This window comes from Nomascus leucogenys, chromosome 5 (genome assembly GCF_006542625.1).
Source record: "Nomascus leucogenys isolate Asia chromosome 5, Asia_NLE_v1, whole genome shotgun sequence".
Taxonomy (NCBI): Eukaryota; Metazoa; Chordata; class Mammalia; order Primates; family Hylobatidae; genus Nomascus; species Nomascus leucogenys.
The window spans coordinates 63,670,095-63,741,749 of record NC_044385.1 but is presented as its reverse complement, the minus strand read 5'-3'; the positions used below and the strand labels follow the sequence as shown (position 1 = coordinate 63,741,749).

Genomic DNA, 71,655 nt, shown 5'->3' with positions numbered 1-71,655 from the left:
AGGCATAGAATTAGGCCTTTGTTTTGAGGCTTTAGGGGAGCAGAGCTCCATTGTGGCATCTGGAGTTTCACGTGAGGCCTACAGGGGTTTCAAATGGTTGCGTTTAAGATCAGAATCTTTGTGTTGGGAAATGCTGGCGACTGAGCCTTGACAGCTGAGCACAGGTTGCCTCAACCCTCTCATGCTATTTCTTAATCTAACAACTGGGCAATGCGTTAAACTGGCTTTTTTGACTTCCCAGAACAATATCTAATTAGCAAGTAACACAATTCAGTGACATTCAGCAGGATGCAAATTCCAGACACTGCAATCATGAACACTGTGAAGACAGTCTTCTCCGTGGGCCGGGACACAAAGCAGTCCACAGTGTTGGGACAAGGCCAGGCATTGCACTTCACCAGCCGCTGCATGGAGAAGCCGTCGTACATGACGTAGAAGACGTACATGAAGGCGGCTTCGAAGATGACGCGGAAGAAGATGCTGCTCGTGTAGGTCCACCACAGGGAGCCTTCGATGCGGACCTTCTGGGTTTTGATCTCCTCGATGTCCTTAAATTCACTCTTTATCTCTCCCTTGATGAACTTCCTCTTCTTCTCATGTCTCCGGTAGGCCACGTGCATGGCCACTAGGAGCGCTGGCGTGGACACGAAGATCAGCTGCAGGGCCCACAGCCGGATGTGGGAGATGGGGAAGTAGTGATCGTAGCACACATTCTTGCAGCCTGGCTGCAGGGTGTTGCAGACAAAGTCGGCCTGCTCATCTCCCCACACCTCCTTTGCAGCCACAACGAGGATCATAATGCGAAAAATGAAGAGGACGGTGAGCCAGATCTTTCCAATGCTGGTGGAGTGTTTGTTCACACCCCCCAGGATGGTCTGCAGCGTGCCCCAATCCATCTTCTACTCTGGGCGGTTTGCTCTGGAAAAGACGAATGCACACAACACAGGAATCACTAGTTAGGACAGAACAGGGAGACTTCTCTGAGTCTGGGTAAGCAAGCATGCTTAAATCTCTTCCTGAGCAAACACCAACTCTTACACAACCGCACCAAAACAGGTGAAGACAGAACCAACTTAGTTTGTCGTAGGACTAAATGTATAGTTCCCAAACCCTCTTGAGCATGTTTTTAGGTGTTCTCTGATAAAGAGTAGCTTGTTCACCTGAGTAATTCACCCAATCTTTAAACACATCATAAAAATTTGCTGTGTTGGGGAGTGTCATAAAGTACTTGTTAGCTGAAAGGCACTCATGGGTTCTGACCGTACCCCTGCATCCTCTGCAGAGCTTCCTTGGGTCTTCCTGACTCTGCAGAAGTTACTCGGCGTTCAACGGCTGCATCCATTTGCAGTCTCAAGTTTTGGCTGTAACACTGGGGCCGATACTAGCTTGGGCCAACCTTGCTCAAAGGCTGACAGGCCAAGTACAGGAGAACCGTGAGGATAAGATGTAACTTATAGCTCCCCTATCTAGTCTCTCTGCTGAGCCACTTTCCTTAACGTCTTGAATGAATTTTCACAGATGTGGCATGTAGCAGTGAAACTGTTGTTACCAGTGGTGAAGTTTACACTTGAGGCAACCCGAGTTAAAATTTTACAAAGGACTTTGCTTCCTTCTACATGAAAGGAAGAGGTTAGGAATGCCCTCTTCATGGAGAAAAGCCACTGTGAGCACAGAATTTCGTGTAGGCTTTGTGGATGGCTTGGTGGCCTCACTGTCAGGCTAGCATTGACAGCTCAGTTAGCATATCTGTTTTGGTAAGTGCTGCAACAGTGCATTATAATTGTGGGCTGTGGTTTTAATTTCAAAGTGTTTCTTAAAAGACACAGTATTTTAAAATGACAGAAAATTCAACTCCCTCGGTTACTGGCCCAACTAAGCGACATCACTGCATTGCAGTTCAGCGCTGAAGCTTGGGGGGAGTCCCACACTCCTTACTGCAAGTGGATGTGGAGAGGCCAGTGGATAATCTCCTGTGAGCCCGTGGCCTTCTTTTCATCCCAGGATGTGAACTGTCTTCACTGATTCATAGTTACACCCTGCCTACCACAACCAACGCTCTCCTAAACAAGATTCCACCCTCTCCACAATCCGGATGAATCATCTCTTTTGCACCCTTCAGAGCTGGTAGTGAATCCTCCTCCTTCTTTTACTTAAAAGCATCCTCCTCTCCTGATTTTAGGCAAGTTGTATCCTGTTTTCTGATGGACTCTGGAAGCAGGCTCGTAGTGAATGTCTTTCATGACCCACAGTCGCTGCCATGGGGCAACAAGGTCAGGCAGAAACCATCCAGTGCCACCTTGGTCAGAGGCTAACAGGAGAGAGGTGGCCACGAAAGTTACATCAGATTGACATAGGCCCGTGAAACATTTGGCCTCACTGAGCTTGGGAAAGACAAACATCATTGGAAAAAACAATATTTTAGCCCAGGTTCAGCACTGACCCATAATCCAGACTGGGAGGCCCTTAGGTGAGCTGGTTGTCCTGCTAAAGCACCCACAGCTCGGGCCAGTCCCGTCCCAACAGCAGAACCACCGAGGGCAGCAACATTCCGATTTTAACAAAAGCATCTTATGGAATTAGACATTCTTCACTGGCCCTCACTGAGTGGAAAACAGGATACTCCCCGAAGTAAACTCTCTCCTGGTTTACAATAATACACCTGGCCAAGAATATGGGGCTGCAGGAGGAGGGGTTTATCCTTTGCCCTCTTCCACCTGCCCAACCCAGGTCATACACCCGTCTACAGACCTGTCCAGTTACCATCAGCTGAGAAAAATACAGTTCCAAGAAACCCTATATTGTTATTTTATAAAGCTTGAGCTGAAGCTAGCTGTTTTAAAGATCGTTTTTCAGGAAGAGGAGTAAATTAAGATTTACTCCCCAGTGGGCTAGGGGGTCATGGGTTAAGAGGGGCTCACAAGCAGGATGAAGTTGTTTTCAATATTCAAGTCAGAGGAGGAGCTGCTCTCCTGGCCTCCCGACCCTGGGCGGTTACATGCAGCTTCCTACCGGGCCCACGCCACCCTGCGCCGCCTGGAGAGCTGCCAGAGGCCAGCGGAGGAGATGGTTCAGTTCCTTAGGAAAGACACTAGGTGGATCACCAGGTTCCAGAAAAGGCAAAAGGGACTCTTCACCCCTTAACTTCTCCACCCTTAGGTGATGGGTGGTCGACCTTGCCTGGCTGCCCCCAGAGGGTTCCTCCACTCTTCTCACCAGTGTCTGAAATTGTGACCGACTGTGCACAGCAGTTTGGAAAGGGACTCTAAGGTCACATGGGGACACGGCCGTACCACGCTTCTCAAGGCAGTCCCAGCTGCATGGCCACGGAACCCAGCTCTCAGCAGCTGTTAGTTAGGTGAGCGCTGTTCCGGCCGCCTTCCTCCTCCAGTGGGGCAGGATGGAGGCACTGATGCAACCGTCCTGAGGACGCGGGTCTCAGCCGCACACCACCTCTTCGCGAACAAGGGTCCTAAAAATTTTCCTTCTAGCCGGGGAGCACAGCCCGGAAACAAACCCTCGTGAAGTGTTTAGGAAAAAGGGAAGCCACTGAAATCTTGGCCCCGGGGTAGGCCGGGGTCAGCTGGCTCCGCGTTAGTTCTAGGCAAACTCCGCCCAAACCTCTGCCCGGGCGCTTTTTCTGCAGAAGCCGCTCCAGGAGGTAAAGGTCAGTTCCTGCAGCGGAGGCTTCCTGCTTCACCAGCGAAACGGAGCTTTGCTTCGAAGCTAAGCTTTCGGTCAATTTAAAACGTTTGGTGGCAGCGGGTCAAGTAGCCAGGCGGCTGCGCTAGAGTACCCCGAAGGGACATCGGCGACACCACAAACCTCGCGCTGGCGGCTCGCCCCGGCTTTCTTCCCCTCTCGCGCGCGCCCGGCCCCACTCGCACCCCGGGCGGTGCCATCGCGTCCACTTCCCCGGCGCGCCGCGGCCCGTCCGGCCCGGCCGCCCCATTCCAGCTCCGGAGCTCGGCCGCAGAAACGCCCGCTCCAGAGGGCGGCCCCCGCCCCCCGGCCCGAGGACGTGTGTTGGTCCAGCCCCCCGATTCCCCGAGACCCACGCGGCCGGGCAACCCCTCTGGGTCTCGCGGTCCCTCCCCGCGCCGGGTTCCTGGCCGGGCAGTCCGAGGCCGGCGGGCTCACCTGCGTCCGGAGGCAGCGCGCGGCGGGGCCGAGGCGGGGGTCTCGGCGTTGGGGTCTCTGCGCTGGGGCTCCTGCGCTCCTAGGCGGGTCCTGGGCCGGGCGCCGCCGAGGGGCTCCGAGTCGGGGAAAGGAGCGCGCGGGCGCTGCGGGTCCGCAACACCTGTCTCCCGCCGCGGCGCCTTTTAACCGCACCCCACACCCCGCCTCTTCCCCCGGAGACTGGGAAAGTTACGGAGGGGGCGGCGCCGCGGGCGGAGCGCGCCCGGCCTCCGGGCCCTCAGAGCTTCCCGGGTCCGCGAACCCCCGACCGCCCCCGAGAGCTCCGAACCCCCCGAGTCTCCTTCGAGGCCCCGAGTCTCCGAGTTCCTTTGAGCCCCCATGAGTTCCCCAAGTGCCCCGAGCGCCCTGAGTCTCCCCCCGGTTACCCCGAGCGCCGCCTCTCCCAGCCCCTTGGCGGCCCGGGTGGAGCGGGGGCGGCTGAGCGTCGGGACCCCCCAAGAAGCGGCGCCCCAGGCCCGGGCTCCGGCGCTGTGCGGTGGGCGGGGTTCAGGGATGGCTGTGGTCGTTGTCCTCTCTACTCCGCCTAGTGCGAGAGGACTTGGCATTTATGAGCGCTTCTTTAATTTTTTATTGTTAGAGAAACAGGCATTCCTCCAAGGACTGAAGATCTGTTCGAGTCGCGGAGGCTGCGCGGGCCCGCGAGGCTCCCGCAGGGGAACCTAGGTTGGGCCGCAGGGCGGTGCCCTCTGGAATGGGGGTTAACGGTGGCCGAGGAGGGGGCGCCGCCGGTGTTGGCGAAGTCCCCGCTTCTTTCTCCCCTCAAAATCTCACCAAGCCGAACTAACACCTTCTCGAATTTCCGATTTTATTCAGTTACTTTCAACGATGTGCCAAGGACTAAGGTTGGGGGCGGTGGGGGAGACAAGCCTCGCTTTTGCCATGGCCGGCAGGGTGGGTCCCGCCATCTGCGGAGGGTGCCCCCCGCGGCCCCCGGCCCAGCCAGCTTCCTCCTCTTTTCGCAACTGGGGAACTACAAGGAGGTGACTCGTTTTGGGGTGAGGAGGCCCAGATTTTTCAGAAAGGAAAGAGGGCAGGTAAAATCTGCCAAGCCCCTTCCCGCTCGATGCACACAGCACGAAAGGGGGAAACTGATAGGATTCTGCGGAAGACAGCTGGGCGGCTGGCTCTGCACTGCACACCCGCTGGGGGCTTTCTGGATATCGCGAAGCTTTATCTCAGATTATGAGGTCTCAGTATTTGCATTTGGTTGGGGATTTTGATGTCTTGAGGTACAAATGACAGAAGACAGATCTGCACAGCGCAAGCCAAGCGGATGAGGGACTAAGATGTGCAGAGCAGGCCGGGTGGGGACCCCTGGGAGGTCTCCCCCAACCCCCGCCCCACCTCGGGCACCCACTTCGCGATTTTTGCAGAGGGGAGCCAGGTCAGAGGTGCAGCCTGGTCCCCTCGCGCTCAAGTTTTTACCCAGGTCAGTTCGAAGTTCAGTGGAAGTGGTGATTAATCCTGACAAGTCAGATCTGGCCTCAGAATGGATTTCCCGTGATTGCCACCATTATTAGCATTGACTTTTCCTTGAAAAACTGGCGCCCCGTGGCCATGGGCCGACCTAGGCAGTTTCTGCAGGGACGAGCGTGAGTTTTGTACCGCGGTTACCACCTACTTTCCAGCTCCAGGTCTTAGTCTAAGAGGGAGTGTCTGCTCATGAAGAGGCAAAGCCCCAAGAGCCGCAAAAAGCCTTGCATGGCCCATCTGAGAGATGTGCTGAGTCGGCTTGTTAAAAATGACAGGCAAAGCCTGCGGGGTGGGGCAGCTTTCTTGGCCTGAGCACATCTTGGTTGAGCCAGAGGTGACTTGGGGTGGGGAGTGGGGCGCCGGTTGGTGGGTTCTCCCTTTAATTTCTCAAGGGCTGTGCTGTTAATGAGTCTGTTGGAGTCCTGGTTGGGTTGGAATGAAGGAAGGCTCTAGAACCATTGTGGGACGATCTTCTGGTTTGGAGATCGGAAGTTGACTGACTTTCCCCCATTGAAAAATGTCACCTGAGATTTTAGTGCCTGTATCACGATTATAGGCTCAACTTTCTTTTCCTTGTTTTCTTAGATTTAGTTCTCCTTATGTGCAAAATTACTGTGTGATGTTGGCTAGTCGTATTATCACAGCCACTCCGTGTTTTCAGGATTTGTAGCTGGAAGCCCTATAGCACTTAAGTCTTCACTTACAGATCAGCGCTTGCTTTTATTCCGTTTTGTGTGATTTCTGCTCTTTTCTTGTGAGTTGGTGTTTCCTTCCCAAGTAGGCTCAGGACTCCTCTAGGGCAGGACATTATATGCGTGTACGTAGTGTCTTCCAGTGTAGGGGAGGAGAAGGAGGAGAGGTGAAGTGGGAAGAGGGTGAGGGAAGGCTTGGATATTTGAAGTTATTTACAAATGAGCTTAGACAGAAATCCAATTAACAGATCACACCACAAATTAATGATTAAAGAAATCCTGAAATTATTTTGTAAATTACACACTTACATTGCTGCATTTTTTTTTCTGTTGAAAGCATTACTTTTAACAGAAATGGAAACATTGGAAATAAACCATGATTTTCTCACCTTTTGTGTCTTCATCTCTTAATGTACCAGTTCCTAGAGAAGCTGAAGCCCAATGCTGTGTTCCTCCACCCCAGCCACCCAGCCCCATGGTGAGAACACAGGGAGCTTAGGATAGTCCTGCTGCGTGCAGCACACACCTTTGTCTCATTGACCTGCAGAGACTGACCAGATAGAGAAGGTTTTTTGATGGAAAACTCACTGTGGTGTCTGCCTGGTTGATCTTGAATGATGGCAAGTGGGCACTTTCCAGGTAATTATTGATGATTAACTGACAAGGATCTGTGAAGGCTACACTTTGTCACTTCAGAGTGCCAGAGATACCTATCAGTAATATTTTTACATACATGCTTAGTACCATGCAGGTAAATCCCAGGTGATTGTCGTGGAGCTGAACTTTCATGCAGATGTTTAAAGTGATGCACTTGTAAGGTTATAAGGTGAAAATGCTAATGTTTAAAGCTATTTGGCATTTTAATTTGACAGTTGTTTTATAAATGAACCAAAAAGAAAGAAGTTGCGATTGTGCAATAAATCAGTGTGAGACAAATCATATTTCTTAATATTTCAAGTGACTGCTTGCCAACTGCCTGATGGAACGGCACCGTGAATTCCCGCTGGGAAGGATGCTCTAAATATACATTAAACATGTCTTGGTTGAATTTCCGACTCACGAATCACACGTAGGTGATGGCAGAAAATGATGCAAGACGTGAAGAGACTGCCCTACCACTTGGCAGTTTTAGGGCAAGTTGGATTCATTGAGTGTCTCTTCAAGAGCCATTAGTTAATGGCTTAGTTGAATGGACCACATTCCCTTTTCTTGCCTTGCTGTTGAAATATTAATGATAATAGTAACTGACAAAAAAAAAGAGAAACTTTAGCTCTCCTCAAAATAGCAGTTGGAAACTGACAAGCTCCTGGCATCTCTGGTTAATTCATAATAACTTACATATGATACTGTAATTTTAATGCAGGAGTGGCTCCACTGTGATCCTTTGTGGGTAATTATTACAGGGAACACTATTCCACTACAATTTCTCTCTGTGTAATTGAACCACACCCTGACTTATGTTTTCTGAAAATTGTTAAAGTCAAATCTTTTGGGGAAAATCAGTTGTTCCATTCAAAGAGTTAAAAAAAATTCCAGCCTTCAATAATTTAATTGTTCTTTGCTTCCAAATTAAAGACATCTCATAAAATTCTAATTGCCAAGTTGTGACTGAAATTATTATAGGCTTTTAAATTTTCCTCATTCTATTCTTATTTTCACACATACAATCTTTTGGGGGAAATTCAAACTGCTAGATTTGTCTCCGTTTCAAGGCAATGGTAGAATTAGTTGATCTCCTTGGTTTTGCTGAATGGACACGTGCTCTTACAAATATATCCATGCAGTTCTTTTACGATTATCTAGGCAGACTGTGGAGAAATTACAAAGACATTTCCAATTGTATTTGTGTCAAAAAGCACATTTTGGTCAGAAATGAATCGAGCTATAATTCCCTAAATAGGTATTTTTTTTTTTACTTCTATGAATATAAAAAGCAAATTCTGTAAATTATGGTGGCTTGCCAACATGGAAATTCTGGATCATTCACAAGGAAGCAAAAAAGAGCTCTACATTCTAGTTCTGGCTACAAAAATATTGTGCTATCTATCATCTTGAAGGGCTTCTGGAACAAGTTAGAATAGAGTCAACACTCATGAGCTGCTGTAGCAAAAAAAACTATAGACGTAGGATGACAAGGGCAATAGAGCGATGACTCCCTGGCTGTGTTGTATTTGATGGACGACAGTAGCTTTTCACAAAATGCTCATTTGGATGTTTCAAATTAAAACGTTTCACTTTCTAGAACCAATTATGTGGTCAGTTTAGCTCCTGAGGTCCCAGTCAGAGGGGTATTCTGTAGCTTGCAAAGCCTCTCTTTGGGGACTGGACATGGAGTCTGTGGTCTTAGAATTCAGAACTGGGATAATGTGTTAGCCACTCATCTAAGCTATTCCTTAAACGCTTTCAGAGCCATCTCCACTGTGCAGAAAGAAGTTCTTTGTGTTCTCTGACTTACTCTCATTCTAAAAAAAAAAAAAAAGAAAAGTAATTGCAATACCCAGAGCGCACAGCAGATGGCACTGAGACTTGTCGGAAAACTGGGCGCACTCAGGAGGTGGCAGAAAAATCGGTAGGTAAGCTTTTCTTCTAGTCTAGTGTTGCTGCTCCTGACCTTATTAATGGGCTGAGAAATAGATTTCTTTCCTTTCCTTTTCTTTTTTATATGAAATTAAATGAAGTATAAAAGAATATGAGAATGTGTTGCTATTAGCAAGGATAAATAATGCTTTAGGAAACATTTGGTTCTTGTGTGTGCTTTCAGACTGATGTGTGTCCTGGATCCAGTGTAAAATGTACTTCTGTCTGTAGGTCTCTGCCACAGAAAAGTTGGAAAGCCACTGTTGTATTCCACTTCCAGAGCAACAAAAGATACCACTGTCACCTCATGTGAAATGGTGTTGTTACTAAGAGGAGAGACAGCAGGGCCTTAAGAGCAGCCCTAGCTCTGCTGTGCTTGAAGTTCACAGTCCATTGATCCCAGGAACCCCAGGTTGGTGAGATTTATTTGTGGATGGGCTGCTTAGGACCATCATTTCAGTTTGGAAAAGGACGTTCCCAGGGCTCCTCTTTGTGATCTGAGAAGCAATAGCAACATTTAGTTAGGTCTTTTACTAACTTAATATAATTATTTATCTAAAAAAGGATAGGAATAATACTTGGATATGTAGTATGCTCAGAAATCATGAATCAGTCATTTTAATGGGTTACATATTTAAAGAACCAGATAGAGACTTTTAATGCCAAACGTATGCATTGAACAATTATGCTTTGGAAAAGAGGAGGCAGTAAACATAATGGTTTATATTGTCTCTTTATTGGCTTTGAAATCAATCAATGATGGCGGGGAATTTAGCGTATTAGACTATTGCTGTTAGTGATATGGGGCTCTAGTACACATAGCTTTCATGGGTGAAGATGGTATTGGTCATCTCAGTCACCATCTGATGGGAAACATTCACTCATTCTTACAGGCTACGTGATACTGCACGTAGGTAATTAGGTGGCTGGGCTTTAGAAACACACAGCCTTTGTTACAATTTACAGTAGTTCCCCATTATCCATGAGGGGTACATTCCGAGGCCCCAGTGATGCCTGAAACCTCAGATGGTACTGAACCCTCTATACAATCTGTTTTTTCCTATACATACAAACCTACCGTAAAGCTTAATAGTAAGAGATTAACAATAAATAATAATAGAACACCTATAACAATGTATTGTATAACAATATATTGTAATACAATTTTTTGGATGCAGTCTCTCTCTCAAAACGCTATCATATTTTCCAACTGTGGTTGACTACAGGTAACTGGAACCACAAAAAGTAAAACAGTGGATAAGAGGGCGACTCCTGTACCAAAGAAAAAAATGGAGTGTTGCAGCTGTAACATAATTGAATGATTGAGTTAGACTGCATAACTGACACACAAAACCACATAAATATAAATGAAGGAATCTCTGGGTGTAATCTGGTGCAAAGGTGACTGTGTTAATCATTAATCCACAAGTTGCTACCCTGAAGTGTGCCAAATGCTTTATGTTTATTTTATCACATAGCTTTATAAAGAAAGGATTTTTAATCCCATTCTACAGAAGTGGAAACTGAGTCTTAAGACTCAAAAAACTTTAAAAACTACAATGAAGTAACAACTTTTATTAATTTACTTTGTGTCTTTCCAGAATTTCTATATATATAGGAATGTGATATGAATCTATATGTGAATTGAATCTACATGAATATCGATGACTTTTATTCCCCCTTTTGCACATAAGATAGAATATTTTACCTACTATTCTACACTTTGCTTTTCTTAAGATATCATGGGATCTTTTTATATAAGTGAACAAAGAGTTTCTTCATTCTTTCGCACAGTTTCATAGTATTCCTTTATATGATTATGTAATCATTTAATTAGAAACCCTTTCTTGATGGGTGTTTGGATTATTTCTAATATTTCGCTATTACAAACAACAATACGGCTTCTGCTTCCAATTAAAATATAGAATGCAAAATACCATTATTCGTATGACAACAATAACAAAAAACCCTGATAAAATGAAAATCATACTTTTTTTGTGGCAATTACCAAAGAACAGTGGAGAGGGTAAGCTTTGATGAGCTGAATTACTGGGTGTGATGGTGAGCAGAGAGCCCACAGCTTCTTTCATACTTGAGGGAAAGTACCTGATTTCTGTGTGGGAAGGTGGAGAAGCAGGCCTCTATCAATGAAGAGACTTTGTACCTTTAAGAAAAATCTGCCAAAAGATTTGGAGATGGTTTGGAATTTAGAAGTCCACCAAATGCAAAAAGAGTTTGGCTCAACAGTCACCCCCTGTCCCTGATTTTACTGCAAAAGTGGCAGTGGAGGCAAGACTGGAAAACAGTTAAACAATTTCATAGTGCTTGGATTTTGGAGCCATGTTAGATGCAAGGTAAGCCAAAATGATATGAAATCTATGTCTCAACCTGCTTCCAGCTCAAACAGTAGTAAAACCAAAGAAACTAGCCATTATACAGTGGCAGCATAGAAAATTCAGGTTAGGCTGAGGAGCAAAGTAAAATGTCCTTGTTTCCATTAGATATCAGTGGTGCACTCAATTTAGTGAACACTACAGCTCAGTCTCAGCTCAACCTGACTCTTGATGAAATCTGATCAGATTCTCATTCCAGCCACCTGGCAGAGAGAAAAGGATTTGCACTCACTAGAAAAAACAAAAACAAAACACTCCTGGATAGTCTTTTATATGCAATGTCTAACCTTCAGTAAAAACATCACAAGACGTGAGGAAATAGGAAAATGAGATCCATAATCAGGAGGAAAAAAAAACAGTCAATAGAAGTAGATACTCTACATATTGAAAATAAAAGTACGGGAAAATGTACATATACAATGCAAACTTAAATTATAGGGAAGCTGGGGTGGCTTTACTGTACAAAATATACTTCAAAACAAGGAAACTACCAGAGTTAAAAAGACATTTCAAATAATAAAAGGGTCTTTTCATCAGGAAGACATCAATCTTGGCCAGGCGCAGTGGCTCACACCAGTAATCCCAGCACTTTGGGAGGCCCAGGCAGGCGCATCGCCTGAGGTCAGGAGTTTGAGACCAGCCTGGCTAACATAGCAAAACCCCGTCTATACTAAAAATACAAAAAATTAGCTGGGCGTGGTGGTGGGCGCCAGTAATCCCAGCTAGACAGGGAGATTCATTTGAACCCAGGAGGTGGAGGTTGCAGTGAGCTGAGATCACACCATTGCACTCCAGTCTGGGCAACTGGGCGAGACTCCATCTCAAAAAAAGAAAAAAAAAAAAAGAAGATATCAATCTTAAATGTGTATTCCCTAAGTAACAGAGATCCAAAATACACAAAGCAATATTAAGAACACCAAAGGGAAAAATGATAAATCCATATTCATAGTTACAATAACTGAGTAATTGACAGAGCATGTATATAATAAAAATCAGTAAGGATATAGAAGATCTAAGGAATATTATCAGCTAATTTGATCTCACTTACATTTATAGAACACCAAGTTTAGCAACTGCATAATACACATTGTTTTCAAGTGCATGTGAAATATTTGTTGAGAAAAGAAGTGCTGAACTATGAAATGTCTCAATAAATTCCAAGGAATAGAAATCTCACAGAGTATATTCTCTGACTATTGCAGAATTAAACTAGATATATGAATATCTAGAAAATACCAAACATTTGGAAATTAAATAACAAATAACGCATGAGTAAAAGAAGGAATTTTGAGACATTTGAAATTTTTTTTTTTTTTTTTTTATTATTATGCTTTAGGGTTTTAGGGTACATGTGCACAATGTGCAGGTTTGTTACATATGTATCCATGTGCCATGTTGATTTCCTGCACCCATTAACTCGTCATTTAGCATTAGGTGTATCTCCTAATGCTGTCCCTCCCCCCTCCCCCCACCCCACAACAGTCCCCGGAGTGTGATGTTCCCCTTCCTGTGTCCATGAGTTCTCATTGTTCAATTCCCACCTATGAGTGAGAACATGCGGTGTTTGGTTTTTTGTCCTTGCGATAGTTTACTGAGAATGATGTTTTCCAGTTTCATCCATGTCCCTACAAAGGACACGAACTCATCATTTTTTATGGCTGCATAGTATTCCATGGTGTATATGTGCCACATTTTCTTAATCCAGTCTATCGTTGTTGGACATTTGGGTTGGTTCCAACTCTTTGCTATTGTGAATAGTGCCGCAATAAACATACGTGTGCATGTGTCTTTATAGCAGCATGATTTATAGTCCTTTGGGTATATACCCAGTAATGGGATGGCTGGGTCAAATGGTATTTCTAGTTCGAGATCCCTGAGGAATCGCCACACTGACTTCCACAATGGTTAAACTAGTTTACAGTCCCACCAACAGTGTAAAAGTGTTCCTATTTCTCCACATCCTCTCCAGCACCTGTTGTTTCCTGATTTTTTAATGATGGCCATTCTAACTGGTGTGAGATGGTATCTCACTGTGGTTTTGATTTGCATTTCTCTGATGGCCAGTGATGATGAGCATTTCTTCATGTGTTTTCTGGCTGCATAAATGTCTTCTTTTGAGAAGTGTCTGTTCATGTCCTCTGCCCACTTTTTGATGGGGTTGTTTGTTTTTTTCTTGTAAATTTGTTTGAGTTCATTATAGATTCTGGATATTAGCCCTTTGTCAGATGAGTAGGTTGCAAAAATTTTCTCCCATTCTGTAGGTTGCCTGTTCATTCTGATGATAGTTTCTTTTGCTGTGCAGAAGCTCTTTAGTTTAATGAGATCCCATTTGTCAATTTTGGCTTTTGTTGCCATTGCTTTTGGTGTTTTAGACATGAAGTCCTTGCCCACGCCTATGTCTGAATGGTATTGCCTAGGTTTTCTTGTAGGATTTTAATGGTTTTAGGTCTAACATATAAGTCTTTAATCCATCTTGAATTAATTTTTGTATAAGGTGTAAGGAAGGGATCCAGTTTCAGCTTTCTACATATGGCTAGCCAGTTTTCCCAGCACCATTTATTAAATAGGGAATCCTTTCCCCATTTCTTGTTTTTGTCAGGTTTGTCAAAGATCAGATAGTTGTAGCTATGCGGCATCATTTCTGAGGGCTCTGTTCTGTTCCATTGATCTATGTCTCTGTTGTGGTACCAGTACCATGCTGTTTTGGTTACTGTAGCCTTGTAGTATAGTTTAAAGTCAGGTAGCGTGATGCCTCCAGCTTTGTTCTTTTGGCTTAGGATTGACTTGGCGATGCGGGCTCTTTTTTGGTTCCATATGAACTTTAAAGTAGTTTTTTCCAATTCTGTGAAGAAAGTCATTGGTAGCTTGATGGGGATGGCATTGAATCTATAAATTACCTTGGGCAGTATGGCCATTTTCATGATATTGATTCTTCCAACCCATGAGCATGGAATGTTCTTCCATTTGTTTGTATCCTCTTTTATTTCATTGAGCAGTGGTTTGTAGTTCTCCTTGAGGAGGTCCTTCACATCCCTTGTAAGTTGGATTCCTAGGTATTTTATTCTCTTTGAAGCAATTGTGAATGGGAGTTCACTCATGATTTGGCTCTCTGTTTGTCTGTTATTGGTGTACAAGAATGCTTGTGATTTTTGTACATTAATTTTGTATCCTGAGACTTCGCTGAAGTTGCTAATCAGCTTAAGGAGATTTTGGGCTGAGACAATGGGGTTTTCTAGATATACAATCATGTCATCTGCAAACAGGGACAATTTGACTTCCTCTTTTCCTAATTGAATACCTTTTATTTCCTTCTCTTGCCTGATTGCTCTGGCCAGAACTTCCAGCACTATGTTGAACAGGAGCGGTGAGAGAGGGCATCCCTGTCTTGTGCCAGTTTTCAGAGGGAATGCTTCCAGTTTTTGCCCATTCAGTATGATATTGGCTGTGGGTTTGTCATAGATAGCTCTTATTATTTTGAGATACGTCCCATCAATACCTAATTTATTGAGAGTTTTTAGCATGAAGGGTTGTTGAATTTTGTCAAAGGCCTTTTCTGCATCTATTGAGATAATCATGTGGTTTTTGTCTTTGGTTCTGTTTATATGTTGGATTACATTTATTGATTTGCGTATGTTGAACCAGCCTTGCATCCCAGGGATGAAGCCCACTTGATCATGGTGGATAAGCTTTTTGATGTGCTGCTGGATTCGGTTTGCCAGTATTTTATTGAGGATTTTTGCATCAATGTTCATCAAGGATATTGGTCTGAAATTCTCTTTTTTGGTTATGTCTCTGCCAGGTTTTGGTATCAGGACGATGCTGGCTTCATAAAATGTGTTAGGGAGGATTCCCTCTTTTTCTATCGATTGGAATAGTTTCAGAAGGAATGGTACCAGTTCCTCCTTGTACCTCTGGTAGAATTCGGCTGTGAATCCATCAGGTCCTGGACTCTTTTTGGTTGGTAAGCTATTGATTATTGCCACAATTTCAGAACCTGTTATTGGTCTATTCAGAGATTCAACTTCTTCCTGGTTTAGTCTTGGGAGGGTGTATTTGTCGAGGAATTTATCCATTTCTTCTAGATTTTCTAGTTTATTTGCATAGAGGTGTTTGTAGTATTCTCTGATGGTAGATTGTATTTCTGTGGGATCGGTGGTGATATCCCCTTTTTCGTTTTTTATTGCATCTATTTGATTCTTCTCTCTTTTCTTCTTTATTATTCTTGCTAGCGGTCCATCAATTTTGTTGATCTTTTCAAAAAACCAGCTCCTGGATTCATTAATTTTTTGAAGGGTTTTTTGTGTCTCTATTTCCTTCAGTTCTGCTCCGATTTTAGTTATTTCTAGCCTTCTGCTAGCTTTTGAATTTGTTTGCTCTTGCTTTTCTAGTTCTTTTAATTGTGATGTTAGGGAGTCAATTTTGGATCTTTCCTGCTTTCTCTTGTGGGCATTTAGTGCTATAAATTTCCCTCTACACACTGCTTTGAATGTGTCCCAGAGATTCTGGTATGTTGTGTCTTTGTTCTCGTTGGTTTCAAAGAACATCTTTATTTCTGCCTTCATTTCATTATGTACCCAATAGTCATTCAGGAGCAGGTTGTTCAGTTTCCATGTAGTTGAGCGGTTTTGAGTGAGTTTCTTAATCCTGAGTTCTAGTTTGATTGCACTGTGGTCTGAGAGACAGTTTGTTATAATTTCTGTTCTTTTACATTTGCTGAGGAGAGCTTTACTTCCAACTATGTGGTCAATTTTGGAATAGGTGTGGTGTGGTGCTGAAAAAAATGTATATTCTGTTGACTTGGGGTGGAGAGTTCTGTAGATGTCTATTAGGTCCACTTTATGTAGAGCTGAGTTCAATTCCTGGATATCCTTGTTAACTTTCTGTCTCGTTGATCTGTCTAATGCTGACAGTGGGGTGTTAAAATCTCCCATTATTATTGTGTGGGAGTTTAAGTCCCTTTGTAGGTCACTGAGGACTTGCTTTATGAATCTGGGTGCTCCTGTGTTGGGTGCATATATATTTAGGATAGTTAGCTGTTCTTGATGAGTTGATCCCTTTACCATTATGTAATGGCCTTCTTTGTCTCTTTTGATCTTTGTTGGTTTAAAGTCTATTTTATCAGAGACTAGGATTGCAACCCCTGCCTTTTTTTGTTTTCCAGTTGCTTGATAGATCTTCCTCCATCCCTTTATTTTGAGTCTATGTGTGGCTCTGCACGTGAGATGGGTTTCCTGAATACAGCACACTGATGGGTCCTGACTCCTTATCCAGTTTGCCAGTCTGTGTCTTTTGATTGGAGCATTTAGCCCATTTACATTTAACGTTAATATTGTTATGTGTGAATCTGATCCTGTCATTATGATGTTAGTTGGTTATTTTGCTCGTTAGTTGCTATAGTTTCTTCCTAGTCTCGATGGTCTTTACAATTTGGCATGTTTTTGCAGTGGCTGGTACCGGTTGTTCCTTTCCATGTTTAGTGCTTCCTTCAGGAGCTCTTTTAGGGCAGGCCTGGTGGTGACAAATCACTCAGCATTTGCTTGTCTGTAAAGTGTTTTATTTCTCCTTCACTTATGAAGCTTAGTTTGGCGGGATAGGAGATTCTGGGTTGAAAATTCTTTTCTTTAAGAATGTTGAATATCGGCCCCCACTCTCTTCTGGCTTGTAGAGTTTCTGCTGAGAGATCAGCTGTTAGTCTGATGGGCTTCCCTTTGTGGGTAACCCGACCTTTCTCTCTGGCTGCCCTTAACATTTTTTCCTTCATTTCAACTTTGGTGAATCTGACAATAATGTGTCTTGGAGTTGCCCTTCTCGAGGAGTATCTTTGTGGCGTTCTCTGTATTTCCTGAATCTGAATGCTGGCCTGCCTTGCTAGATTGGGGAAGTTCTCCTGGATAATATCTTGCAGAGTGTTTTCCAACTTGGTTCCATTCTCCCCATCATTTTCAGGTACACCAATCAGACGTAGGTTTGGTCTTTTCACATAGTCCCAAATTTCTTGGAGGCTTTGTTCATTTCTTTTTATCCTTTTTTCTCTAAACTTCCCTTCTCTTTTCATTTCATTCATTTCATCTTCCATCAGCGATACCCTTTCTTCCAGTTGATCGCATCTGCTACTGAGGCTTCTGCAATCTTCGCGTAGTTCTCGAAACTTGGCTTTCAGCTCCATTGGCTCCTTGAAGCCCTTCTCTCCATTGGTTATTCTAGTTATCCATTCTTCTAATTTTTTTTCAAAGTTTTTAACTTCTTTGCTGTTGTTTTGAATTTCCTCTCGTAGCTCAGAGTAGTTTGATCGTCTGAAGCCTTCTTCTCTCAACTCATCAAAGTCATCCTCCATCCAGCTTTGTTCCGTTGCTGGTGAGGAACTGCGTTCCTTTGGAGGAGGAGAGGTGCTCTGTTTTTTAGAGTTTCCAGTTTTTTTGGTCTGTTTTTTCCCCATCTTTGTGGTTTTATCTACTTTTTGTCTTTGATGATGGTGATGTACAGATGGGTTTTTGGTGTGGATGTCCTTTCTGTTTGTTAGTTTTCCTTCTACCAGACAGGACCCTCAGCTGCAGGTCTGTTGGAGTTTACTAGAGGTGCACTCCAGACCCTGTTTGGCTGGGTGTCAGCAGCGGTGGCTGCAGAACAGCGGATTTTCGTGAGACCACAAATTCAGCTGTCTGATAGTTCCTCTGAAAGTTTTGTCTCAGAGAAGTACCGGGTTGAATGAGGTGTCAGTCTGTCCCTACTGGGGTGGTGCCTCCCAGTTAGGCTGCTCAGGGGTGAGGGACCCACTTTAGGAGGCAGTCTGACCTTCTCAGATCTCCAGCTGCGTGCTGGGAGAACCACTACTCTCTTCAAAGCTGTCAGTCAGACAGGGACATTTAAGTCTGTGGAAGTTCTTGCAGAGTTTTTGTTTGTCTGTGCCCTGCCCCCAGAGGTGGAGCCTACAGAGGCAGGCAGGCCTCCTTGAGCTGTGGTGGGCTCCACCCAGTTCGAGCTTCCTGGCTGCTTTGTTTACCTAAGCAAGCCTGGGCAATGGCGGGCGCCCCTCCCCCAGCCTCGCTGCCGCCTCGCAGCTTGATCTCAGACTGCTGTGCTAGCAATTAGCGAGACTCCGTGGGCATAGGACCCTCCGAGCCAGGTGCGGGACACAATCTCCTAGTGTGCCGTTTTCCAGGCCCGTTGGAAAAGCGCAGTTAGGGTGGGACTGACCCGATATTCCAGGTGCCGTCTGCTTCCCCTTTCTTTGACTAGGAAAGGGAACTCCCTGACCCCTTGCGCTTCCCGAGTGAGTCAATGCCTCGCCCTGCTTCGGCTCGCGCACAGTGCGCTTCACCGACTGTCTTGCACCCACTGTTAGGCACTCCCTAGTGAGATGAAACCAGTACCTCAAGCAGAAATGCAGAAATCACCCGTCTTCTGTGTCGCTGGGGCTGGGAGCTGGAGACCGGAGCTGTTCCTATTCGGCCATCTTGGCTCCACCCAAGTATCTGGAACGCATAGATTTATGCTAGCATAGATTTAAGCATAGTGAAACAATAGTACACTCCACAGAGCAGCCCAAGAGCCGACATTTGAAATGTTTAAAATCAATGAAAATGAAAACACAAATATTAAAATTTGGGGTATGTATCTGAAGCAGTGCTAACAGAGAAATTTTTGCCTTAAATATTAAAAATAAATATTAGAAAAAGAAGAAAAATTTAGAATTGACTATCTACGTTTCCACCTTAAGAAGTTTGAAAAAAGAACAAATGAAACGCAATGTATGTACAGAAAGGAAATAACAAATATAAAAAATCAATGAAGTAGAAGGCAACTAACAGAGAAAATCAAACAAAGCCAAAGTTTAATACTTTGAAAATATTAATAAAATTGATAAACTCTTTGTCTTAGCTTGGGCTACCATAACAAAATACCATAGACTGGGTAGCTTAAACAACAGAAACTTATTTTGTCATGGTTCTGGAGGCTGGAAGTCCAAGATCAGGATGCCAGTACGCTTGGGTTCTGGTGAGGGCTTTCTTCCTGGCTTGCAGATGGTAGCCTTCTTTCTGTGTGCTCACATGGCAGAGAGAGATTGAGGTGCAAGCTCTCTGGTGTCTCTTTTTATAAGGGCGCTCATCCCATCATGAGGGCCACACCCTCATAACCTCATCTCAACCTAGCTATCTCCCAAAGGCTCAGTCTCCAAACGCCATTACACTGCACAGTAGTGCTTTGATGTATGATTGTTGGAGGGACACAATTCTGTCCATAACATTCCAAGCAACAGTAATTAAGGAAAAAAGAGAAAAAACATAAACCATTGTCATCAGGAATGAAAAAGGGGAAATCACAACAGATCCTACAGACACTAAAAAGGTTAATAATAAAGTATAGGAACAATTTTCTTCCAACAAATTCAATAACTTGATTAAAGTGGACAAATTTAAATTCCTTGAAAAATACAACTTATTAAAATGGGCACAAACAGAAATGAAAAAATGTATCTATTAAGAATATTGAATTTGTAACAAAAACCTTTCCCACAAATAAAACTCCAGGCCCAGATATATTCACTGGTGAATTCTACTAACATTTAAGTAATAAATAATACAAATTGTACTCTAATTATTTGTCACGTACATATATCATTATATATTTACGCAAGTACTTCTGGAGGATAATGTCCTCAACCTAGATTTGATGGGTCAAAATGTATGTGCATTTGTTATTTTGATAGATATAGCCAAATTGCCTTCCATGGGGATTGAACCAATTTTCATTTCATCAGCAAAGGGAAGACCTGTTTTTCTACACCTTTGCCAACAGGTTTATACCAATTTAAAAAATTTAAACCAGTTTAAAATTTTCACTGATAGTTTTTAAACACGTTGATGTGAAATGAGTGATAGAGGATTCTTCTCATTGACCAATTACTAGAGCTTTTATTTTCAGAAAATTTGTGTCTTCTTGTTATTCCTTCATATATTTTGTTTTTTTCCTTGTTAATTACTGGTGCAAAAATTTAAATTAAGGTGGCATAACAGGGTGGGTGTGTGAGGTCCTTGGAAAGAAGTATGTGGGGGAAGTTTCTTGAGCCCTGCATTAGAGATCAGTACCAATCTTTTCCTCCAGATGTTTTATGAAACCTTCTAACAAGTAGAAAAGCTGTAGTTTTGAGTTTTATTTCACCTGTAGGAATATTAAGAAATAGTAATAGAGAAGAAGGAAAGAAGAGAGAAAAAGATGTACTTGATAACCATCTTTTCAATACTCACGAAAAACTTTTTTTTTTTTTTTTTTTCTGAGACAGAGTCTCACTCTGTCGCCCAAGCTGGAGTGCAGTGGTGCTATCTCGGCTCACTGCAACCTCCGCCTCCCGGGTTCAAGCGATTCTTGTGCCTCAGCCTCCTGAGTAGCTGGAATTACAGGTGTGTGCCACCACACCCGGCTAATTTTTTTGTATTTTTAGTAGACATGGGGTTTCACCATGTTGGCCAGGTTGGTCTCAAACTCCTGACCACAGGTGATCCGCCTGCCTCGGCCTCCCAAACGGCGTGAGCCACCGCACCTGGCCAGGAAAAACTGTTAAAGACTATATGTATGTCTTTAATTTAAAGAGATTTGGAAACCAAGTTAGAAGATTCATTTAGGTGACTTCGACTTCCTGCAACATGTCAGTAGGACCTGTCCAAGAAGTTTCTCTTCCCACATTAAATATAATAATTCTCAATAAAATATCACATAAAAACCTTGACAAATAACTAAGTGAAAGAAATAATAGGTCTCGAAGTGCCAGAAATAAAGATAGAACTCAAGGTTGGCATTGTTGAGTAGAGAGTGGCTCTGTGGTGGCCAACAGGAGAATGAGTCTGAATGCAGCACATAGAGGCCCAGGCTGATGCTAACTTCTTCCCAGCAGGATTTATTTTTGCTTCTGGAAGGCAGTTGGGGTAGGGAAAGTACTATTAATCCATCCAAAGATTAAGCGAATTCAAAGCTTGGCTTTAGTCTTGGTGAGCGTCGGCCGATTTCCAGGTGAGTCCTTCTCCCAGCTATCCCTTTCAAGGTCTGAACTGAAAGCCTGGGGTATCTATTTAGGGTTTTTTTTTCTTGTTTATTCCTTGTTTCGCAAATCGGCAACTGTCTCATCCCTCTGCTTTTTCTTTCTCTCTGGGATCTTCAAGCCCTTGCTACTTTGGCAGCCTTCTGATGCTTTCAAACAGATGCTTTGTCTATATTGCTCAACTTCTCTTTTTCTCAGCAGTAGCATTTGTTTTGGATAAACTAACTCACCATTATTTAAAGCAGAAACAACCTGCTCGATTACTTAAAATTATATAGTAGATAATGTTAAAAATTCTTATTTTACTTACTAAATGTTTTTAAATTTCCCTTATAAATTATATTTTTATTATTTCAGATGACCTATTATGTGAAACTTATTTAGGATACACTTTTAAGTTTTTATTCACTCATGGGTATAAGTTTTCATTTATTGAGTTGTGAGCTTTAATAGAATTACTATTTTGATAAAATGTATGTATGTTCAGCTTTTAATAATAGGACTTTTGAGCATCGTTTTTATCCAGTGGTTATGTTACTAGCAACAATAAGCCACTACTTCTGTTGAAACAATAAAACTGCTTTTTATTTCTGAAATACAAATTATTACTGATTCTTACACAATGTCAAAAATGTTGTAGGCTATTCTGCTTTCGTTTAGACTATCAAGAGATACTCTAGGCTATAATTCACTGTTTATTTTTTCTCCTACAGATTCTGAAGATTGCTGTTTTTGATGTTCAAAAGGAACATTAAAAATTATCCAAAGTCTGTTTCCTATTTCTGAGGTTTTATTTTTAATATTTTATTCTAGATTTCTGAATTTATAACTATAAAATACTGCTCCCTTACTACTCACACAAGAATGACAACTTATTAATCATTAGTCAAAAGTAGCAATTACATAATTTGAGGATAACGTTAGCCTGGTGATTCTCCAAAGTGTGCAGGGTTGCCCAACATTGCATGTAGCAGCCACGCTGTCCTGTGAGATGGGGGCTGAGCTGGCAGGGACACCTGCGAGGGCATCTCAGGTGTCTCGGGCTCTCCCTGGAGGCCCATTTGTCAATGGGCTCTATGATATCTTAGGACAATTAGCTGGATCTATGAGTTTATGATAGCATTCACCACACATTATTAATTCAGTTTACTTCTTTCTTATTGTAGTCTCTATCATACTATTTCCAACTAGGATGGAAGCAATTTGATAATTCCACAAGTAGCATGGCTATACCTGCAGCTAAAAAAACCTATTTACTGATGAAATACTTCAATACAAAGAAAGTTTCTTTTAAGGGTAAATTAATTCTCATTTATAATTTTTGAAATAAGTAATATATAATCAGCAAAAATTAAGAAACTACAGAATTAGGGCCAGGTGTGATGGCTCACGCCTGTAATCCCAGCACTTTGGGAGGCCGAGTCAGGCAGATCACCTGAGGTCAGGAGTTCAGGCCCAGCCTGGCCAACATGGCAAAACCCCATGTTTCTACTAAAAATACAAAAAACTAGCTGGGCGTGGTGGCACACGCCTGTATTACCAGCTACTCAGGAGGCTGAGGCATGAGAGTTGTCTGAACCTAGGAGGTGAGGGTTGTGGTGAGCAGATATGGCGCTGCAGCCTGGGCAACAGAGCAAGAGTCCGTCTCAAAAAAGAAGAAGGAAAAAAGAAACTTCAGAATTAGGTAGAATAAAAACTAAAAGAATAAAAAGTAAAAGTCGTCCCTGTTCCCTCCCCATGAACAGTTTGGTGTATGATTGTTCATTCTTTCTTCTGTATACACACATACACACACGGAGGTTTGTGGCCACAACCCATGTTGTTCAGCTCTGTCAGTGCACAGAGATCTACCTTGTTCTGTTCCACAGCTCCACTATAATTTATTTAACCTTTTCCCTACTAACTGTGAGAAAATTCTGATGATGGAAACAGGGCAGACAAGACTTCACTGAGGGGCATGAATGGAAGGACATTAGTGATGTTGCCTGGAGACAGCCTGACTAGTGCACCCCACAGTGAAACTCTCAAAGTTTTTGAACAATACAAAAACCAAAACTCACTGTTCTCACAATGTTCATGTTTTCCCCTCTGCTTTCCCTTCCCTTCCTTTCATAAATTCTGTCTTTGCCCCCCTTCCCCATTTACAACAGTTTAACATCTATTCTTTACATAAATGAGTAAATGGTTTCCAGATACTAACTAATGCTTCTGGGTTATTCTTTAATAATGGATATATATGTCATTTCCATTTTTATACTATTATACATAATATTGCAAAATCATCCTTATATATTTTTTTGCACTTGAGTATTTCTGCAGGATAAATTCCTAAAAGTGGGATTACTGCATCAAAAAGGATCTCTGTTTACAATTTTGGTAAGGCCTGTGGGAACGAATTTCTGGTGCTAGATGAGGAGACAGATGGCAGCCAGGTGGGGCAAACGCACCTGCACCAGGCAGGAGGCCTTTGGGGTCCTCCCTGTCATACCCAGGTCACAGGTGGCTTCCCGCCTTGCCCTGTGCGCTCTCCTGAGTCTGTGTGTTTGAGGGAGAACCTAAGAGAGCACTTGGGAAGAGCCCCTGAGGGCAGCTGGGGCTTGCCACCCCACCCTTTCCGTTTCACATCCCAGAATCAGTAAGGCAGGAATTTGAGGCTGCTGCTTTCCTTAGCAACTCAGCAACCTTAGGCAGAACAGTTCAGCCTTCTGAGCGTCCTTCCTCTTCTGTAAGAAGAGTGTAAACTGTCCTCCATGCAGAAGGTGTACTGTGCCTGGCACAGCACTGGTGCATTAGGCTCTCCAAATTAAAGGCTCAGTCTGCGGTATGGAGGCAGCCACAGCTGGAAGAAGGAACATTTGGGGCCAGAAGTCCCCCTACCTCCGTGCTCAGAGAGAAGATGGGAATAATGACCCTTGCTGCAATGATCGCTCTCTGGCCAGCTCGCCTCGCATCCACGTCCAAATCTGGGCGGTACAGAGCGCATCAGGACATCGGGTTCTGTCAGTGTAATGGGCTTGGCTCCTGACCTTCTGTCTGTATCAGAGAAGATAAGGGAGAACATTTGAAAGAAAGGAGAAAGAAGATAGCCACTGGAGAACAGAGCAAAGGAGCCAGCAGAAAAAGACGAGAGGGCTGTAGCCCCGCAGGAAGCAGAAACCGATAGGCTAAGTAGGATATAGACGAAGAAAAGTAGATCCCGAGAGGCATTTTCCCGAAGGCTTTCGTGTGGTTCTCGTAAGGAGAAGCCGACTGCAGGGTGTTTGAAAGAAGGACCTATCGTTCTTTCGATCTCTAATGGCTGGATATCTAAGGGCCCATCCGATGCCTAGAGATGGAGGCTGGAGAAGTCCTCGCTGGGGAGATGCGCAGGACAGGCAGGGAGGGCAGCAGCTGGTGACACGGTGGCCCTCCCAGGGCGGGGACTGCCTGACCCCTCCACCCCCATCCCCGCGTGGAACAGGTTGCTGAAAAACAAACTCGTGTTTTGAGTCCACAGGGCTGAAAAGGGTCTATCTATAGTGATTACACACCAATGGCTGAATGCAGCACACATTTCACAGCCGCAGGTCCAGAGTGGAACTGTGTCAGAGAGGCACAGCTATTTCCATGGGCCACTCGAAATGACATGCGTCTGGGAGCGTTTCTGAAGATCAGCATGAGATGAAGATGACCTGAGGGACTTATCAAAATGAAGATTCTGGAGCCCATCGGGGGCTGACTGAATTCGACCTTCTGAAGGTGGGCGCTGGGATGGACATTTTAAGCAACCCCACCGGGTAATTCTTAGGCACACTGAAATGGGACCATTTTGCTGCTCTGTGCAACCTGGAATAAGCCTGGCTGATTAAAAATCAACCCCTGGCTGGGCTTGGTGGCTCACGCCTGTAATCCCAGCATTTTGGGAGTCCAAGGCAGGTGGATCACCGGAGGTCAGGAGTTCGAGACCAGCCTGGCCAAGATAGTGAAACCCAGTCTCTATTAAAAACATAAAAAATTAGCCGGGCATGGTGTTGGGCGCCTGTAATCCCAGCTACTCTGGAGGCTGAGGCTGGAGAATTGCTTGAACCCAGGAGGTGGAAGTTGTGATGAGCCAAGGTTGCGCCATTGCACTCCAGCCTAGGGAACAAGAGTGAAACTCTGTCTCAAAAAATAAAATAAAATAAAATAAATAAAAATAAAAATAAAATAAATAAAAATAAAATAAAAATAAAAAATAAATCAACTCCTAAGTTTGTTAAAAATACAGATTTCTGGCCAGGCATGGTGGCTCACGCCTGTAATCCTAGCACTTTGGGAGGCCGAGGCGGGTGGATCACGAGGTCAGGAGATCGAGACCATCCTGGCTAACACAGTGAAACCCCGTCTCTACTAAAAATACAAAAAATTAGCCAGGCGAGGTGGTGGGCACCTGTAGTCCCAGCTACTCGGGAGGCTGAGGCAGGAGAATGGTGTGAACCCAGGAGGCAGAGCTGGCAGTGAGCCGAGATCGTCCCACTGCACTTCAGCCTGGGTGACAGAGCGAGACTCCGTCTAAAAATATAAAATAAATAAAAAATAAAAATACAAATTTCTGGGTTGTGGGACCAGAAGTTCTGATGCAGTAAATTTGGGAAGCCATGGGCTATAGTCTGTAATTATTTGGTTCTTATGATCTTATAGCTGGACTTAGCACTTGCTATGGATTGAATGTTTGTATTTCCCCTGAAATTCCTGTGTTGAAATCCTAACCCCCAGTTAGGAGGTGGGGTCTTGCGGAGGTGATTAAGGGGAGTAGAATTAGTGCCCTTATGAAAGAGATCCCAGAGAGCCCCCTTGCGCCTTCAGCCACAGGAGGGCAGGGTGAGAAGGCCGTGTCTGTGAACTAGGAGGCAGCCCTCACCAGACATCAAATCTGGTGATGTCTGATTTTGGACTTTCAGCCACCAGAATGGTGAAAAATAAATTTCTGTGGTTTATAAGCTACCCAGTCTATGGTATTCTCTTATAGCGGCCTGAACTGGTTAGGACAGCACTACTTTGATGAACGTACTTCTGGGGAAACTTAAGATCTTGATCCCGTTGACATTAGCTCTAACTGAAGGGTGTCTGTCTTCAGCACGTAGAAATGTGGTGTATGGGGAGGAAACACAAAGTGTTAAATCTCAAATCCCACACCTCTTTTAAGGAGGTTAGAGTCTGTGGCACACTTTCAGCCAAGAGCCTCTCTGATATTAATTCTGAACTTAAATAGTAATTTTTGACAAGTGCCAGGCATACCCCTTCATGAGCAGAGTCTAGAAGACCACTCACAGGTCTCTCTTTGGGCTGAAGTTCAGCCAGAAACAGTCAATTCCCCTCTAGATTTATGCCTTCCCTTTAGTGAACATTGAAGAGTTGAAAAGATACTGTCTACCATTTGGAAGAGACTGTTTCATGTTGTATTAATATATTTCAAATAGAAAACTAATGTCTAAGTTAATAAGAGATGAATAAAAGTAAATGGTATACAAAGAAATAATTATTTACAGCTTACTGCTAACCACAATTTAAAATACCACATTAATCCTGAATCTATAAACTTAAAAGTTAGGTTAGGAAAAAGCTAGAAATCAATCATACCTAGAAATAATTTAGGTTGACAAGCACCTTCACATTTCTGAGGCTGATTAATGATAGAGTCTCTGCTGTCTGTAATATTATCTTTAAAGAGATTCTTGGCTGTAGTTTCACAGTTAATTTAATTCCTCATCTTGGTGAGATTTTCCCACTGCACTCTGCCATCTGAATGGTTTCAAGGCCTTCTGTTTCTTCACCAACTTTTTCCCTATTAAAATGGCCTGAAAAGGCCTTGGCCAGCCTGCTCTGTTCTTCCATCAGCATTCACCTAAGTACTCCTCATGGGTGGGAGAAACCATGGCAACAGCAGTTCTGGCGTGTTGGGAGGTTATTCACAGGGCTTCAGAAAGCTACTGGCAGGTCCCTCACGGTAAGGAAGCCAATGAGCCTTCTTCCCTTCCCAACAGCCATGCCACAAAGTCAGGAGAAAAAGGATTGGTATTTCAGATGCCGATTAGTTCAACATCCACTTATTGGTGCTCAGTATGTGAAGGATCATGTTGAGGCAGGAGCAAAGAGAATGAGATCAGCTCTTCTCTGTTCAGGAGCCCCTGCCCTAGTAGAGAAGCAGAGAGAACTTAGCAAAGCAGAAACACCCTCAGAGCACCCTGGGGAGGAGGGTCAGGAGGGATGATGCTGCCTGCGGGGAGGCAGGAGAATCCTCAAGAAGAAGACTTTGAGCTGGTCTAGAAGGACAGGGTGGAGGAGGGGACAGGCAGGCAGGCCATTCCAGGTAGAAGAGAGCTTGTACAATGCCCAGAGGTGGGGATAAGAAAATGACCCTTAAGAAACAGCAAGTGCCCTCGGGAAGGTTGAAAATGGAGAGCATGGAGACTCTCCATCACTCTCTCACAGACTGAGAGATTAACTGGAAAACTAAGGCTGGAGTGTGGTTGGAGGGGTTGGGAAGCCAGTGACCCAAAACACAGATGGGTGTCAACAAAAACAAAACAAACTCAAAGACAAGCCAGGAAAAGCCTTCTGTCTCCAGTCTAAGGTCAGTAAAGGGGAAGCCTAGCAAGACATAAAAATTTTAGGCCGGGTGCACTGGCTCACACCTGTAATCCCAGCACTTTGAGAGGCCAAGGCGGGCGGATCACTGGGTCAGGAGATCAAGACCATCCTGGCCAACATGGTGAAACCCCATCTCTACTAAAATACAAAAAATTAGCCAGGCATGGTGGCATGCACCTGTAATCCCAACTTTTCAGGAGGCTGAGGCAGGAGAATTGCTTGAACCCAGGAGGCAGAGGTTGCAGTGAGCCTCGATCATGCCATTGCACCCCAGCATGGTGACAGAGCAAGACTGAATCTCAAAAAAAAAAAAAAAATTTTAGACAATAACCAGTCTACTTTAGCCAATATCACAGAAAAAACTGTGTCTCTGCTACCACTCACCATGCCAGCAAAGGCCAAACAGGTTGCCCCGGCTTCTGCCCTAGCAAGGCCGTAATAGGGTGCCTCAACATCCCCACTGGGACAGTGTCAGAAAAAGCAAAGTAGGGAGCTTGGACTTTTGTTCCAGCAGGTAACAAGACCCTCCTGCCACATGATATTAGTGGCAGCCGTGTTGGGAATCTGGACCCCATCCCACCTAGCAGTAATGAGGCACTACTGCCCCTCCCGCAGGTGGTGTCAAAGAAGGTCTAGCGGAGAGTCAGGATTTTCATCATTGCCTGCTAGAAATGAGGCCACCCCCACCATGGTGTTGGTGGAGATTACACTGAGAGCTGGAACTGCCAACCCTGTCCCACAAGGAGCCTCTCCTCACCTTGGGTGTCAATGGAGGTCAAATGGAAAACCTGGACTTCTACCTTCACCTGACAGCGTGAGGTGGCACCCATTCCCTTCTGGAGGGGTGACAGAGAAAGCCAGTTAAAACAGAGATTTTAAAGGAGATCCAGAGTCTTATGACATAACACCCAGAGTGTCCAGGTTTTTGTTGTTGTTGTTGTTGTTGTTTTGTTTCTTTTTTTGAGGCAGAGTTTCTCTGTTGTTGCCCAGGCTGGAGTGCAGTGGTACAATCTCGACTCACTGCAGCCTCTGCCTCCTGGGTTCAAGCAATTCTCCTGCCTCAGCCTATCGAGTCGTTGGGATTACAGGTGCCCATGACCACAGCCCGCTGATTTTTTGTATTTTCTTAGTAGAGATGGGGTTTCACCACGTTGGCCAGGCTGGTCTCAAACTCCTGACTTTAGGCAATCCACCTGCCTCAGCCTCCCAAAGTTCTGGGATTATAGGTGTGAGACACCATGCCTGGCCAGACTGTCCAGGTTTCAACTGAAAATCCCTTGTCATACCAAGAACCAAGACTTCAACCTGAATAAACAAAACAATACCAAGATGGCAGGGATGTTAGAATAATCTGACAAAGATCTTAAGGCAGTCATGATAAAAAGGCTTCAACGAACAAATACAAACATGTTTGAAACAGAAATAGAAAACGTCAGTGAAGAAATAGATGATATAGAGAAGAACCAAATGGAAATTCTAGAACCGTAAAATACAATAACTAAAATAAAAACACAAAAACTAAAAATAGAAAGAATTAGTGGACCAAAACAACAGAAACTACTCAATCTAAACAACAGAGAGAATAGAGACTGAAAAAAAAAATGAGCAGAATTCTGGGGACCTGAGTTACTATAACAAAAGCCTTGACATTTGAGCCATCAGAATCCCAGAAGTTGAAGAGAAAGAGGGCAGGACTAAAAAAAGTACTTGAAAAAATAATGGCTGAAAACTTTCCAAATTTTGTAAGAGATCTATATCCACAAATTCAAGAAGTGAAACCTAAACAAAATAAACCCAAAGAAATCATGCCGAGACACATCATAATTAAATTTCGGAAAACTGAAGACAAAGGAACAATCTTAAAAGTAGCTAGAGAAAAACATTACCTATAGGGGAAAACCATTCGAATTTCTCGTTAGAAATTATGGAGGCCAGGCTGGGTGTGGTGGCTGATGTCTGTAATCCCAGCACTTTGGGAGACTGAGGCAGGCAGTTCACTTGAGGCCAGGAGTTTGAGATCAGCCTGGCCAACAGGCGAAATCAGGGCTTTACTAAAAATACAAAAAAAAAAAAAAAAAAATTAGCCAGTAGTGGTGTCGTGCGCCTGTAATCCAAGCTACTCAGAAAGCTGAGGTGGGAGGATCACTTGAGCCTAAGAGGTGGAGGTTGCAGTGAGCTGAGATTGCACCACTGCAAGAAATCATGGAGGCTGTGGCACAATATTTTTCAGGTCGACTCAAAATTCTATTCCAGGCAAAAATATCCTTCATGAGTGAGGAGGTAATAAAAATTTTCTCAAATAAAAGAAAGCAAAAAATGTATCACCAAGAGACCAATCATAAAAGAATAGCCAACAGGAGTTCTATATTCAGAAAGGAAATGATAAAAGAAGAAATCTTAGAACATCAGAAAGAACATGGTAAGCAACAATATGGGTAAATACAATAGATTTTCCTTCTTCTCTTGTGTTTTCTAAATAATACTTAGCAGTTGAAAGAAACATTATAACACTGACTGATGTGGTTCTAAATATATGTAGAGGAATCATCTAAGACAATTATAAATGGAGAAGGGTTAAGGGACATAATGGGAAGTAAGGTTTCTCTATGTCACTCAAACTGGTAAAGTGACAACATTAGGAGGCTGTGATAAATTGTGTAAATACAATATAACACCTAGGGCAACCACTAAAAATCCTACAGAAAGATACACACAAAAATAATACATACATAAAAATAGAACTCTAAAAAACATTTAAGCAAACTACAGAAAGGGATGAGGGAAAGAAAACAGAAATCAAAAACAGACATAACAAACAGAAAACAAAAAATAAAATGGCAGATCTAAGCCTTTAAACATCAACAATTACATTAACTATAATTGGTCTAAATACATCCATTAAAAGACAGATTGACAAAATGGACTAAAACACATTACTGAACTATGTGCTGTCTATAAGAAACTCAATTCAAATTTAATGATATAGGCAGGTCAAAAGCAAAAGGATGGAAAAAGGTATATCATGTAGACTTCAGAGCAAAGAAAATTATGAGCCAGAGAGAGACGTCATATAATGCTAAAAGTGTCAATTCACTAAGAAGACATAGCAATCCTGAATGTGTATGCACCAAATAACAAAGCTGAAAAATAAGTGATGCAAAAACTGATGAAACTGAAAGGAGAAATAGACATATCCACAAATATAGATGAATACTTGAACACCCCCTCTCAACAACTGATAGAAAAACTAGCAGAAAACCAGCAAGGACGTAAAAGAATTCAACGACACCATCAACCAACAGGCTCTAGTTGGGATTTACCAAGAACTTCACTCAACGACACTGAAATATACATTCTTTTCTAGTCCAACAAATGTGTACCAAGATAGACCACATTTATTTAATCAGGTGTGATAAGAAATGCAGGCATGGAAATGACTGTCATGAAGGAAGAGGTTTTTACTCACAGTGCTCTAGAAATAGGGGGCAAACACACCATGCAGAGCCATACGGAAAAGGAACAGAGTCAGTCAGGAGGCAGAGGGGGTCAGGGGGAAATGTGGGCAAGAGCCATTAATGTGGTTTCTCTGGGAAAGGCAAGACAGAGTAAGCAGGCTTAGCAGACTTGGGATTGGCTAGTGTGAAAATGTCAGGGGGCTCTGAGGCATAGGGGCTATCCCCATTGGTCTGATACCTGGGCCTGGACTGATTAGGGCCGGTAGACAGCGGCCTAGAATGTGAAATCTCTGTGAGTGACTGATGAAGGAGGTGGTTAGGGTCTAGGTTTGGATTGGTTGCTTTGCATATGAGTGGTGCTCTCACAGGGAGTTATTTGCCATCTCTAGGAATCAGCTGGCTCTGGGAGGGACAGTCTCCCCAAGGTTAGTAAGGCCACGAACATTATTCTGATACCAAAACGTAAGAATAAAAAGACATGCTTAATACATAAGCCATAAAACAAACCTCAATACATTTCAAAGAATAAAATAATAGTGTGTTCTCTGGCCATAATGAAATCAAACTAGAAATAAATAGCAGAAAGATAATAGGAAAATTTCCAAACACTTGGAAACTAAAACACACTTCTAAATACATTGTACCAAATGAAATTTAAAAATGAAACATATCAAAATTTGTTAGCATAGCTAAAGGAGTGCTGTTAGGGAAATGTGTATCACTGAATGCATACTGTAGGAAAGAAGAAAAGACTGAGATCTAAGTTCCTACTCGAAGAACCTAGAAAAAGAAGAGCAAAATAAACCAAAAACAAGAAGGAAGAAAATAATAAAGATAAGAGCAGAAATCAATTATCCTGAAGACAGAAAAAGAAAAGAGGATATTAATGAAACAAAGAGTTGGTTCTTTGAAAAGATCAACAAAATTTAAAATGTACAAACCTCTAGGAAGGCTGACAAAGGAAAAAAAAGAGAGAAGACATAAATTACCAATATCAGGAATGAAACAGGATATATCGCTACAGACCCTGTGGACATCAAAGCAATAATAAGGGAATCTTGTGAGCAACTCTACACATACACTTTGCAACTTAGATGAAAGAGACCATTTCCTCAAAACCCACAAACTACCATAGTTCAACCAATATAACATAGATGATGTGAGCTGCGTAACTATTAAGGAAGTTTAATTTATAATTAAAAATCTCTCAGAAAAGAATTGTTCAAGGCTCAGATAGTTTCACTGGAGAATTCTACCAAATGTTTGAAGAAAGATTACCAACAATTCTACATTTTTTCCAGAAAATAAAAAAAGAGGGAACACTTCCCAGTACATTTTGTGACTCCAGTGTCATACTGATCCTAAAACCAGATGAGTACAGCACACAAAAAACAAAACTACAGACTAATATCCTCCGTTAATATAGAGGCAAAAATTCTTAATAGAATAGTAACAAATGGAGTTTGGTACTATATAAAGAGAATTACACACCACGACAAAGTGAGTTTCATTCCAGGGATGCAAGGCTGGTTTAATGCTAAAACAATAGTCAATATAATCTACCGTATTAACAGGCTAAAGAAGAAAAATCATATGATTAATCAATTAATGGAAAAACTTTTTTTGGGCCAAAATTCAAAACACATTCATGATTTTAACAACTCTCAGAAGAATGAGAATAGAGATGAACTTCCTGAATTTGATAAAGAGCATCTACAGAAAAACCTGTAGTTAAGATTATACTTAATGGTGAAAGATTGAGTTCTTAATGATCCCCTTAAAATCAGGAACAAGGGAAGGATTTTTGCCTTTACCACTCCTATTCAGTGTAGTGCCGGAATGTCTAGCCAGTGCAATTTGACAAGAAAAGAAATTAAAAGACATATGGACAGAAAAGGAAGAAATAAAATCCTTCATCTCTACAGATGATATGATTGTCTGCATATGATTGTCTACTTAGAATACTAAGAAATCCACAAAAATCTAGAACTAATAAATGAATTCAGCAAGATTGGAGGACTCAAACAAATAAGCAAACAAAACCCAAATGTATTTCCATAAACTAGCAATGAACATGGGAACACTGAAATTAAAATATAATACTATATTCAATCAATCAAAGAAAATGAAATATTTAAAATCTAAATCTAACAGAACATTTACATGACTTATATGCTGAAAACCACACAACACCAATGAAAGAAATTAAAGAGGATATAAATAAATAGATAAACTGTGTTTGAGCATAGGATGATCAAACATAGTAAAGATGTAAATTCTCCCCAAATTGATATACAGGTTTAATGCCATTTCTGTCAAAATCCCAGCAAAAGTTTTTGTATACAGAGATGAGATTATTCTAAAATAATCCTTATAATGGATCCATTCATATAATAGAAAGGCAAAGGAACTAGAATATCTAAAACAATTTGACAAAAAAGAATAAAGTGAGAGGAATTACTCTTGCAGATTTCAAGATTTATTATGTGTCTACAATAATTAAGACTGTTTGATATTCACAGAAGGATAGACCCAATGGTCAAAGGATCAGAACAGAGAACCCAGAACTAGACCCATACAAACATGCCCAACTGGTTTTTGATGAAGATGCAAAAGAAACTTAAATGGAGAAGAGATTGCCTTCTTATCAAATGGTGCCAGAGCCACTGGACATCGACATGCAAAAAAATGAACCCCAACTTAAGTCTCAGATCCTATCTAAAATTTAACTAAAAATGGGTCACAGACTTAAATATACAGCGTAAAGCTATAAAACTTTTAGAAAAACATAGGAGAAAGTCTTCAGGATCAAGGGCTAGGCAAAGAGTTCTGAAAAACACTATCCATAAAAGAGAAAATTGATAAATTGTGCTTCATTAAAGTGAAAAACTTTTGTTCTTCAAAGACCTTGTTAAGAAGATGAAAATAAAAGCTACAGAGATGTGTTTAATTTGTTTTAAAGCCACGAAGTGAAAAAATATTTGCAAACCACTTATCTGTCCAAACCAGTGCCTAGAATACATAAAGAACTATCAAAGGTCAACAGTAGGAAGACAAACAATCCATTTAGAACATGGACTAAAGACAGGAAGAGGATACAGAGATGGCAAATAAGCACATGAAAAGACGTTCAACTTCAGCTAATGCAACTAGAGAAATGCGAGCTAAGCACACCAGTCAGAATGTATAAAATAAAAAATAGTGACAGTACCAAATGCTGGTGAGGATGAGGAAAAACTAGATTGCTCTTCCATTGCTGGTGGGATTGTAAAATGGGGCAGCTACTCTGGAGAACATTTTGGCAGTTTCCTTAAAAGCAAACAATGCAGCTACCATATGGCCTAGCAATTGGATGTCTGGGCATTTATCACAGAAAATGAAAACTTTCATTCACCGAATAATCTTTACAGGAACATTCATATTATTCATATAAGTAAAAAACCAGAAACAGTCAACATGTAACCAATCTCAAAAGGTTACATACTGCTTGATTCCTTGTATATAACATTCTTTAAATGACACATTAGAGAAATAATGAGCAGATGAGTGTTTGCCAGGACTTAAGAAGGAGATGGTAGGTGGGACAGGAAGGAGTTGGGTGCAGGTATAAAAGGCAGCATGAGGGGTCCTTATGGTGATGGAAATGTTTTGTATCTTGACAGTATCGATGTCAGTTTCCTGGTTGGGATCTTACACTACAGTTTTGCAAAAATTACCACCAGGGAAACTGCAAACAGCACATGGGATCTCTGCATTGTTTCTTATACCTGCATGTAAATCTACAGTTATCTCCAAATAATAATTTTAATTAAAAAAAAAGAATGAAACACTTACAGGACAGTCAGCGAACACTGGCTGTAGTTTTTAGTGTGATGGTGACATTGAGCTTTTTTGAAAGATTAGTCTGTATTCTTAAAAGATCCATACTGAAATATTTTGGATGACATTCTGTCTGGTATTTGCTTCAGAATAATCCAGAGCGAGGGAGAAGCAGGTGAGGTCCACCAGGAGAGTGAATGGCTGCAAGCAGGGCATTGTGGAGCTGGGTAGTGGAGTGGGTATGTAGCTGTTTTTACATTAGACGCTACATGTGGTTCTAGTGCCTGGGGCAGGGCAATGTGGTGGGGAGGCCACTGGCTTTAGAGATGGTCAGAACGGCTGTGAATCTTGGCTCTGCTACTTATTAGCTGTGTGACCTTGCTCAAGCTACTCAGACTTTCTTCTTTCTTTTCCCTTTCTTTCTTTCTTTCTTTCTTTCTTTCTTTCTTTCTTTCTTTCTTTCTTTCTCTTTCTTTCTTTCTTCTTTCTTTCTTCTTTCTTTCTTCTTTCTTTCTTTCTTTCTTTCTTTCTTTCTTCTTTCTTTCTTTCTTCTTTCTTTCTTTCTCTCTCTTTCTTTCTTTCTTTCTTTCTTTTCTTTTTTTCTTTTCCTTTCTTTTTCTTTCTTTTTTTTTTTTTTTGAGACTGAGTCTCACTCTGTCGCCCAGGCTGCAGTGCAATAGTGTGATCTCGGCTCACTGCAACCTCTGCCTCTCGGGTTCCAGCAATTCTTGTGCCTCAGCCTCCCGAGTAGCTGGGATTACAGGCGCCCGCTACCACACCCAGCTAATTTTTGTATTTTTAGTAGAGACGGGGTTTCACCATGTTGGCCAGGCTGGTCTCAAACACTTGACCTCAGTGATCTGCCCGCCTCGGCCTCCCAAAGTGCTGGGATTACAGGCATGAGCCACCACACCCGGCCTCTATTCAACCTTTCTGACCTCAGTGTCTTTGTCTGTAAAATGAGGCTAATATCTCAAAGGGTAATTGTGCAGATAAACAAGATTGCTGAGGAAGAGTGCAGGGTGAGTAATAAAAGGTTCTTGGGGTAACTTCACCTGAGGATGGAGAGAGGAAGAGAAGCCAGTGCAGGAGATAGATGGGCAGGTGGAGGTGGGGCAGGAGAACCATGGTTAGGTTGGGCAGTATGTGGGAATCCAGTAAAATATTAGTTTTATTTAATTTTTAATTTTTTTGCGATAGGGTCTCACTCTATCATCCAGGCTGGAGTGCAGGGGCGTGATCATAGATTACTGTAGCCTCAATCTCCCGGTCTCAAGCGATCCTCCCACCTCAGCTTCCTGAGTAGTTGGGATTGCAAGTTGTTTTTTTTTTTTTTTTGTAGAGACTGGGACTTGCTGTACGAAAGAATCCAAGCTGGTCTCAAACTCCTGGCCTTAAATGATCCTCCTGCCTTGGCCTCATGAAATGTTGGGATTAAGGCGCAAACTACCCTGCCCATCCAGTAAAAGATTTTTAAAAGAATTGTTGGAAGGAGACACCTGAGAAGAAGCCATCAGATGTGGCATTCAGAAAGTCATTGGTGCTGATAATGGCTTCAGTTCAGTGGTGAAGGTGGGCCCAGATTCATTGCTATGGAATAGGTGGGGAAAGAGAAAGTAAGTGCCTGCCATTCTCAGAATCTTGATGGCAGGGTATGGAGAGACCAGGCTGTAGCTCAAGAGGGAAGGAGCTTTTAGAGAGGTTAAAGAGTAGAAAGAAACTAAAGATGAAGAGATTGAAAGTGAAAGAGAGAGGAGGGTTGTTTCCATATCCTGTCCATTGTGAATCATGCTGCAATGAGCACAGGTGTGCAAGTATTTCTTTGAGATCCTGGTTTTAACTCTTTGGGGCATATACCCAAAAGCGCAATTCTGGATCATTTGGCCATTTTACTTTTAATATTTTAAGGAGCCTCTATCCTTCTTTCCATAATGCTGCACCCTTCTACATTCCTAACAGTGCATGAGAGCTGCATTTTCCCCACATCTTCACCAACACTCATCCTTTGTTTCTGTTTTGTTTTGTTTTTTGATAATAGCCATGCTAACAGGTGTAAGGTGATATGGTAATTTTGACAGATAAATGAAGACAGAAAGTATGGTATATCCATACAATGGAATATTATTCAGCCTTAAAAAAGAAGAAAATCCTGCCATCTGCGGCAACATGGATGAACCCAGAGGACATTATGTTAAGTGAAATAAGCCAGGCACAGAAAGGTAAATATTCCTGATGGTACTGATGTGAGCATCTAAAACAGTCAAACTCTGAGTAGCAAAGAATCCAACGGCAGTTTCCAGGGATGGGGAGGGGTGTGGATTTAAGGAAATGGGGAATTATTATTCAATGTATATAAAGTTTCAGTTATGCTGGAAGAATATGTTCCAGAGATCTTCTGCACAGCATCCTGCCCATAGTGAACAATATGTATTGCACACTCCAAAATACGTTAAGAGGATAGTTCTCATGTTAAATGTTCTTACTGCAAAAAACAATGCAACACAGGGGCCTTTTGCAGGTGATGGGTATGTTTATTACCCCGATTGTGGTGCTGGGTATTCCAGGTGTTTCCATAGGTCCAAACCCATCAAATTGGGCACTTTAAATATGTGCAGTTCTGTGTATATACATTTTACCTCAGTTTCTTGTTTAAAAAAGGAGAGAGAGAACGGAGGGGCCAACTGCAGCAGTCCTGGGGGAGAGGTGGGGAGAAGATGCCTCCTCCATTCATACTGGGATTATTGCCAAGGCTGTGTTATTCGCCCCTGATCTTCCCCACTTCCTGTGTGCTTCATGCGATACCCGTACAACCAGCGATTTAAAAAGAAAGGAACAGGGCTGGACACGGTGGCTCACGCTTTTAATCTCAGCACTTTGGGAGGCCGAGGAGGGCAGATCACTTGAGGCCAGGAGTTGGAGGCCAGCCTGGCCAACACGGTGAAAGCTCATCTCTACTAAAAATATAAAAATTAGCCGGGCATGGTGGCACACGCCTGTAATCCCAGCTATGTGGGAGGCTGAGGCAGGAGAATCGTTTGAACCCGGGAGGCAGAGGTTGCAGTGAGCCAAGATTGTGCCACTACACTCCAGCCTGGGCTACAGAGTGAGGCTCTGTCTCAAAAAATAAAAATAAAAACAAATAAATAAAATAAAAAGAAAGGAACATCCCAGGAAAAGCAGGGATTATGAATGCCAACTTGATTGGTTTAGTGTGATGATGAAATTGTGATTTTGCTTTAAAAGCTTAGCCCTTGGTGTTTATAGATTGGTACTAAAATATTTATGGCTGAAATATTTTGAGGTTTGCTTTAGACTAAAGAAAATGAGAAGAGTATTTTTGTTTCTCTGGAGCAAGTTTTTGAAGGAGGTCCTGGAGGAATCAGTGTGCCACACCAAGCCCACATCTGTGTTCACCGTTCACTGGATGTCCCCATGGGTGGTGGATCATGCTATGTCCCTTTATGCCGGGAGTGAGCTCACGGGTGTGCCATTGCTCCCAGCAGTGATCAGTCTGCACCTGCCTCACCCACACCCATACTAACGGCATCTGTGTCCAATGTGGAAATCCTTGGGGGGAAAGAGGTTTCCCACCTCTGGGTGCTAAACTGTGGGTGCTTTTCTCAGTCACATGGGATGAAGGCTTAAGACTTCCCTAACCTCCTCTCTTTCTGGGATGAACTGACCCTGAGGACATCATCCTAGTGTCGTACAAGTGGCCCCCTCCAAGCTGAGTGCTCTGTAGGCTGCTAAACTTAGCCTCTGCCCATTTGCAGGGAGGATGCAAGTATCCCTGTTGAAGTTCCAGGCCCCTCCACCCACAGTAACTGGTGGCCTTCCCAGCAAAAGCACCCAGCCCGCTCATCATACCACGAGGGTTGGCCGCAAGCTGCCCAGATGCAACAGAAACCACAAGGCATGTGAAGGCTTAAGCAATGGGGACGAGCTTTATTGAGGCAATCACATTCACATTTCAGTTGTTTGCAATGATTGGCAAACGGATGAGTTAAAAAAGCCTTCTGCTTCCATACTGTTCCATCTACATTCAGAAAGCAGTAAAAATATATTGTGCAATGAACACTTTCCACCTCTAGCATATCATGACAGTTCAAAAATTTGCCAACAGACAATGCAAAACAATATTTACAAGATAGACCCTTTGTAAGTTCCAAATTTAGATACTTGTGTAATTCTAAAACTAACATCGCATGTTTTTCCAGATAAGGAAGACCAGTCATTATAAAAATACTTTATATAAATTCAAAGTCAGAGCTAAAAACATCCAAGCCTATAAAAATATCTTTTCCTAATAAAAGTATCAATTTCTAGATACATGTTCTTTATCAACAACAGTTATATAAATTTTCAGAAAGTACCCACTTTGTCAGAGAGTCCACTTAAAAGGAACCTGTCAAAGTGACTGCAATGCTCCCCTGTCAAGCAGTGTCTTGTTTTCAGAGATGGACCACGTATTTGATTACGTTGTGTATGAATGGAGCAAGTATCCTACAAAAAGTTAACTCAAGTGCCTATTTATTATGAAAGTCATTTGCAAACTCTTCAGGCTACAGAAGGAACTTTCAGATTGGTATTGCCTTCTGGAGAAGACAGAAGTCTCCTTATGACGAAGTTACATTTTACCTTGAAATGTTTAGCTTGGGAAACCTGTGATTGCATTTTGACCACTATCTGAAATCAGCTCATTCATTTCATTCTGCTTACTCTCCTTTAGGGCGTGATTGGGGTGATTTCTTTGTGTCTGTGCTCTCTTTGATCTCCTGAAACACACTTTCAGCAGCAGGTAGCACAACTCTGCCACGTTAAGCAGCATGCAGATCACAGACGCAGAAATCATAAAAATGGTAAACACGGTCTTCTCTGTTGGCCTAGAAATAAAGCAGTCAACAAGGTTGGGGCAGGGGTCAATCCCACATTTCAACACCCAGGGCAGGTGGTACCCATTGTAAAGGAAGTAAAACACATACATAAAGGCTGCTTCAAAGATGATTCGGAAAAAGATGCTGCTGGTGTACGTCCACCACAGCGATCCCTCTATCCGAACCTTCTGCGCTTTAATGTCCTCTATGTCTTTGAATTCATTCCTCTTCTCTCCTCGCCTGAACTTGCGAGTGGTTTCATGCCTGTAGTAGGCCACATGCATGGCCACCAGCAGCGCTGGGGTGGAGACGAAGATCAGCTGGAGGGCCCACAGCCGGATGTGGGACACTGGGAAAAAGTGGTCGTAGCACACATTTTTGCATCCCGGTTGCAGTGTGTTGCAGACGAAGTCCTCCTGCTCGTCACCCCACACTTCCTGGGCAGCCACCACGAGGATCATGACTCGGAAAATAAAGATGACTGTGATCCACACCTTCCCGATGCTGGTGGAGTGTTTGTTGACACCCCCGATGAAAGTGTGCAGGGTCCCCCAATCCATTGTGCTGGTTTATCCCTAAACAGACAAAAGCGGGCAAAGGTTTATTAGTGGAAGAGGCCTTGGGAAAGTGACACAGTGATATTACAGACTGAAGCCAACTTTATTTTAAGGTAGGCTGTGATATTTTACAACTTCAACTCCCTGCCCTGCTAGTCCAAGGTTTTCTGGAAAGGAATGCTCACCCTGAAAGCATTCTCATGTTTGGCCGGGCTCGGTGGCTCACGCCTGGAATCCCAGCACTTTGGGAGGCCGAGGCGGGCAGATCATGAGGTCAGGAGATCGAGATCATCCTGGCTAACAAGGTGAAACCCCATCTCTACTAAAAATATGAAAAATAATTAGCCAGGCGTGGTGGTGGGCACCTGTAGTCCCAGCTACTTGGGAGGCTGAGGCAGGAGAATGGCATGAACCAGGGAGGTGGAGCTTGCAGTGAGCCGAGATGGCGCCACTGCACTCCAGCCTGGGTGACAGAGCGAGACTCTGTCTCAAAAAAAATAAATAAATAAAAATAAAATAAAATCATATTTTTGGTCAGAAACAACTTTTTGGAAGAGGGGTTAGGATCATCTTGATTCAACTAAATTCAGATCGTATATTAGATTGTTGTTTGCATTAATCCAGGAACACAGGTAAACTAATTCATTTCCAAGCTCCCTTTTAATCACTGTCTGATCTGTTATACCAGATTGGCTTTCTCCAAGGGCTCACCGAGCTTCCGCAGTAGATTTTATTCATTAAATAGCTTATTCAGGGGAAAAAAACCTTTCATTGGAATGACATATTCTAGTTCACCCAAAAGACTAAGAAGGGAAAAAACAAAATACTTATTAGCTTACTTTATACAATATATTTATACTTAATTCTAGCTTGAATAACATCATCTGCCATACTCATGTGTTCTTAGGAAATCTAATATTGTCAACTACTGAGAAAGCCTCTTCTAAAAGAGACTCACAATCTTCTATAAAGATTGCTCCATTGTTCTCCAACATATCTTCAGTATAACCAAGCCCACGTTGGCTTTGCCTCCCCAATGGGTCCTGTTCGCGCCAGGGGCAGCCGAGGAGGGGATCTGCTGCCCCTGCCACCCAGTGCCTCCTTCTCTGTTAATGCACTGATGCTATATCCCGAGAGAAAAAGGACTTCTTTACCGCTATGGACACTTTTGCTGGAATTCAAACAGCTGCCTTCTTAGCCTACACTGCCACAGAAGACTACAGAATTGGTCAGCATTCTCCTTTGAAAAATAAAAGGAGGTATCATGGACCCTTTGAAAATTTTCAGAAAGTAAAAGACCTCTCCCCAGAGTAATTCACTCAGGCATTTTTTCACAGGCTGTCAGGGCATGAGGGAGTCACCAAAGTCCTTCTGTTCACCTGTCTTAGACTTTCTTATCCCTGAATGGGCGAGGGACACCTGTCAGCCTCCCCTTCTCGGGCCAGCCCCCTGGAGCTCACGCTCTGGCCCACACACCTGCCCCTCTGCATTACGCTGGCTGCTCTTGGAAGCAGTTGGGTAAATGGAGGCAGCCTCTCCCCACCCAGGAGTGCCTTGGCCTCAGAGTGGGGTGCTACTGTGTGCCCCAAGGCAGCATCTTTTGTAGACTTCGAAAGTCAGCAGACCTGTTGGAAAAGTCTGACTCCTAGTTCAGTTGGCTTTCTGAGAAATTGTTTTTTTTGCCCTTGGTTGGGTATTAATATTAAGCAACAATTCTCCATTCCCCCTCCCCAGCCCCCAGCAACCACCATTCTACTTTCTGTGTCTATGATTTTGACTGCTCTACAGACCTCATAGAAGTAGAAATCCACAGCACTTGTCTTTTTGGGACTGGCTTATTTCACTCAGCATAATGTCCTCGAGGTTCATCCATGTTACAGCATGTGACAGGATTTCCTTATTTTGGAGGCCGAATACTATTCCACCGTATGGATGCTCCCCATTTTGTTTACCCATTCATCCATCAATGGACACCAGGTTGCTTCCACCCTTTGGCTGTTGTAACACTACCATGAGTGAGGGTGAACTATTATTTTTTCAAGACCCTGCTTTCAAGTCTCTTAGGTGTCTAGATGTGGGATTGCTGGATCTCATGGTTATTCTATTTTTAATTCTTTAAGCATTTCCACAGGAGAGCAGAATATTATTATTCAGAATGAAAAGAGGGGCCCAATTCCTGGAGAAAGGCAAATATCTTGATTTTTAAAATAAGAGAAAATGTATATGTGTGAACTGGGGGGCTTTCTGTTGAGCCCCCAGCAACATTCTAAAACAGCATCACTAAACTTCTTGTTAAGAGTGGTAGCAACTATGGCAATGGCAATGGCACCGAGTCTTGGAATCCCAGTGGTCTTTGTTGCCGCCTCTCCTATCTTTGGGAGGTTGTATTTTCATGGTTCCTTCAATAACTGCAGCCTAGCATTTTACTTCAGGAATATCAGTATTCCTTAGGAGGAATATCCTCATCAGCGGGACATCAGCGCCACAGCACAAGGTTGTGGGAAAGAGACTCAGGCTCAGGCTGTGTGAAGGGAACAGAGTGCTGGGCTCCCCGGGCAGCCCACATTGGAAGGGTGGGCTCTTTCCATGCTTCAGGAAAGACCTGGCCCTCGGGGGCGCATCAACAGGTGTGTGGACAGATGGAAGAGGCTGGAGGTTACCTCACAGGCGAGGGAACAGAACCAACACTAGCTTGAGGAAGATGCTGAGGCACAGGGCGGCGACCCTGGAATGTGAAGCAGAGGATTCAATGCCTGCGCGGATCTAGGACTAAGAACTGGATCTGGCACACAGCATTAACAGAAAGCCAGGTTTTTGCTTTCAAGCCAGGTTTTTCTTAAAAAAAGAAAAGAAAAGAAAAGAAAAGAAAAGAAAATTGAAATGGGCTACGCTTCAAACAGTGTTTTCTCATCCCTTAAAGCGTTTCATCAGAGGCTGTGTGTCTGCTGGGGTAATGCACAGGGGACTCCTCTAGGAGCCCTGGTCCCAGCGTTGCATAATTAAAGTGTATGTACTAATGCCTCCCTTTCATATACAACATATTTCACAGCCTAAAGAGATGGCCAATGTCCACAGTAAATGCAGCTCCATTTAAAAAGCTCATGTTAAATGATATGATTTGTAAAATTAATTTTATTCTCAGATGAAAGGCATAATACATTTTCCTAATTGTTGATGTTCTATCTCAAAAGCATTTCAAAATGTGACCAGTGAGGAGCAAGAAATTTGTATGTCTTGATGTTTAAACATATTTTACAGCAGCTGTTCACCTATGGGGTCAGTCCTGTTTATTTATAAAATGAAGATATTCTCTTATTAACCAAGAAACACCTCCCATTGAAATTTGGTCAACAAAATGCCCAATCAGCAAGAGTTTGATTTATCAAAAAATGGTTCACATTTTCTTCAACACTTCAAAGTCCATAGAACTCAGCGGGTGAGACAGCTGTGTTCTCTTGGTTCTGTAGCCCGTAGGCTGCCTGAACAATGGCACCCCATGGTCCCCTGTGGTCCAACCTTCTAGGAAGCAAACAGATCAGGGAGCCAGAGGGCGACATGGCCTGGATGATTCTGAGAGGCCAAAGTCACAGAAAAGGTCAAGAGGTCACAATTCCCCCCCAAGAACAATGGTCCACACTCTCTAGAAGCAGGGCCCCTGACTTCTGCAGCTTTGGGCTTCTCCCTGTTTTTTTTTTTTTTTTTTCTAAAAACAGTGACAATTATAATGGCAGTAGCTTTTTAAATTTCTCTGGATTTTTCTGGGTCCCCAAGCCACACGCTCTGAGGGTGTTCTATCAACACAGCAAAACTGAACAGAAAATAATCTCTTTCACAATGCGCACTTCACAATGGTGGTACTAAAAGTCGGCAATCCAGCTACGCCTTTAAAGGAAGAAAAGTAAAGGAGATGCCGAGCTTGCTGAGAAAAATGAGGTTAAATCCAATACAAGTGTGTCTAACTCCCTGGTCACTCAGGACAGTCTCCTGGTTCAGAGCGTCCTCCTGCAAGAGCCACAAATGCCCTGTTATTCCTAACAGCAGAAGTGATCCAAGGGAGAGGCTGTGTCCTCTCTCCGAACCTGCCCGGTCCTGAGTGGGCTGCCCCTGGGTGCTCAGTGACCCTGAGCTGGTGTTTCCCAACTAAGACAGCGAGACAGTGGCTCTTCCCATTCTTTTCCAGGTTGTGTCACTCCTGAGGGGCTCACCAACCACCCCCGGGTATCTGCCCTGCGTATCATTCTCTGCAGGCCAACAGCCAGGAAGAGGAGAGTTCCCCTTGCAAGTGTCAAGAGATAGGCCAGGGTGATGGGCCAGCTGCAGGTTACCAAGCCCCCAAATTTCCAGCACATTGCTGCCATTACTGGCCAGGCCTGGCTGCCCCAGGAGACGCTCCCACTCAAGGAGCTGTGGGAGGATGGCGGTAAACGCAGGAGACTCAGGAAGTTTTAAGGAGGACTCAACTCCACTGGCTGCTCCTGTCCTGACTTTGGTGGGTGGACAGGGTGGGTGGACAGACTTCAGAGGGGCCCAGAGGAAGGATGTTGGGGGTTGGGAGTGGCAAAGAAAGCGCCAGCCCCCAGGTTCTCCTTTGTAAAAACACATAACCACAGGGCATAATCTTTCACAAACCCTCCTGGTTGGAGAAGATTTGAAGGCTACTTCAATTTGTGAAGTCGTCACTAATTTCAAATTACTTTCCAAAACCATCGCATCCACTGGGACCCTTTGCAACTGTAGTAAACAAAGTACCTCTTTCCTCTCCTGCTTCTGGAGGGCTGGAGCCAATGGGAGGAGCTTTTTCAATACAAAGTGAAATATTAACTCTTTCTTTGGAAATCAGAGAGGTTCATTTTAACTGATGCCTCTCTGGCTGTCTTTTAAGGAAAGAATAGATAGGCTTAGCTTCTGCAGTCTTTAACTTCTAAGAATGTGATTACATTTAAACTTAAAAAGGTAAACTGTGTTCGGTTTTGTGGTAAATCTAATCATAGTGAAGAACTTGATGCTGTATTTTTTTTTTTTTGAGATGGAGTCTAGCTCTGTTGCCCAAGCTGGAGTGCCGTGGCATGATCTCGGCTCGCTGCAAGCTCCGCCTCCCGGGTGCAGGCCGTTCTCCCACCTCAGCCTCTCCGAGTATCTGGGACTACAGGCGCCTGCCACCAAGCCTGGCTAATGTTTTGTATTTTTAGTAGAGATGGCGTTTCATAGTGGTCTCGATCTCCTGACCTCGTGATCCACCCGCCTTGGCCTCCCAAAGTGCTGGGATTACAAGCGTGAGCCACCCTGCCCGGCCGATGCTATATTCTTGATACTAAAGCTCCAGTCTGAAATATCTAGCTCTAAAAATAAGTAAACCATGGACTTTCCTTTTGAGGATCCACACAGCATTATGAAGATAGGTTGTTCTTTCCTTTTACAATTCAAATAATTTAGATCTATTGGTATTTGACTGCACTAATGAAATTTCTTGATTGTTTTAAAACTTCTTAGGAAATTAATCACAACTAGCTTATTTAGCTATGCCATTATAATTTCACGAATGACAGAACCAAAACTAAAGCCCCCAAAGTTAGAGTGTAACCCCTCAGCATATTTTTCTAGATAGCTCTGTTCCCCTTTCAATGTCACTTAGAAAAAAAAAAATTTTTTTTTTTTTTTTTTTTTGAGACAGAGTCTTGCCCTGTTGGCCAGGGTAGAGTGCAATGGTGCAATCTCAGCTCACTGCAACATCTGCCTCCCGGGTTCAAGTGATTCTTGTGCTTCAGCCTCCTGAGTAGCTGGGACTACAGGCATATGCCACCACACCTGGTTAATTTTTTTTTTTTTTTTTTTTTTTTTTTTAGTAGAGACAGGGTTTTGCCATCTTGGTCAGGCTGGTCTTGAACTCCTGACCTCAGCCTTGGCCTCCCAAAGTGTTGGGATTACAGGCATGAGCCATCGTGCCCGGCCGTCTAAGGAATAGTTGATAGATCTGAGAACAGGCACATGTGCCTCCCAATTTCGAAGTTAGCTTTGGATAGTCGCGGAGTCTGCACAGATAAAAGGAAAACAATGTCAAAGCAAAACAAGCAAACCTGAGTCCTGTTTCCAACGACTGCCAGTGTTTCAGACCCGAAGAATGAGGGCAAGTTCCCTCTGCGAGCGTGTCAGACCTCCTTCTCCTACCCCACTGGAGTGCCTAGAAGCCAGTGGTGCACACTGATGATACGAATGTCAATCTTTGCTCGGTCAGTGAGGATGTCGCCTGTTGAGGGAAAAATAGTAGCCGTTGCCATATTCCTTTAACTCCCCCCCGGCCCCCGCAATATGTCCCCTGAATAAACTTTGTGGGTCCTTTTTCTTCATTCCCAGAACTGTTATGAGGTCGGTTCGGAAATTGCCAGCTTCCCAATGCTCTATACTTGGAACACACAAAATAATCAAAGATGCTGTTTAGTAGGATCCTTTCCCTACCAAAATAACAGTGATGCCCAATCTGAGGCCTCAAGCCCACTCCTTGAGCAAAACAAAAAGGGACACGGGAGAGTCTGAGACACTGGCTACACCCTGATCCCCAAATCAGTGGTTTAAAAAAAATCTCAGGCTCTTCCTTTAATCAGGAAGAATAGATTTCTTTTGTCTCTAGAAATCTCGGGTCATCCAAAGGACAACCTGATAGTTGATTTTTAAATTTAGTGACAAAAAACTTCAGCAACTGTCCTGATAGAGTAACAGCTAGTGATAACAATGGGTCAGGGATTCATTTATTTCAAAATTAACTCAATAAAAGTGAAACGTTTCTGTCTGCGGAGTCTAGATGTAAGAATGGACAACTCATGAAATTACGTGTGTTTCTTACAACATTTAAGAATTCAAAGAGTTAAAAATTAATTTCCATTAAGTTAAACTTTCCTTCTCTGGGTCTTGTTAGCAATATATGTTTGTTCATTCAAGCAAACCTGTTGTCCTTTCCAAACATTTAAGCTCCACTAGATTTAAATGACCCTGGGAATAAAAATGGAGCAGGCCCTCTGGGGTTCCAGGTCTATGCTCATGCACTAAGCAACTAAAACAGAAATCATAACCTATGGCAGGTGGCTATTAGAAGGTTATGCCCTCACAGACCAAGCAGCTTGGGTCAGAAATTACTTTCCCACAATTTTATCCCATTTAACATTTAAACTAATGTATGCAAACTGCTCACAGCACCTGGAATATTCAAATTGAATTAAAGATTCATGAAGAGGGGGTACAAGTTAGAATTTTTCTTTTGCCATACTGAAATTGTTTAGCCAAATCTTCTGTACTTCTTTTCCTTCCTAACACTCAGAATTCAGAAGAGAAGACATAAGAAAAAAAGCATAAAGTCATCATTACCTGTATCAGAATTTGTTTAAAAAACAACCAGGGGGCAGGTGAACTGACCAGCGTCTTCCCAGCTTTAGTCACTGCAGTGGCAATGAGGCGCCCTCCACACCCCCAGTTATATGACAGGCTAGAGCCCTGGTGTTCTCTCTTCAGAACCCCCCTCCCCTCCTTGGCAAGCTTCAAGCAACACCCCCAAAGACGCTGCTGGATCCAAACAACAGACAAAGCTCTCCACAGGAGCAGTTCTGAGCAGCACCCTGCAATTCTAAGGAGACTGCATGGGGGCAGGACATTTTCTTCTAGAACACTGGTTAGATTCTGCTAGAACTGGGGCAAGAAAATAGCTGTATGGCATAAAGTCTACTTGAGGGAAAAGAACAACCCCGCACGGTTACAGTCAATCAGACACTAAACAGAGTGCACGCCCACCCAGGGGACACTGAGGTCGCTGGGCCAGTGTCCCCGCCTGGTTGCAGGTCCCTAACCCCTCCGGGAGTGCAGAGCTGCGGGCAGGCCACACTCACCCTGACCCGTCCTGCTCCCCAGGAAGGGAGGCCAGCCCCGTTTGCGAAACACAGGATGCCCGTGACGCCAGGGACTGGTCTTCTTCACCGACAGGAAGTGCCTTCTGGTGCCTGCACGTTTTAACTAAGATGTGTCGCCAATTACTTTTAATTACTGTCGTCCACGCTATTGTCATCAGCATTTCACAAGTTTCTCGGAAGCCATCACGCAGCCCATACCCTGCGGTTCTCCGGGGACTTATGCATCGGCCCAAGTCGAGGGTTTGGCTGAACTGAAACCCGCATCCTAGACCTGGCTTTCTTCTCCCCAAATCCAAGGGGACGCGCCGGTGACCCACAAAAGCTTAGAAAATCCAACACGCAGCAAATGAAACGGGGGAAAGGGGCACCGGCCCTCACTCTGGCCTCTTAGACACACGATATGAAACCTTCATAAAACCTGTTGTACAAGTCAAAGGGGACCACGCTGGGGTAAAAGTCAAACCAGTCCATCCTCGTTCCTCTGCGTACAGAGAGAGGGTCCATCGCTGGCGGTGCCCACTGCCATCCGGCCGGGGCCGGGGCGCGCGGACAGGAGGGTGCGGATGGAGGCAGATGGGGGGCCCGGTCGCCCCACGTGCGGCCAGACACCCACCCCGGCGGCGCTCTGCCGGCTCTGATCCGGTGCCTGACAGGAGCGACAGGGGCGAGGTGGGGACCAGCCGCCGACCTCACCTGCTTTGGTTTCTTGGAGGAAATTCCTCCGCTGGGGGGCCGAGGTGGCGCCGCCCGCTCGCCCCCCGCACGACCCCGCCGGTCCGCGCCCGCTTACCTGCTCTGCGGCCGGCGGCCCTGGCGCGGGCTCTGCACGGGGCGGCGCCCTTCGCTCCGGCTGGGCAGGCAGGTCGGGCTCGGGCGCCGCCGGCTGTCGGGCTCTCGTCGGGCTTCGGGTGAAGGCCCCGGCTCCCACCTGCTGCGCCTTTTAACCGCGCCCCACCCCGCCTCTGCCCTGACGCGGCTCGGGCGGGCTGCGGGAGGCGAGCGCTGTCACTCGACGAGCCCCCCGCCCCCACCTGCCCGGGGCGCACTAGCCGCTGGGCACGGACCGTCCCCCGGAGGAGCAAGGAGTGCAGCACGGGGGCTGTCCCCCCGGGGGCCAGGGTGCGCAGAGCGGGGACCCTTTTCCAGTGGCGGAGGGCGCAGGGTGGGGGACCCCTAAGAAATGCACAGGGCGCGGGGCCCTCTTTCCGGCCCTTGGAGGGAACGGGGTACCGGGGATGCAGGGGGCAGGGCTCTCGCTCGGGGGCGCAGAGGGCGGGGCCAGCCCCCTCTGCGCGGGTGCGGGTGTGGGGGGCCTGCCCGGGCCCTCGAGGGAACCCTTCTTCCCTAGTGCACCCGTGGCTAGCAGTGTGAGGGGCAGGCTGTGTTTTTGCCAGGACACATCCTCTGTCTTTCTGGGTACCCCAGCCTTCTCCTAGCCCGCGGGGTGCACAGCCCTCTCCTATAGCAGCCTGGAGGTTCTTTATTAGTTAATGACCACTTAGAGGAGGTACAGGGGTTTTTTTTTTATTAATTACCTCCATCCTTTGAAGCCTCCTCCGGGGAAGCGGAGCAGGCCTTCCTCGGGACAGTGCACCAGGAGAGACCACATTGCCTCCCCGCTTTTCAGTCAAGACTAGAAATATCAGGGCCACTACAGGGAGTGGTGCAAGGGCTGGTGGGGTGGAAACGTTGGAAGCTATTTAGGGACCTGGCTTTACAGGTTCAAACCTGTCATGCATCGGACAAAAGATGTGTGACTTGCTTATTCTACAAAATTGTTTGGTAATTAAACGTCCTCACCGAAACCATATGCCACTTGCTGGGTCATATTCTCCATGAAACAATTAAGATGTCTGTTAAAGGTCATGGAAGTTGAGCCAAGACTTCATAAAAATCCGCTTTCCAAAGTATTTTATTTGAGGAGAACAAGGTTCTTAAAGAAGTTGCCCAAGTCACGTTTTAAAAACTTTGGGGAGGCCCCTGAAACGGCCTTGAACCTGGAGAGTGGAGAGATGCAGAAATCTCTAGGCCTTTTTTATTTTTTTAATTTAATTTAATTTAACTTAATTTTTTTTTTTTTTTTTTTTTTTTAAACGAAGTCTGGCTTTGTTGCCCAGGCTGGAGTGCGGTTGTGTGATCTCAGCTCATTGCAACCTCTGCCTCCCGGGTTCAAGTGATTCTCCTGCCTCAGCTTCCTGAGTAGCTGGGATTACGGGCCTGCACCACCACGCCTGGCTAGGTTTTGTATTTTTAGTAGAGCTGCATTTCACCATGTTGGCCAGGCTGTTCTCGAACTCCTGACCTCAGGTGATCCACCTGCCTCAGCCTCCCAAAGTGCTGGGATTACAGGCATGAGCCACCACGCCGAGCATCTCTAGGCTTTTTTGTTAGACATCCTCACATTGCCCAGATGTGCCCTGTGTAGTGAATCTTGGGTGCTGTGTCCTGCCCCACACAATTTAACCACTGTAGACTTCCCAGTCTCCTCTCCATTCCTCTCCCAAACAGATGCTTCAGCCAGGCTCAGCTGTTTGCATAGTAAAATAATTTTTCTAAGCAGATTATAAACTTCTTTGGGGATTATAAACAGTTTAAGCTTTTCTTCTTCTTCTTCTTCTCTTTTTGCATTTCTACAATCCTAAGTACTTTGCTCATAGTATATGCTGCTCTATGAGTATTTGAATATTGCTTGGCAAAGCTGAACTAGCATAGCAGATAGTCCTGGAAATAGCTTTTGCTTTTTCTAAAGCATGCCCTGTTCTCAATCCTGCACCTGATTCCATGCAGGACTGTGTCTTGAGCATTGACATTCTGGACCAGTGGAAATTGTTCCGGGACTGGTGCAGGATAGAACTTTTAAACCAAAGTTGTCACAGAGAATGTGTTGCATTTGCTCAGGTGTCCAAAAAGGAAACCATCTCATCACTGTGTAAAATATCTCTTTTTCTGTTCAGGTTATCTATATTAGTCTGCATGGCCTTAACATTGAACACCATCCTTCAGTTTTTTGCTACTCGTCAGATAGTCTTGTTGCAACAGAAATTAACTGTGGACTGTATAAAACTTAAGGACTTGATGGGATGCTCATTTGAAAACTGAAAATTAGTTGTCTTAGTCCATTTGTGTTGCTATAACAGAATACCATAGATTAGGTAATTGATAAAGAAAAGAAATTTATTTTTCACAGTTCTAGAGGCTGGGAAGTCTGATATCAAGATGCTGGCATCTGTCAAGGGTTTTCTTGCTGTGTCTTCCCATGGCGGAGGTGGAGGGGCAAAAGAATGAGAAGGATAGGGAAAGAAAAGAGAGGTGGGGGCGGAGAGAGAGGAAGGGGAGTCAAACTCATTGTTTTTTCAGGAACCCACTCTTAAGATAACTAACCCACTCTAGAGATCACTGCATTAATCCATTCATGAGGGCAAAGCCATCATACCTCATCACCTCTTAAAAGTCCCTCCCATCTTTCAACACTGTTGCATTGGGGATTAAGTTTCCAACACATGGACTTTAGGGGACACATTCAAACCATAGCATTCTGTCTTAGCTCCCTAAATTCATGCCTTTCTCACATGTGAAATGCATTCATTCCATCCCAATAGTCCCCAAAGGCTTAACTCTTCCAGCACCAACTGAAAAGTTCAAATCCAGAGTCCCATCTAAATCAGATGAAGCTGAGACTCCAAGGCAGGCGTGACTTGCCTGAGGCAGACTCCTTTCCAGCTGTGAACCTGTGAAATCAAAACAGGCTATCTACTCCCAAAAGACAACAGTGGGGCAGGCATAGGAGAGACATTTTCATTCCAAAAGGGAGAGAGAGGCAGGAAGAAAGGGGTAACTGGTTCCAGCTACATCTAGAACCCAACATGCATGTGTTAGGCTGTTTTTGCATTGCCACAAATAAATACCTGAGGCTGGGTAATTTATAAAGAGAAAACAGGCCGGTATGGTGGCTCACGCCTGTAATCCCAACACTTTGGGAGGTTGAGGCAGGAGGATTGCTTGAGCTCAGGAGTTCAAGACCAGCCTGGGCAACATAGTGAGACCTCATCTCTACTAAAAAACAAAAAACAAATTAGCTGGGTGTGGTGCTGTGTGCCTGTAGTCCCTGTTACTCAGGAGGCTGAGGCAGGAGGATCACTTGAGCCTGGGTGATGGAGGCTGCAGTGAGCTATGATCTCGCCACTGTGCTCCAGCCTGAGCAATACAGTGAGACCAGTCTCAAAAAAAGAAAAGAAAAGAAATTTAATTCACTCATGGTTCTGCAGACAGTGCAAGAAGCATGGTGCTAGCATCTGCTTCTGGTGAGGGCCTCAGCAAGTTTCCAACCATGGTGGAAGGCCAAGGGAGAGCAAATGTCTCACATGGTGAGAGTGTGAGCAAGAGAAAACGCAGGGAGGTGCCCTATACTTTTAAACAACCAGATCTCGAGGGGACTCATTGGTCACCAAGGGGATGGCACTAAGCCATTCATTAGGGATCCACCCCCATGATTCAAACACCTCCCACTAGGCCTCACCTCTAACATTGGAGATTATATTTCAACATGAGATTTGGAGGGGACAAATATCCAAACTATGTCAATGGAATAAAAACATTAAGTCTTAAAGCTGGAGAATAATCTCCTCTGACTCCCTGTCCCGCAATCTGGGCACATTGGCGTGGGGCTTGGACCCCTCAAGACCTCAGGCAGCCCCTCCCCTCTGGCTTTGCTGGGATCAGTCCACCCAGCAGCTCTCAGAGGTTGGAGTCTCATGCCTGCATCTTTCCCAGGTTGGAGTTGCACACTGGTGACCCTACAGTTCTGGGGGATCAGGGGCTCCCTGGCTCCCATGCCCAACCTCTGTGACAAGTCTCTGCCTGAGCCCCTAGGCTGTCCAAGTCATCCTTTGAAATCTAGGTGGAGGCCACCACGGCCCCACAGCTTGTACATTCTGCATGTCTGCAGAGTCAGCACTACAGGCATGCCACCAAGGTTTGCAGCTTATACCTTCCGGAATGGTGGGTCAAACTGTGGGGTGCTGTGCCCGAATTTGGGGAGCAGAGTCTCAGGGCAATGTAGGGCAGTGTATGCTGAAGTCCCACAGGCACCTCTCTGGGAACCTTGCCCTCAAAGTCTTAGCTTACCTTGAAGATCTCTGGAATGCCTTCAGGGTCATTGTCTAATTGTCTTGGTGAATAGAACCTGGTTTCCTTCTATCCATAATCTCTTTAGCAGTGTCTTGGCCACCCTCAATAGTCTGTCCTGAACACGTTTTTTATTCTTACATGGCCAGGCTGAGAGTTTTCCAAATCTTTCTGTTCCATTTCCCCTTTATTTATAAGTTCTGTCTTTATTTTACTTTTTGAGATGGAGTCTCTCTCTGTAGCCCAGGCTGGAGTGCAGTGGTGCGATCTCAACTCACTGCAAGCTCCATCTCCTGGGTTCAAGCCATTCTCCTGCCTCAGCTTCCTGAGTAGCTGGGACTACAGGCGCCCGCCACCACACCCAGCTCATTTTTTGTATTTTTAGTAGAGACAGGGTTTCACCCTGTTAGCCAGGATGGTCTCGATCTCCTGACCTCGTGATCTGCCCGCCTCGGCCTCCCAAAGTGCTGGGATTACAGGCGTGAGCCACCGACCACACCAGGCGTAAATTCTCTCTTCAAATTGTTTCTCTCTTCTCTCATTATACTGTAAGCAGCCCAAAGAAGCCACACAGCACCTTCAACACTTTGTTGCTTAGCTGCTTCTTCTGCCAGATATCCTAGTTTGTTGCTCTTAAATTCTGCCTTCCATAAAGCGCTTGGGCATAGACACAGTTCAGCTAAGTTATTTGCCACTTTATAACAAGTATGACCTTTACTCCAGTTTCCAAAACTTTGTTTCTCATTTCCATCTGAGACCTCATCAGAATGGGCTTCACTGCCGGTATCTCTATAACATTCTGGTCACAACCACTTCAGCAATCTCTGAGAAGATCCTGACTTTCCTTACAGCTCTCTTCTTCTTCTGAGTCCTCACCAGAACTGCCCTGAATGCTCCATTCACAGCAACCTAGGCTTTTTCTAGCCTGCCCTCCAAATTCTTCCAGCCTCTAAGCGTTACCCAGTGCCAAGGCTGCTTCCACATTTTCAGGTGTTTGTTAGAGCAACAGCCCCACTACTCGGTACCAAGTTCTGGTCTTCATCCATGGCCCTCACACCGGGTTCGTCTGATGTTTTTCTCATGATCGGATGGGCTTGTGTGTTTTGGGAGGAGGACCACAGAGGTAAAGAGCCATTTCTATCACATTACGCTGAAGGCACAGATGACAGTCAACAGGATTTGTCACTGCTGGTGCTCAGCTTGGACCCCTTGCTGAGGTGGTGTGGATCGGGTCTCTCCACTGTCAGGTGCCTCTTTCCCCTTTCCACGCTGTGTTCCTTGGGAGAAGTCACCCCTGCTCGGGGGTGGGGATAGATACTGCACCTTCCTGAGGAGTGCCCACATCGTCATCTGCTATTCTTCTGCACGGGAGATTTGTCCCTTCCCCCAATTTATTCATGTGTCCAATCATTCATTGATATCAATATGGACTCATGGATATTTATTTTAGACTTTGGATTGTTATTCTTTATTTTGTTCTTTCATTTGGCTCCTATTTCCCTTTTGATGCACACCCATCTTTGTGTGTGTGTGTGTGTGTGTGTAGCATTTTCTTTCTTGCACTCTAAGATGCTCCAGACCACTTGGTACACTCCGCCCCCAGCCCTAGCATCAGCCATTTCTCTGAGGCATTGCAGTGCACTGTTTGTGATGTGCGCTGGCTCATTCGCTGTCTGCCCTCCCACTCGACCAAGGACTCCTGGCAGCAGGAACCATGGCTGGCTGCATGGTCCAGCTCTTTGTGCTCCTGTGCAAGCACTAGTGACATGCTTGATGCGTTCTGGGGGCTCAGAAAGTGTTTGTTGAATGAATGAATACATTTGAGAAGTAGCTGTTGAATGGACTAATTGCAAATGTTCAGAGAAGGGTCTGGTAGGTGAAAATACGAAGAAAAGAGTAGTTCTCAGGTAACTTATAATCAGTCAGCTGCCTTGTACTTCAGAGACAGGAAGCTATAGGGTAAGGATGGGACATTGTGCTGACCCCCCAGATAGTTGGGCTCTAACTGGGAGGTGTGACACCTGCTGTTATAGGGACGGGGGCTGTTAAATATGAAGGTGTCCCCTATCCAGCCAGTGGTCACAGGCATTCTCAGTGAGGTACAGAGTGCAGCATTCTTGTCCTTATCTCCACATCCCAGAAACAATATTGTGGTCATCAAAGCCACAACAGTCTGGATCCACAGCCACAGTGCCAATGTGACTATTTTCTCTGGGAGATGCCTCTGGCCTGGGATGCGCTTGGTGGGAAGGCCCAGAGCCCAGTCTCCTCTCACATGGCTTCTGCCAAGCCTAGAATTAGATCAGAAAAAGTGTGTGCTTTACAGGGTTATTTCTCTGTGCAGTGTCTGGTCTACCATCCAGAGCCAGGCTCTTCCCGAAAAAGCGCTGGACCCCTGGCCCTTGACTCCTTGCGCTCTGACTCCACACAGAGCGCAGCCCTTGTTTGTGCACCTTCACTTCCCACACCCGGCTCGGTGTACACCTACTTAGGTTGTAACTTTTTCCTGTTGATACAAATATCTGGCCTGTTTTTCTTCTTTTGCTTTGTTTTTAAATGAACTTTAGTATTTCCAGGGTTTCTTTAGTAACATATCAGTAATTTCTGAGATTAAGATATTTCTGCAGCACTAATTTTTTCGGTGGCATTTCCATGACCTTAAATCCACATCCAGGGTTGACTTACTGTAATCCTGTTAGTTCTGGCCACAGAAGAGTGTATTATATAATAATGTCACACAGAATCTTATTTCACAACATGAGACATATGAAAGCCGAATGCTGTTCTGCAGGGAATCAGGAGAGAGCTCAGTGAGAATGAGGATCTGGGAGAAGCTTCAGAGCCTGGGCAGACAGGACATAATGGCTGGAGGGTCGGGGGGCTGGCATGTGGCCGCTGGCAGGAGTGTGGCAAGGAGATGAGCTGGCCTGGCTGCATGGGAGGCTTGTGCAGGGGAACAGGGGGACATGACAAGGCCAAAGTCGGGGGAGGATTGTCACCCCGAGGACCATCTCCTCACGCTCAAACCTGCCCGTGCTCCTGAGTTCCAGAAGAATCAAGTCAGTCCACAGTGTCTGGGTGGAAGGGTGAGTTGTCTAAGAAGGACTTGGGTGGGAGAGAAGGTAGAGCTCCAAAGCTGAGCCTTGCAGGAAGGCAACTGGGGAGCCAGCCATGGTGGGAGGCAGGAGGAATTAAGAGGGAGGAGGCCAGGCCAGAGAGGGGCCAGCGTGGCTGTGTGCTGACTGCTGACAGGTGGGGACAATTTCCAGAAGGCTGGTGTGTTACTCGGGGCACTCTAGAGAAGAAGAACCCAGAGGATGTGTGTGTGTGTGTGTATGTATGTGAAAATGCACACACACGCCACACACACACACAGACTGATTTTAAGGAATTGGCTCTCGTCATGTGGGGCTGGTGAGTACAAAGTCTGCAGGGCTGGCTGGAGGCCCAGGTGAGAGCTGAGGATTCCTCCTGGAGTCGGAAGGCAGCGTGAGGAGGACTTCTTCCTCAGGGGTCCTCAGTCTTCTCGCTTATGACTGTCCCCTGATTGGATGAGGACCCCCCCAAGGTGGAGGGGCATCTGCTTTGCTCAAGTCTACCGATTTATGTTAATCTCACCTAAAAGTACCTTCACGGCCACGTCTAGACTGTTGCTTGGCCAAACATCTGGGCTCCACAGACTAGCCCAGCTGACAACCACAGGTGGGTTCATTCTTCCTCCCAGTAGAGGCTTTGGAGTCCTGCCACGCTGAAAGTTCTAGGGCCACCACGGCCCACAGGGCTCCTCCTTCCAGGGGCCGACGGTTGAATGGGGCAGCCAGTAAGCCAGAAGGTGTAGGCCCATAGGGAGGGCTGCTGAGAGGGCGCCAGGGCAGCAGGTGCCAAGACAGGTCGAGAACAGGAGAGCAAAGGAAGCACATCGAATAAAAAGGCTTGTTCAGACACTATGTGTATGTGTGAGGCCGACAAAAAGGAACTACCACAGATGGTAACAATTATGATACCTGCTATAGGTGATCTCACAAGTCATGGTAGCAATTATGTTACCTGCTATAGGTGATTTCACAAGTCATCTTAATTTGTTATGTTTTTCCCACAGTGACTGTGTAATACATTTATTGTAAGAAAAAAGATTAAAAAATAAACTAGAAGAGACAAGGGATATTTAAGGGTATCATTCTCTTATCCTTTCTTTAAAAATAAAGAAGTTTGTATTGGAAATGTAATGGAAATTGCTCTTTGGAAATGAAATGATCACCTGCTGATAAGCATCCCGTTCATTAACTACAAATGCAGCCTCTACAGCCATGAGCTTCTGAGATGGTTTTTTTGTTGTTGTTGTTGTTTACTTTTTTTCCTGGACCAGTTTCCAAAATACAAGTCTTATGGTACGGGAGTCTTAGCCCAAGCATGTTACCAAAGACAGTTATCTGGCTAGGGCTTGAGCTGAACAGAGCCATTGAGATTTTGTTGAGGGCCTGAGATAAGAATTAAGGCATTTAGCGTGGAATATTGGGATGCCTCATAAGTCCACTGGCATTCCTTTCGTCAGTAAATGAAAAAGGTGATTAAAGTCTACGCCTGACTTTCCCGTTAGTTTCCAGGTGACCTTTGGGGTAACTTTTTTCCTACTGTCTCTTGACAATAATGAAGCATGTTCAGTTGTCCAGGTCCCAGTCCTTCCCAGCGAACGTTGCTTTACCACAGCCTTTCCACAGTCCACAGAGGCTCAGCTCATTTGCAGGAAGCGGTCCTTGGCTTTGGGGTCCCTAACTCGACTTGCAGCAAGTCTGAAACCACATTTTCAGCTGATTCTGGGTGTTGTTTCCATGTGCTGGGTGAGATTAAAGGAAATCTAAGGGGCTAGAAAAGAAGGCCCTGCCCTGGGAGAGAGCAGGGAGGAGCTAATGACTGCAGAGCCCCCCCTCCCCACCTTAAATGCCACCTTAAAATCTCCCGCAACAGGAATGCCTTCCCTCTCCCGGCTTCCTAGCGGAACTCAACCATCCTCCAAGGATGGGATTCTAATTGTGTTTACCGCTTATTAATAAACGGTATGGGTTAGGCATTAGCTGTACCTTCCAGCAGTCCTACAATAGGGGTCTTATTGTCCCTGTTTTACAAGGGGGCCATTGTGACTTCAAGAGGCCTCCCAGCTAGTAGGTGCCAGAGCCTAATCAGGCTCTGTTTAGTGCAATTCCTAACTCTATGACCTTTCTCTGCCTGGCACCAGCTTTGACTCCTGTCTCCTGGAAGCTGATTCACTCAGCCTGCACACCTCTGCTCTCCTCCCATGTCATGGGACATTTCACTCAATGCTGCCTCGGCTCTTGCTCAGTGCATGGCTGTGGCACACCTGTCAGCTGCTTAGCCAAGATTCTGAGTGCTTTCTGGACGGCGCCAGGTTTGGAGGACTTACCTCCAGCCACGACCCAGCTCTTGTTCATGGCAGACCCCAGACAAGTCAGCTTGCTGCCTTAAATGCTCGCCAAGGAAAGTTCCTGGAAGTACCTGCACCCCAGCAGGTGCTCCCTGAAGCTTGCCTCTCACTTTCCTTCTCTTTCTTCTTTGCTGTTCTGTCCTCTTATTCCTTTCTCCCCAGTGTCCTCCTTGGTTCAGTGGGGATGTTTAAGCACCTCACAGAATTATTGGAGTCTTATACCAGACCTTGTGTCTGAAAGACCAGCTACAGTGTCTGGAATACAGTAGTCTCCACCTTTACCCCTCTCTATTCCTATATGACATTTCCCACTCAGTGAAAAGCCTTCAGCTGCTGACAGTCTCATTTGTGTCACGTTTCCCATCCATGGCCCTTCCTCTCTTGTCTTGCCAGGTTATAATTTGGTGGTGTCACTGCAGTGCGAGTTTGGGTCTAATCTCAGTGTGGATGGTGTCATGCAGAGGCCGGGTGGCTCCTTTGATCCTGGGATCCCCATTGTGTCGCTCAGCGCCCAGGCTCCTTGGTGACATCTTGCTGGACGGCTTCAGCCTCCTGCACATCTCAGGTGTGCCCAGGTTGTCTGTGCTTGAAGACTTCCCAGGGAGATGTCACAATGTCCCCAGCTGAACCCAGCATCATAGAGTGTTCAGCCAAGGAGATCAGTCCAGGCCTTGGGTCCCAAAGCTGCCCCCTGGGTCTCTTTTGCCTTCACCTATTGAAACATATGTTCAGAATAGCTCTTTACTCCTTTCGGTTCTTTAGAGTTGGCTGACTTTAAACAGCATATCTCTCAGTCTAAAGATTTAGATTTTGGGAGCAAAGGTGACTCAATGGAGACAGGAGAGTCCTTTCAATAAATGGTGCTGGAACAACTGAATATCCAAATACACACATACATAAAAGAATCTAGATACAGAATTTACACCTTTTACAAAAATTAACTTGAAATGGATCACAGACCTAAATGTAAAATGCAAAACTTTAAACCTTCTAGAAGATAACAGATGAGATAATCTAGGTGACATTGGGTTTGGGGGTGACTTTTTAGATGCAACACTGAAAGCATGATCCATGAAAGAAGAAATCAGGAAGTTGGACTTCATTCATAGTAAAACCTTCTGCTCTGTGAAAGTCACGAGCACTAAGGAAATCGGATGACAAGTCACAGACTGGGAGAAAATCATTGTAAAGCACAATTGTAATAAAGGACTTTTATTGTAATAAAGGACTTTTGGGGGAAGCCCTTTATTATTACACAATAATTACACTTAGTTATTACACAATTGTGTAAAGCACAATTGTAATAAAGGACTTTTATTGTAATAAAGGACTGGTATTCAAAATACATGAAGGACTCTTAAAGCTTAACAATAAGAAAACCAACAACCCAATTAAAAAACAGGCCCAGTGGAGCCAAGATGGTCAAATAGGAACAGCTCCAGTCTACAGCTCCCAGTGTGAGTGACGCAGAAGATGGGTGATTTCTGCATTTCCAACTGAGGTACCGGGTTCATCTCACTGGGGAGTGTTGGAAAGTGGGTGCAGGACAGTGGGTGCGGCACACCGAGCATGAGCCAAAGCACGGCGAGGCATTGCCTCACCCAGGAAGCACAAGGGGTCAGGGAATTCCCTTTCCTAGTCACAGAAAGGGGTGACAGATGGCACCTGGAAAATCGGGTCACTCCCATCCTAATACTGCGCTTTTCCAACGGTCTTAGCAAACGGCACACCAGGAGATTATATCCCGCGCCTGGCTCAGAGGGTCCTATGCCCATGGAGCCTTGCTCATTGCTAGCACAGCAGTCTGAGATCAAACTGCAAGGTGGCAGCCAGGCTGGGGGAGGGGCACCCACTATTGCAGAGGCTCGAGTAGGTAAACAAAGCAGCCAGGAAGCTCGAACTGGGTGGAGCCCACCGCAGCTCAAGGAGGCCTGCCTGCCTCTGTAGACTCCACCTCTGGGGGCAGGGCATAGCCAAACAAAAGGCAGCAGAATCCTCTGCAGACTTAAATGTCCCTGTCTGACAGCTTCAAAGAGAGTAGTGGTTCTCCCAGCATGTAGCTGGAGATCTGAGAACAGACAGACTGCCTCCTCAAGTGGGTCCCTGACCCCCGAGTAGCCTAACTGGAAGGCACACCCCATTAGGGGCAGACTGACACCACACACAGCCAGGTACTCCTCTGAGACACAACTTCCAGAGGAACGATCAGGCAGCAACATTTGCTGTTCACCAATATCCCCTGTTCTGCAGCCTCCGCTGCTGATACCCAGGCAAACAGGGTCTGGAGTGGACCTCCAGCAAACTCCAACAGACCTGCAGCTGAGGGTCCTGACTGTTAGAAGGAAAACTAACAAACAGAAAGGACATCCACACCAAAACCCCATCTGTACGTCACCATCATCAAAGACCAAAGGTAGATAAAACCACAAAGATGGGGAAAAAACAGAGCAAAAAAACTGGAAACTCTAAAAATCAGAGCGCCTCTCCTCCTCCAAAGGAATGCGGCTCCTCACCAGCAATGGAACAAAGCTGGACGGAGAATGGCTTTGACGAGTTGAAAGAAGAAGGCTTCAGACGATCAAACTACTCTGAGCTAAAGGAGGAAGTTTGAACCCAGGGCAAAGAAGTTAAAAACCTTGAAAAAAAATTAGACGAATGGCTAACTAACCAATGCAGGGAAGTCCTTAAAGGACTTGATGGAGCTGAAAACCAAGGCAGGAGAACTACGTGACGAATGCACAAGCCTCAGTAGCCGATTCGATCAACTGGAAGAAAGGGTATCAGTGATGGAAGATCCAAAGAATGAAATGAAGTGAGAAGAGAAGTTTAGAGAAAAAGGAATAAAAAGAAATGAACAAAGCCTCCAAGAAATATGGGATTCTGTGAAAAGACCAAATCTACGTCTGACTGGTGTACCTGAAGGTGATGGGGAGAATGGAACCAAGTTGGAAAATACTCTGCAGGATATTATCCGGGAGAACTTCCCCAATCTAGCAAGGCAGGCCAACATTCAAATTCAGGAAATACAGAGAACGCCACAAAGATACTGCTTGAGAAGAGCAACTCCAAGACACATAATTGTCAGATTCACCAAAGTTGAAATGAAGGAGAAAATGTTAAGGGCAGCCAGAGAGAAAGGTCGGGTTACCCACAAATGGAAGCCCATCAGACTAACAGCGGATCTCTCGGCAGAAACTCTACAAGCCAGAAGAGAGTGGGGGCCAATATTCAACATTCTTAAAGAAAAGAATTTTCAACCCAGAATTTCATATCCAGCAAAACTAAGCTTCATAAGTGAAGGAGAAATAAAATACTTTACAGATAAGCAAATGCTGAGAGATTTTGTCCCCACCAGGCCTGCCCTAAAAGAGCTCCTGAAGGAAGCACTAAACATGGAAAGGAACAACCGGTACCAGCCACTGCAAAAACATGCCAAAACGTAAAGACTGTCAAGGCTAGGAAGAAACTGCATCAACTAACGAGCAAAATAACCAGCTAACATCATAATGACAGGATCAAATTCACACATAACAATATTAACCTTAAATGTAAATGGGCTAAATGCTCCAATTAAAAGACACAGACTGGCAAATTGGATAAAGAGTCAAGACCCATCAGTGTGCTGTATTCAGGAAACCCATCTCACGTGCAGAGACACACATAGGCTCAAAATAAAGGGATGGAGGAAGATCTACCAAGCAAATGGAAAACAAAAAAAGGCAGGGGTTGCAATCCTAGTCTCTGATAAAGCAGATTTTAAACCAACAAAGATCAAAAGAGACAAAGAAGGCCATTACATAATGGTAAAGGGATCAATTCAACAAGAAGAGCTAACTATCCTAAATATATATGCACCCAATACAGGAGCACCCAGATTCATAAAGCAAGTCCTTAGAGACCTACAAAGAGACTTAGACTCCCACACAATAATAATGGGAAACTTTAACACCCCACTGTCAACATTAGACAGATCAATGAGACAGAAAGTTAACAAGGATGTCCGGGAATTGAACTCAGCTCTGCACCAAGTGGACCTAATAGACATCTACAGAACTCTCCACCTCAAATCAACAGAATATACATTCTTTTCAGCACCACACCACACCTATTCCAAAATTGACCACATAGTTGGAAGTAAAGCACTCCTCAGCAAATGTAAAACAACAGAAATTATAACAAACTGCCTCTCAGACCACAGTGCAATCAAACTAGATCTCAGGATTAAGAAACTCACTCAAAACCGCTCGACTACATGGAAACTGAACAACCTGCTCCTGAGTGATTACTGGGTAAATAATGAAATGAAGGCAGAAACAAAGATGTTCTTTGAAACCAACGAGAACAAAGACACAACATACCAGAATCTCTGGGACACATTCAAATCAGTGTCTAGTGGGAAATTTATAGCACTAAATGCCCACAAGAGAAAGCAGGAAAGATCTAAAATTGACACCCTAACATCACAATTAAAAGAACTAGAGAAGCAAGAGCAAACACATTCAAAAGCTAGCAGAAGGCTAGAAATAACTAAAATCAGAGCAGAACTGAAGGAAATAGAGACACAAAAAACCCTTCAAAAAATCAATGAACCAGGAGCTGGTTTTTTGAAAAGATCAACAAAATTGATAGACCGCTAGCAAGACTAATAAAGAAGAAAAGAGAGAAGAATCAAATAAACACAATAAAAAATGATAAAGGGGATATCACCACCGATCCCACAGAAATACAAACTACCATCAGAGAATACTATAAACACCTGTACGCAAATAAACTAGAAAATCTAGAAGAAATGGATACATTCCTCGACACATACACCCTCCCAAGACTAAACCAGGAAGAAGTTGAATCTCTGAATAGACCAATAACAGGCTCTGAAATTGAGGCAATAATTAATAGCTTACTAAGCAAAAAAAGTCCAGGACCAGATGGATTCACAGCCGAATTCTACCAGAGGTACAAGGAGGAGCTGGTACCATTCCTTCTGAAACTATTCCAATCAATAGAAAAAGAGGGAATCCTCCCTAACTCATTTCATGAGGCCAGCATCGTCCCGATACCAAAGCCTGGCAGAGACACAACAAAAAAAGAGAATTTTAGACCAATATCTCTGATGAACATCGATGCAAAAATCCTCAATAAAATACTGGCAAACTGAATCCAGCAGCACATCAAAAAGCTTATCTACCATGATCAAGGGGGCTTCATCCCTGGGATGCAAGGCTGGTTCAACATATGCAAATCAATAAACGTAATCCAGCGTATAAACAGAACCAATGACAAAAACCATATGATAATCTCAACAGATGCAGAAAAGGCCTTTGACAAAATTCAACAACGCTTCATGCTAAAAACTCTCAATAAATTAGGTATTGATGGGATGTATCTCAAAATAATAAGAGCTATCTATGACAAACCCACAGCCAATATCATACTGAATGGGCAAAAACTGGAAGCATTCCCTCTGAAAACTGGCACAAGACAGGGATGCCCTCTCTCACCACTCCTATTCAGCATAGTGTTGGAAGTTCTGGCCAGGGCAATCAGGCAGGAGAAGGAAATAAAGGGTATTCAATTAGGAAAAGAGGAAGTCAAATTGTCCCTGTTTGCAGATGACATGGTTTTATATCTAGAAAACCCCATTGTCTCAGCCCAAAATCTCCTTAAGCTGATAGGCAACTTCAGCAAAGTCTCAGGATACAATATCAATGTGCAAAAATCACAAGCATTCTTGTACACCAATAACAGACAGAGAGTCAAATCATGAGTGAACTCCCATTCACAATTGCTTCAAAGAGAATAACATACCTAGGAATCCAACTTACAAGAGACATGAAGGACCTCTTCAAGGAGAACTACAAACCACTGCTCAATGAAATAAAAGAGGATACAAACAAATGGAAGAACATTCCATGCTCATGGGCAGGAAGAACTGATATCGTGAAAATGGCCATACTGCCCAAGGTAATTTATAGATTCAATGTCATCCCCATCAAGCTACCAATGATGTTCTTCACAGAATTGGAAAAAACTACTTTAAAGTTCATATGGAACCAAAAAAGAGCCCACATTGCCAAGTCAATCCTAAGCCAAGAGAACAAAGCTGGAGGCATCACGCTACCTGACTTCAAACTATACTGCAAGGCTACAGTAACCAAAACAGCATGGTACTGGTACCAAAACAGCATGCTACTGGTACCAAAACAGAGATATAGACCAGTGGAACAGAATAGAGCCCTCAGAAATAATGCTGCATATCTACAACCATCTGATCTTTGACAAACCTGACAAAAACAAGAAATGGGGAAAGGATCCCCTATTTAATAAATGGTGCTGGGAATACTGGCTAGCCATACGCAGAAAGCTGAAACTGGATCCCTTCCTTACACCTTATACAAAAATTAATTCAAGGTGGATTAAAGACTTAAATATTAGACCTAAAACCTTAAAAACCCTAGAAGAAAACCTAGGCAATACCATTCAGGACATAGGCATGGGCAAGGACTTCATGTGTAAAACACCAAAAGCAATGGCAACAAAAGCCAAAATTGACAAATGGGATCTAATTAAACTAAAGAGCTTCTGCACAGCAAAAGAAACTACCATCAGAGTGAACAGGCAACCTACAGAATGGGAGAAAATTTTTGCAATCTACTCATCTGACCAAGGGCTAATATCCAGAATCTACAATGAACTCAAACAAATTTACTAGAAAAAAACAAACGACCCCATCAAAAAGTGGGCAAAAGATATGAACAGACACTTCTCGAAAGAAGACATTTATGCAGCCAAAAGACACATGAAAGAATGCTCATCATCACTGGCCATCAGAGAAATGCAAATCAAAACCACAATGAGATACCATCTCACACCAGTTAGAATGGCCATCATTAAAAAGTCAGGAAACAACAGGTGCTGGAGAGGATGTGGAGAAATAGGAACACTTTTACACTGTTGGTGGGACTGTAAACTAGTTCAACCATTGTGGAAGTCAGTATGGCAATTCCTCAGGGATCTAGAACTAGAAATACCATTTGACCCAGCCATCCCATTACTGGGTATATACCCAAAGGATTATAAATCATGCTGCTATAAAGACACATGCACACGTATGTTTATTGCAGCACTATTCACAATAGCAAAGACTTGGAACCAACCCAAATGTCCAACAATGATAGACTGGATTAAGAAAATGTGGCACATGTACACCATGGAATACTATGCAGCCATAAAAAATGATCAGTTCATGTCCTTTGTAGGGACATGGATGAAACTGGAAATCATCATTCCCAGCAAACTGTCACAAGGACAAAAAACCAAACCCCACATGTTCTCACTCATAGGTGGGAATTGAACAATGAGAACACATGGACACAGGAAGGGGAACATCATACACCGGGGCCTGTTGTGGGGTGGGGGGAGGGGGGAGGGATAGCATTAGGAGTTATACCTAATGTTAAATGATGAGTTAATGGGTACAGCACACCAACATGGCACATGGATACATAGGTAACAAACCTGCACATTGTGCACATGTACCCTAAAATTTAAAGTATAATAAAAAAAATGCCCAAGCCTTAATAGACACCTCATGCAGAAGACATACAGATGGCAAATAAACATATGAAAAGATACTTCACATATGTCATCAGAGAAATGCAAATTAAAACATACATGAGATACCACCTCTATTAGAATGGCCAAAACACTGAAAATATCAAATGGTAAGGATGTGGATCAGTGGAAACTCTCATTCATTGCTGGTAGGAACGCAAAATTGTACAGCTACTGTGGAAGACCATTTAGCAGTTTCTTGCAAAGTTAAATGTAGTTACCATAAGATCCATCAATCAAATTTCTTGGTATTTACCCAAATGAGTTGAAAATGCTTTCACACAAAAACACAATGTTTATAGCAGCTTTATTCACGTAAAACCTGGAAGCAACCAACATGTCCTTCAGAAGGTGGCAGATATACCAACTATGGTACACCCAGACAATGGAATATTACTCAGCAACAAAAAGAAGTTAACTATCAAATCATAAGAAGACATAGAGGAGCCTTAAATGCACATTGATACATAAAAGAGGCCAATCTGAAAAGGCTACATACTGTATGATTCCAACTAGAAGACATTCTGGAAAAGGCAAAACTATGTTGGCAGTAAGATAATCAGTGGATTCCAGGGCTAGGAGCGGAGGGAGGGATGCATAGGTGGAGTGCAGAGGACGTTTAGGGCAGGGAAAGTCTTCTGCATGATATTAAATTGTGCACACATGCCTTTATACATTTGTCCAGACTCAGAATGTACAGCACCAAGAATGAATCTTAGTGTGGGCAATGGGCTTTAGCGAATAATTTAGTCAATATTGGTTCATCAATTTTATCAAGGGCCCCTCACACTAATGCAAGATGTCAACAAGATGGGAAACCGTGTATAGAGGGAAGGTATATGAAAACCCTTTTCTGCGCAATTTTTCTGTAAACCTAAAACTGCTCTAAAAAATAAAGTCTATTAATTTTTAAAAAGCGCTTTGGTTCTTTAGCTTAATGACTTGCATTAATTAATATAAGAGTATTGTATACCTAATAGCCTTTACATACAATAAAATGTTACAAAACAATAAATGCTTAAACATTTTGTTTTCTTAATAAGTTCTCTATTATTTCCTGTATTACTTTTCTTTTTAATTCATTCAACAAATACTTGAGCAATCACCATGATCCAGGCCTAACACAGTGCCTTGCACATATGAATGAATGAAAGAAAGAAAGAGAAAGAAAGAAAGGAAGGAAGGAAGGAAGAAAGAAAGAAATAAAGAGAGAAAGGAAGGAAGGATGGAAGGAAGGAAGGAAGGAAGGAAGAAAGAAAGAAAGAAAGAAGGAAGGAAGGAAAGAATTGAATGAATGAACAGGTGGGTGAGTGAGTGAGTGAGGCTGGCCCTCCAAGGAAACATTAAACTATAGCCCATTTCCTTTCAGCACACGATGGTTTTACCTCCCTCCTTCTCCTCTGCTCTCCCTCCTCTCACCCCTATCTTTATGCCAAAGGCTGCTCCAGCCTCCACAAACAGGGTTACTTATTTACAGTTTCCACGTTGCAGCTCATTAAAAGGTTTAGGGGCTTCACATTTTAATAAGTCAACCAAGAACAGGAAGCAAGCAGATCCGGAGGTGGCTCATTTAGAAAGCTCTGTCAGCTTTCGTGCCTCACATTTGCAGGATGGGTTTTTCAAAGCACTTATTTTTACGAAGAGCCAAGTAGAGTTGGACACAGTTATTTGTCTACTCAACAGCTAGACCCTCATTCAAGAAAAGAGCTGACAGCCAAGCCAGGTTATTTGCAGAATCTGACCTAACTTCAGCCTCTGATTCAGTAGGCTGGACCTGTCTGGGCCCAATTGTGAGACTCTGACCCAATGCGCAAGCCACGTTTTATCTTCTGAGGCTCCTGTATCTGAGCTCTACAGCTAGAATAATCCAGGGAGATGGAGTCCACTACCTTAACTGTTGAAATAAGGTTGTGTCCCACCGCTTCTCTTTTGAATCTTTAATGAGACTTGGTTCAGCTTTCCGTGGTAATAAGAGACTTGCATAATCTCTTATTGCAGAACCTAGAACGATCATCTGTCTTTAAGCTGACAACGTGCTGTCCTAGCTAGTGTCAGAAAAGCAGCTGAGCCTCCATCCTTCCATATTTAACCCTTTTGCATTTCAGTGGCACCAAACTGTGCTAGCCTTTCCAACAGGTCCTTGCTAACTCAGAAGCCATGACTTGCCCACTTGAACAGGGCAAATAAGATCCCATGACAGATGAATAGTGAAGAGTTTGATTTGCTTTGTCTCTTGTGTGCTAGTGTTCCACTAGAGCTAGGAAATAGAAAGGCAGAAACATTTATTATTATTTATAATGCTCAATTTTGTTACACAGTGAGGGAAGGAGGGAGGGGAGAGGAAAAGCATGGTGCTGAGTTCAGGTGTAAGAAGAGTTGTTGAGAGCTGTCTGCAGTGCTGGTTCCTTCTGAGTCCCTTGTCTCAGGCAAGGGCATAGACAGCCTCCCCGTCTCTGGCTGAACCTCATCATCCTCAGCAGTCCATCCTCACCCATCCTCCATCAGCCACCATGTCCATTCTTTCTTCTGGTTTCTCTTGTGTGTCTCTTCTTTATCTTTTCAGTGACTTAATTCAGGCCCTTGTCACCTTTTTTGTTCATTTAATTCACTCAACAGTCATTTGTTGAGTGTCTACAAGTGCATGAAGCCCTGGAGATCCGTGGGCCTGTCAGGCCTCACCCTGCTGGCAGGGCCCTGGGAGCCAGAGGAATGTTAAACCAGTGACCTCAAGTAGGTGGAGGATTTCAAAGGGAGGGTCAGGGCGCCCTAAACGTGGATGAAAGGCGAGTGCACCAGCCTGGGGGCACATGGAAAGCTTACCGGAGGCTGTGACGTTTAAGTTGAGACCAAACAGAAGGGCCACGGGTAGCAAAGGGGTCCTTAGTCTGAGGGATTTGCAGACCTGGCTCTGGCTCTTGTCTCCCTGCTTCCCCTCGCTGCTCAGCTGTGCGTCTGAAAGAGCCGGAAGCGCCTCTCTGCACTCCTTACTTTCCAGGGTGCTGGTTTGTTGTCCACAGAACAACCTGTTCTCTGAGCGGCTCCTGCACAGGAACCTCCTGCACTGCTCCAGGAGCACCCCCTGCAGCTCAGCATCCCGTGCCTCTGTGTCCTTCCTTGCATTTGGTTTTTGCTTTCTCTATCTTAAAAAGTCATTCTTGTTCTTCAGAGCTCAGCTTACAGGTTGTTTTACTTGGTTCCCATTAATAATAGTAATTTTTCCCTTGGCTATTCTGAAGTTTGTCACACACATCAATAGTTTAGTGCCCAGACCATTCTGCCATATGTTATATTGGAGGTTATTTGTATGTCTTTAGTGTAAATGACGCTTGAGGATGGAAACATCATTGCATCTTCCAGCATCAGCACCAACACTGACACTAGCAGCAGCACCAGTACCAGCACTAACACTAGCACCAGTACCAGCACCTAGCATCAGCACCAGCACTAGCACTTAGCATCAGCGCCCAAACTAGCATCAGCACTTAGCATTCAGTACTAACACCAGCACCTAGCGTCCAGCATCAGCACCACTACCCAGCACCCAGCATTAGCACCAGCACCCAGCATTCAGCACCCAGTATTGGCACCAGCACCTAGGACCCAACATTAGTACTGACACCCTGCACTGGCACCTAACACTAGCACAAGCATCCAGCCTCCAGTAAAATATCTTGTATGATGCAGTGTTTCAGTGAATGTTTGTTAAATTGTATTAACACTCACTTTTGTAATTCAATTAATGACTCTGAAGAAGATTTTTCCCATACTAAGAAACCATCATTGCAAAGTTACAACTCTGTGGGTATGAGATTGCTTTTTTTGTTTTTGCATGTCATGTTTTTGCACGTCATTAAAAGTTAATACCCTATAATTGCTAACACCTAAGTGTGTGCAATTTAATATGATGTAAGGAGTGACAGTGAGATCCTTCCTAAACTTGTGCTGAGTGAACAGGGGTAAGTCCTACAGAGCTACTGCAGGTGGAATTAAGAAGATGGAGTTGAAAAGTGAACCCACAAAGCTCCATTCTATAAGCAAAAATAACACTAAGGCAAAGAATCATTTGCACTGAGCCCAGTTCTCCACTGCGGCTGGGATGGACTGGCCCTCACCCCAGCCCCACTGCAGAACGATGTGGGTAGCTAGTCTCCAGGCCTAGTCTCGGGAGGTACATTTCCCATGGTACTCACTAATGAAAGGAGGAGGTGTTATTAATGTTGGCTTACTGTTAATTGTTCAGTGCCCTACAGTTTATGAAGAGCTTTTACATGATTTCACTTGAAAACAATTTTCAGTGGATGAGGTAGGTATTGTTTTCATTTTACAGAGCAAGAAGACACAGGCTCAGGATGGTTCATTTATTTCTTCATTTAACAACTATTTATTGGCCGTGGCTGTTCCAGACGCACACAGTGAGGAACTCGCCCCGGTGGGCGAGCAGGCAGGGACAGTGCCTAAGTCCCCACGTGACTGCGGCCGAGTGCAGTGGATGCTAAACGTGGGAGCTGGCAGGAGTGCCTGCCTCCGTGCCTCGAAGCTGTTGGAGTGAGCGTCTGGGATGCATGTTATACCTTGCCTCTTCACTCAGATGGAAAGTTGAGCTTCAAATAAAGAGGCCAACTCTATGCCTCTTAAGATTCTTGGGAACTCATAGCGCCTATTGGATCTTCAGCACGATCCCATGGGGGTATTTCCGAGTTGAACTTTTCACTTTCTGTCCATTCGGGCTCAGCTGCCTGGTGAAGCTACTTGAGATCTTTGTTAGCTGTGTTTGGTCTGTGTTTTCTGGACAATTACTTTTCAGTTTTTAAATGGGTAGACTACTTAGAAACCACCAAGAGCTGTTACTTGTGTGTTCCTTCAGATACAAGCTGGATAATTTACTGCTGTGATATAAGATGTTTTCCCC

At 44.2% G+C, this 71,655-nt stretch overlaps 2 protein-coding genes across 4 annotated transcripts in view; both read right to left on the bottom strand.

Moving 5' to 3' along the window:
- Positions 1 to 4,321, bottom strand: part of GJB2 (gap junction protein beta 2) — a 5,523-nt gene extending 1,202 nt beyond the window's left edge. The window contains exons 1-2 of the mRNA XM_030813275.1: positions 4,138 to 4,321; positions 1 to 918 (exon numbers count right to left, since the gene is read on the bottom strand). The exon at positions 1 to 918 is cut by the window's left edge and continues 1,202 nt beyond it. Coding sequence (XP_030669135.1) covers positions 216 to 896 — 681 coding nt within the window. The 5' untranslated portion in view covers positions 897 to 918; positions 4,138 to 4,321 and the 3' untranslated portion in view covers positions 1 to 215. The remainder of the gene's footprint in view (positions 919 to 4,137) is intronic.
- A 34,845-nt stretch (positions 4,322 to 39,166) lies between these two features.
- GJB6 (gap junction protein beta 6) lies at positions 39,167 to 49,563 on the bottom strand. Of its 3 annotated transcripts, XM_012506708.2 has the most exons (5): positions 49,362 to 49,465; positions 48,551 to 48,674; positions 47,868 to 47,983; positions 46,754 to 46,923; positions 39,167 to 40,697 (listed from the first exon to the last, which is right to left on the bottom strand). In XM_012506708.2, exon 5 carries the CDS (start codon positions 40,680 to 40,682, stop codon positions 39,897 to 39,899), a length of 786 nt encoding a protein of 261 aa, XP_012362162.1. In that variant the 5' UTR covers positions 40,683 to 40,697; positions 46,754 to 46,923; positions 47,868 to 47,983; positions 48,551 to 48,674; positions 49,362 to 49,465; the 3' UTR covers positions 39,167 to 39,896. The 3 variants fall into 3 exon arrangements, with proteins under 3 accessions (XP_012362162.1, XP_003279207.1, XP_003279204.1); XM_003279159.2 differs by lacking the exons at positions 47,868 to 47,983; positions 48,551 to 48,674 and having other exon boundaries at positions 49,362 to 49,563; XM_003279156.2 differs by lacking the exons at positions 47,868 to 47,983; positions 48,551 to 48,674; positions 49,362 to 49,465 and adding an exon at positions 48,036 to 48,402.
- Positions 49,564 to 71,655: the final 22,092 nt, after the last annotated feature.

Bases quoted from the DNA above. Each gene is read 5' to 3' on its own strand.
- GJB6 (XM_003279159.2), bottom strand. From the start codon at position 40,682: ATGGATTGGGGGACCCTGCACACTTTCATCGGGGGTGTCAACAAACAC.